Raw genomic sequence first — 72,089 nt, 5'->3', positions numbered from 1 at the left:
ATTGCATTGCCAAGGAGTGACCTCTTCCAATGAAATGGTGTTGCTAAGTTTGCTTCATTTAATTAGCTATAGACTCAACATTGTCTTTTCACCTAGGTACACGCGCTTAGCACCGTTTCTTCCTTGGGTCACCAAACTAGTCTCTCTCTTCTTGATTAACTTGCCAGATCAGACTTTATGCCTATGTGGCAAGCTTAAGCACCTGTAGGAGCAAGTAAGTACAATAGTGCGCTTTACATGGCATTTTGCATATGTGGAGGAAAGAGTGGCAAGGAAAAAGTGGAGAAGTGGGCTCTCATGCAAGAGCCAGCCTCTACTACATGGTGGAGCATTGGGAGAGGCACCTGTATGGAGGTGGTCAGGAATCGGGAGACTCACGCCGGTCGTAGCGCCGCAGTTAAAATGATAATGGCAAGTCAAATCACGGGGCTCCACCTGTCCAGCAGTAACTCGCTGTCAAATCACACAGCCTTACGTTTGCAGCAGCCTACTCCCTCGTCTTCTCGCATCTCTGTCGAACCGACTAGGCGGAACTGCCCCGCCTACCGCGTAGGAAAAGCCCGCGCAGTATACTCCCTCCGTCTAGGTGACCAAGGTGGAGAGGAAAACGAGAGAACTTAATGTTTAGCATTTGCTAAGGTTGGTTGTAATGGTACTAGCCTTAGCAATTTTGATGAGGTGTCATAGAATTAAATGAAGAAAGAGAGAGAGTTGAGTACTATGTGTCATACATGGCAATAAATAAAGTACTACATGATACTAATATATGATACATGGCGCAGGAGTACTAAGTATTATTAATACAGTTTTGCTAGAACTCATCTTGATGAGATATAATTTGGTCTCATTCATCTTTTATAGCCATTGGATGTGATGCTATATAAGATGCGTGTGTGCTGACATGGGTTGTATTTGTTCTTGTGCAACGAACTGACCACTGCATGTCATGTTTGATAGTCTCAAGTCATTAAAAGCATACAAGCCCCACATCTATTCTTGGTTGATTCCTCTATTTATGTCAAAAAATAAGAAACAACGTGAGAGTTAATGCACCACGCCTATGTGTTTACTATTTGGTTTTCGTAAGATGACTTAATACTCACCTAGACGGAGGGAGTATTCGATTTGACAGCGGGCGGCACAGTTCCCAATACGGCTTTAATGCAGACGAGGGAGGGAGTAGCGGTTCCCGATATGTTGAATGGCCAATGCATCCTCCTTCAAATAATGAATGAGGAAGTAATGGGAGGAGGTCCGGGAAAAGAGGCTGCACGATGTGAATGCAACGCAGTTTGCCCTCATTGCCCTCATATAAAGGCGCCCCTCCATTCCAATGCATCTACCACATCGTACGCACCTAAGAATTTGCCTAAGCACCTACACTAAGCGCAAAAGAGCTCACTCAAGACCCATGGCGGCGATGCGCGTGAGCGGCCAGCGTCTGCGCCAGATGGTCCACGACGCCGGCCTACGGCATGGCGCCGAGGATCGTCTCCAGACGGTGTTGGAGACCGGCTGGTGGATGGCCGCCGTTGACGCCAACTACGACTCTCAGTTGGACCAGATGATCGTTGCCACCAGCAACAAGTTCACCGTCCTCAAGAAGCTCGCGGACGACATCGCCGTACTCCTCCAGCCCGCGCGCCCGGGCTCCTCATTGCCTGCCACCCTAATCGGCCTCCATGGCCGGAACCTCTTTCAAGCACTGGTGGCCCTGCGACTGCCCGCCGACGCCACGAAGAATGTCCACCTGGAGGTCGCGCTCACCACGAGGCGCCTCGCCCTGCAAGAATTCGTTGACCTACACATCCACGTGTACGAGCAAATCGTGTACATAGGTATCTACAAGGCCAGTGAGGACGCTACGACGTTGGCCTTCCTCAACCGGCTGGAAGCCTTGGATGCCTTTGCTGAGAAGCACCTCGACCTCGCCACAAAATCCGCCGCTCCTTAGCCGCCGGTCGGTTGCCCGGCGCACTAAGTTGAGGAGGAGGAGGTCGTACGTTCGTGGATCCATCTTTCTTCTTGCCTTCTGTAACCACCATTGCGATCGCATCATCGTGGACTTAATTCTTATTGTGTTGTTGCATTCTCGTTCCAGTCAATACCGACATGTGCGATCCCTTTGCTTAATTATATGCATCACTGTAACTAGTACTCCATCCATCAATTTATAAGTTGTGCTTACCTTTTCCATCAACTTCGTGCAACACGCGGGCATCTTGCTAGAAACACTAGAATATGTCTATATAATCCGTATGTGATAGTCCATTTGAAATCTCAAAAAGACAAATATTTAGGTACGGAGGGAGTAATATATTAGGAGTATATCAAAACAATAGTGATTTCTTTCAAGTTTGTGAACAAATACTACTATTCTACTACTTTGGATCCGTCGCAACGCACGGGCACATTGCTAGTAAAAGGAAAAGGCATGCCGCGTTTGCGTCGCACCCCACACGCCCGGGAATCGAGAGTACAACACGGCCCGTCCGGCACGACACATAGCTTAGGGAAGGCGTGTTGCCTAGCATTTTCACTTTCATGTGGGACCGCCGTTGAGCAAACCGACACCCCGCCCGCCGCCGGGTTGGAAAACAGAAACGAGGGGAAGATCTAGCTGTAGCACGGAAGCCAAGAAATTTGATGTCAGACGGGGCTCGTTGATAGAGTAGGAGCATTCCGTACTAGTACTACTCCTACTAGTACCAAGTTTGTACTCCTAATACTATATTACTAGTACTACCACTATACAACTACTAGGTACGTGCACGGCACAACATCGTAGGAACGAAAAACGGGAAGATCTTGTTTTGGGTGATTTATCTTTTTTTCAATCAACGTAGTATGAATAATATGATGTGGGGGGCACCCATGAAGCTTATGTGGCTTGGTTGCATGGCTACGGAAGGTTAGAGAAAAATAAATAGATAATGTGTTTAGAGTGCACTCCACTAAATAGATATACTTTGGATCCATTGCAACGGACCGACACATCTATATCTATACCCCCTATATAGTGTGTGAAAAACTTTGAAAGTTGGTCGTTGGATGAAGCCAATCCGATGGTACAAAGATGGCAAATCCGAGCACTACTGGCCGTTGGATCTCATCCACCAGATTCTGCCACATGTATAATCTAGAAGACTCCATGGTTGAACTTAATTCATGACTAACTTTCCACAACTAAGGTTAGGCAAAGTTATTAGTTCTTCAAAATGAGAGCCACAAGTTGGCAAGCCTAAGGGAATCTTGCCACATTTTTTGTGTGTATCTCATGTGGGGCCTTAGTGTGGCTTGCCTAAGGTGTGGCTTGAACCAAACACTCACCTAAGTTAATCAAACTTGCCTAACCTTACATTCCACTAGATTTTGCCACATGTTAGAATCTAGAAAGCTCCACATGTAGAAGCATAATGCACAAACCACCAGAATCTCATGCGTGCAATGCATGTGTACCTTACTAGTACTAGTTGGTAGTAGTAAGAAACAAATTCCAGTTTTGGCACGAGCTCGTACTGCGGGAGCACCACAAGGCCTGCCGCAGGAGTTACATTTCCCTCTCAGGGCCCACGGGACCGAACTTCAGTGGCTTAGTGCCCGGCCTATGAGTCAATGACATGCGGACCTTAAATGTGGCTGGCCCACATGTCATTCTTATGGTGGTGGCGTGGTTCGCGACTCACTCGTTCGAGATGAACCGGCCGGTTGTGGCGTGGCCGTGGCGAGGGTGCCACAGCTGGGCGTCGGGGCGTTACGAGGCGTAGATGGCCACACCGGCGGGTACTACCTGTAGTACATAAGTACTCCAGCTGAGGATTGATGACCGGGACGAAATGTGTCACAGCCGCTAGATGAAAATTCGATGGTGCGGGAGTACGGATCGGAGCACAGCAGCGGAGCAGGCAAACCGCGTCCAATCGGGTGTGTCTGTGGTAGAAAGTTGATGGTTGCCGCAGTTCAGCTAGCCCGCATGTCATGCACACAAAGGCAGAGGAGCGGTGGGGCCGAGAGGGATGAGGGGCACGTCGGGGGGATGAGGATCCCCTGACGCGAACAATCCTACCATTCTGTCACTGACATGTGGGACCCATAAGCATGGGTCCCACCTGTCAGCGAAGGAAAGGCAGGGTAAGGCAGTGATAGCCACGTCAGAGGATCCATGTCCACGTCGGGGGACGTCGTGCCGTGGGTTGGAGCGGCGTCGTGGGAATCGCGTGTGGGTGTGGCAGTGGTAGAAACAAGAAACGTGGTGGTCACCGTGGTTCAACTTCCATGGACAAGCTGTAATGTCTGCTGACACATGTATATCAAAACTAGAGTGTTTATATTTCAAGCACGTGAACAAGTATTATTCTACTACTTTGGATCCATTGCAACGCACGGGCCAGCACATTGGTAGTAGTAGTGTCCATCTCTATCTCTAGAGGCCTTCCCTCGTTCATCCTTTTCTCTCACAAGATAAACTACTCATACAAATGCATCTTGATGTTCCGTGGAACGCACGAGGATGTTTCCTTGGGGGTCTCTCCAGCGCGGTGTGGCCGTAGTTGCAAGTTGACGCCCCTTGAGATGCCGACGTTGAGGGGCACTCGGATATCCTCCGATGAGCAGGTAAGATGAGTTTGATCCGTAGTAAATGCATTCTAAAGACTACTTCCATGCCCATTTCCTAATTCTCCCCCTGCCCACTGTCTCACAGGTTAGGCTCGGTGCGAGTGGAGATTGGCTTGCATATGTACGGGAGGGTACCAACATCAATTTGCACAACATTTACAACGGTGACACCGTTCCCGTAGAACCTTTGTCCAACATTCGGATCAGCCATGCAACAGGCCACCGCATGAATTGGTACGATGGAACCACGGTGAGATTGAATAAGATAGCACGAACCTTGCACATGGCGGTCAAAGGCGGACCATGCTGTCTGCGGCCGATTTGTTGCCGTACGAGTAGGAAGACGCTGTGCTCCTTCTAACCGCATCTTCGCGGTGACAAACCAGGGGACTTATTTTGTATGGGACACATCCTACGATATACTCCCTCTCTCCCAGTTTGTTTGTTTTGAATCTTTTCGTTTTATAAGTTTCAAATTCAAATTTTGAGCTCCCCATCACATGTTGAGATTACAATGTCCATTAAATCGTTGCGTGCATGTATAGTAAAGAAACAAATCTCGATTTTGGCACGAGTTCGTGCTGCGGGAGCACCACAAGCCCTGGCGCAGGAGTTACATTTCCCTCTCAGGGCCGTCGGGACTGAGCTTCAGCGCCTTACTACACCTACCTTTGAGTCAATAACATGTGGACCCGATAGGTGACTGGTCCACATGTAATGCTCCCGTAGGCAGAGGGGCAGTGGGGCCAAGAGGGGTGAGCCGCAGGTCGGGGGACGTGTGGTTTCATGGGTTCGAGCGGCATCGTGGGAATCGCGGGTGGCTGTGGTAGAAACTTGATGCTCGCCGCATTTTAGGTGGCCCACATGTCATGCACACAAAGGCAGAGGGGCGGTGCGGCCGAGAGGGGTGAGGCGCACGTCGGGGGGCGTGGTGCCGTGGGTTGGAGAGGCGTCGTGGGAATCGCGAGATGAAACGTGATGGTCGCCGTAGTTGAACTTCCATGGACAAGCTGTCATGTCTACGGACACATGCACTGCATACCGATCACTAGAAGGAGTAGCAGAGAAACCTATATATGCGGATAAATAGTTCCTTATAGTCAAGCGGACCCACGCTACTACTCTGTTCCAAAGACATGCACACCATCGAAATAGTCCATCTATATCAATATACACCAAGAGGGAATATTTTTTTTACAAGAAAGGAAATAGTTCATCATCCATAATGCCCTCCTGCTGGTGCAGCCTTTTCTTCTTCTTCTTCTTCTTCTTCTTCTTCTTCTTCTTCTTCTTCTTCTTCTTCTTCTTCTTCTTCTTCTTCTTCTTCTTCTTCTTCATCTTCTTATTCTTCTTCTTCTTCTTCTTCTTCTTCTTCTGCTTCTTCTTCTTCTTGTTGTTCTCATTCTCTGTGGGAGACGGCTTCGCAACAAGCTCTTTGGACCTTGCAGCTATCTCTAAACTCACACGGGCATCGAGGGCAGCATATTTTATCCGCTCGTACATCAAGGGATAATTCTCCCATCCAGATGACCTTAATGCCACCGTCTCGTCACCCTTCTGAAGATTTGTACCGAGCACAAAATTTGCTACATCGAATATGGATGGTGTCTGTTTATCACAATCTTCTACAGGAATTTTGATTCTGGTTTGTAGGTCAGCGATGCTTTTCAAATCAAGGTTGTACGGCTCCAGCTTCTGTTTGTCCCCTTCGATGGCTGCCCCACAGAAGCATACGTCCTCCCGAGACAAGAAATCGTGAAGCTCACCTGGTATGGAGGGCGAGTGTATGATGTGGTACACCAAAACATCATCTTCGAGGCACAGCTGAAGGACGGCGGCGCGCTGTATCTTCCCAGGGGCACGCTCCGTGTACTCTGCATCGAGACCGATGACCCTTGTCTCTACCTTTTCGAGGGAGTTGGATACATTGTTGATCCACTGCCGAACAACCCTTGGGTGGATGGTGACGGTGGCAACTATGCGCATTGAGCCTTCGACGAGGACATGTTGGACGCTAAAAACCTGCATCTCGATCTCTTTCGCCAATTGGAACCGCTGGAACGGAGGGCTATGGTTTGGAGAATTAGGATTAGATGGCTAGTCTAACTGAACTAGTAGATGATTATTTAAAGAGGTTAAAACAATGTGAACGCAGTGGGGTTTGGATGCAAATGAAGACGAAGGGGAGGTGAGGAAGCCGAGGAGAATCGGTTCCCGATGGAGAAGTAAATGGGAGAAGTGGCGTGTAGGCAGTTGATTAGACAGCTAGGTAGACTAAACAAAAAGGCTATGCGGGTAGACTGATGAGTCATACCTGTTCGTGTACGTGCCCATCCTTCCTGATAGGTGGGACCTATGCAAACAGTTAAAAAATGTGTCGTAGTTTTTTTGAGCGCGTGAGTGGGAGACACAACATTCTGTGGTTAAGGAATACTCCCTCCATTTAGGTGAGTATAAGTCACCTCATGAAAATCAGGTTTTCCCAAAACCTTTAGGCGTGGAGCATTAACTTCCTGCTCGATCCCCTCCCAGCCTCATTAGCCAGCGTTCTCTTCCTCTGCTGCCGCGTTCTACCTTTCCATTTTTCCTCTTCTCAAGTGTGGAACGATCTACATGCCGTCCTTGATGCACCAGAATGACCACTGCATGCATCGCGGCAGGGCGTTGATTGGGCATGCACGAGAATTTGGTTCTGCTCGCAATATGGATGATACCTGAACGATGAAGTGAACATGCATGCTAGCACGGGAGACCTATTTCCGCTATACAATACTGGAGTACTCATGTTCCTACTACTACTAGTAGTAGTACAACTGTTGTACACTTGATGGTCAAAATACTATTCATCCGATCCTCATAGTGAAGTGACAACACCCTGCGCCTGACACTAGTCGAGGCGGCGTGTTCGGGTTACCAAAGTCAGCCTCACCCTGTGCACTGTGCAGTCTGTCACCGCCGCTGTACAACACATTGGCGCCTCGCCTCGTCTCCCTCTCCGCTCCCATAGCACCACTCCATCTCCATCTCCTTCTCCTTCTCCGTCTCCGTCTCCATCTCATTGTGCCCCCGTGTACCGTCGCCTCACTCGCCTCCCCCAGTACCACTATTCCCTCGCTAGCCGCTCCAGCACTGACAACCTTTTCCCCCGTAAATCAAGCCCCCTTCCAAACTCCACCATGGCCGAACGCGAACTGCGCAGCATCCATATGAGCCGCGATTGGAGCAATCTCCCCAGTGACATCCTCGACCTCTGTTGTTCGTGTATGGATATGTTGAGCGCCCTGCGGCTGGCTGCATGCTCGAGGGACATGCTCACGGCCATCGTCGAAGCGAGGCCTAAGCTTTTCAAGACACCCTGCTTGCTGCTATCTGGTCTTGCGAGATTGGCTCACCATGATACGGAGGCGTGCATGATGCCCCTCGACTTCAATCCGATCTCCATTAGCCGAAACTTCTTTGCAGGTATGTAGTGGGTCGCCGTACATCATTTCCCTCGACATCGATCCGATCACCATCGCCCGAAACTTCTTGGCAGGTATGTACTGGGTCGGCATGAACTCCCACTGGATGGCTGCCTTCAGAGAAGACTGTAAAAAGTTGGTGCTCGTGAACTTCCAGACCTCCCATGAGATTATCCTTCCTCCGTTGGATTATATAGAGTATTACCATCGCGGTCCAAGTCATCTAGATTACTATGTCAGTTGGACGGACCTTGTTTTGCAGAAGATTGTAATCTGCCAAGTGCCCACACGACATGCGAATTACGCAGACTTCAAGCTAATTGCCTTGTTCGACCGCGGACTCGCCTATCTTTACGCTGGTGCCTTCTTTAGCTGGAGACAACTCGGCTCGCAGTGGATCATCGTCAAAGCTGATACACACTTCTATGATGCTATTGAACACAACGGCATCATCTACGCAATCGACAAAGCAGATGGCACCACGTATTGCTGGGACGGCGCGTGTAAGTTGTTTTCGTCTCATGTTAATGATGACGCCATGACACTGTTTGAACTTTTTGTGATGATTGGCATATCCCTGTTTGAGGAGAATTTGAGTAGAACTATGGCAATGTATTAGAGACGCCGTAAATCAGCTATATTTGGAATGAGTTAATTCATGCGATTGTGACCTTGTCATTACAGCCAATTTGTACCCTGAATAATCAAACGGTTAGGAATATATGGATATTATCCTTATTTTCCAGTAATCTATATACTACTACTACTAAATTTGAGTGTGTATCAATGGCCATGTTAGTTTCCTCATTTTCATGATGTAGAAACATGCACCACACTGTTGGTTTCATCTAACAATACATTAGGGATGTAAATGTGCATATGGAGAACTCTATATTTGGAAGTAGTGAAATCCTGCAATGCTTACCATGTGTACATACCTATATTCGCCCTTCATTAATCAATGGCTAGAATAATATCCTCACCAAAATTTTTCCCACAGAACACGAGTATATAACAATGCATGGTCTGTTAGTTACCTTGAAGAATTTGTTTGTGAGGACAGAACATGATTACTCCCTCCGTTCCCAAATATTTGTCTTTCTTGAGATTTTAACAAGTGACTACATACAGAGCAAAATGAGTGAATCTACACTCTAAAATATGTCTACATACATCCGTATGTTGTGTCTATTTGAAATGCCTAGAAAGACAAATATTTGGGAACGGAGGGAGTACATAACATGCCTGACATGGTAGTTTCCTGTGAAGAATCGATTGTGAGATAACATGAGTATAACCATGCATGGCACTTCTATATTTTCGAACCCAGTATACATTTCCCTGTATTTTCCTCCCAGTTCCAACAGGGACATATCAATGTTGTTTCTTGCATTATCCTACTCATACTCTGAACAATGCTGATCTTACATTAACAATGCATGTCCTTTTTAATATGATGCAGTGTCCCTACAGTTACTGCCCTTTGTAATCACCACCTTTGCCAAAAACAGGGAAGCACAACTGGTTCCTCGCTCGATCAGACGACGGCAAAAGACTGATGATCATTCGGACACATGAGCTGGAAAAGTTATATTGCAAAAACCCCACTGTATACAAGCACCGTGTAATACGTGAGTATCCATACAGTGGCTGTTACGTCTATGAGCAGGATACCAGCTTGTTGGGGCCTTTAGGATTTTTTAGTTGGAGGCGGGTAAACAGCCTTGGTTCACACTCTCTATTTCTCGGACTCAATTATCCGATTAACCAGGAGATCACCGTTGGCAAGGATCTTGATGGCAGAGAGGCTCTGTTTGCTATGGAAAACTGTGTCTACACGGCGAGCCCTAGGAGTTCGGGAGCAAACTCCCCTGATTGTCAACGATACAGCCTGCAGCCAAAAGAAGGTGAGAATGACAAGTACTGGTGTCTCCGGATCACTGGTCGCTGAAGCGGGGCTGCAAATTATGATGGTGTTGGATCATCTCTTCGAATGACTTTGTTGTCTTTGCTGCTGGTTCTGGATGGGTATTCCTTGTCATTTGGTCATCCTCGTCTATGTCACTCTTACTATGTAATAGTTGCTTCTGTTTAGAATGTCATTCTCGTCTGGATCATGAGAGTCTGAGCGCTGCAGATGGGTGCGTTTTGGTGGTGTAGCAAGACTTCTTATGAACTATCATGTCTTGCTGTTTATGTCAGTAGTAGTCACTAGTCAGTGTTTGAATGTTGTATATATCGTTGTTTTGAACTGTTTATTGTCTCGAACTACTGGTGGGCTAAATGAGGGCATCACCATTCTCCAGTGTTCAGAGTATATCTCCTTTTTTCAAGTTATATAATTTGAGCTCAGTGTCTTTTCGATGATGTACACTTGTATGGGCCAGTGAGGTGTCGTTGAATATGGGCCGAGTAGTAACGCAATGCCAAACAGGTCAATTATGACTCTCAGGCCGGGCTCTCAAAAGATCCTAAAAAAAAGAAGGTCGGGCTCTCCAAAAAAGAAAGAATAAGGACTCTTAGGCCGACATGTGGGCGCCACCGATGTTTTCGTGCACTTGTGCGCCGAGAGCATATTGGCGCGTGCTCGAAATTCATGCTACCTTTTTATCCCCAGTCTCCCGCCCCTCCCCCACCTCTGGAATCTCGATTCCTACTCCAGTTCCCCCAAATCCCCCTCCTGTACTCCCTGTACTCAAGCGCACTATCATGTCGCCGGTCAATGCGGATCTCCGAGCTGGAGATCCTGAGGTCCGTCCTGCCTTTGGTCGCTGTGTGCTGTTGCTCAACAGTGGCATGGCGGCGCTTGACAACCAGTTTGCCGGCAAAGTGCTGATGGTAACCATCAATGGCGACCGGCCTCCCGTCTCGCCGGACGACCTTGTCAAAGCTCTTGGCATTGTGCACGGCATCCAAATAAGTGACGAGCTTATCAACGACCTTGGAGGTGAGCTCGTAAGTATGTTTGTTCCTCTAGACAGCTGGGCTCTGACGGTTATGGCATGGATAAAGAAGCCGTCCACCATACCGAAGGTGATTGGTGTTGAATACCAGTGCAGGAACCGGGGTTTTACTATTCGTCGCCACCAAGGCCGCCGCGGACCACGTTAGGGATGTACCTGTATCGAGTGTTCGTGCATGTCGAAGAAGTGGTCAATCCATCAATCGAAGTCCTGCCGCCGCCGCTGGTGCCAGGGTCCGTCGACGACGTCCATTACAGGAGTCAGCGTCAGACTTTCCCCGTGTTGCTCGGAACGATGGATGGCACAGGGCCTACTCCATCACGCGGCGGAGGCCACTGCTTCTTTGGGAGAAGAGGCAGGGTTGGCTGCCTGGATGTGCTCTAATTTGAGGTAACAACTGAATCTTGTCAGATACTAGTTAAATCCGAGCTATGGGTGTGAAGCACTGATATGCCAGTACATTTGATTGTGACCTATTCTAATTTTGTACCTGAACTTTTTTTAGAAAGGGTTGTACGTCAACTTAATGTGCTAGCAGAACTTATTGTGTTGTCTGTCTGTTTTCTTTGCACAACATTCAAGATATTTCCCCGTCATTGATAAAGGCGATGAACCGTTATGTACGACTTCGTTGGTTTCAACATAGCCCTTCCCGTAGCGGTCCACTGCTTCCATCCTGATTGTGCCGCCTGCGTGAAATTTTTGTATGCAAGTTCAGTGTGCTATGATGTTCTATATGATTGTGTCAACTATATAAGTTTTTACTGAGCATCAGCAATGCATATGGCTGAAGGATGTATTTACGAGCATCGACCGATGGGTCTCTCTCTCTCACACACACACACACACGCGCGCACGCACAAGTGGGACCCGTTGAATTATTTATTTGCTCGTGACAGCTTTTAATTAGGTTCCACTGTAATCTAACTTTTTTCTTAAGTTATTAATTGAGCTTAGTGACTTCAAAAAGTTGTACAGAAGCCTTGTTTGGGCCTTTCCGGCGTCGCTGAATGTGGGCTGAGTAACCATGTTAGGATGTACTGTACTACACAGGCCTTTTTTTCAACATCAGCAATGCAACTGGGCCGACAGGTGTACACAATATCCGGGTCAACTTGTTATTCTCCGCCCCGCTAGGCTGCAAACTTTCTTAGGAGGTATGCATTAGGCTTAACAAGAAAATGGACTTTAAGAAATAATAAATGGGATGTAATTATAATAACTCGACAGTTACTATGCACCAAACACGTAATTAGTTTGAAAAATATATTATTTTTGGAATTTGAAAATTTTAATTTCATTACTTGTTGCGCGCGCAATATTTCGTTGGATTTTAACGTAATACAACTTTATTTTGAAATTATATTTAACCTGACTAGAAATTTCGGATAAAAATATTTCGGATCCCATCAAAATGTGGGAATTTTTTTTCAATTCTGTTTTGAGCGGTTGTTTGAAATTATTAATCATTGTCCTAGCTAGAAATTGGGCTGTACTTTTAACAAACTGTAAATGGGCTGTAGTAAATTCCATTAGAATTAAAAAATGGGATGTACATTCTTACAAATCGCAAATGGACTATATGTTCTCTGCCAAATCCGAGCTGTGGGCCTACTAAGTTGATGCTTACCAAGGGCTTTGTCAACTTAGTCAATATAAACGATTCTAGCTGCAGTGATCGTACGATGTCTATCCAACGGCCGTAGTGCTTCTTCAACCTCTGGTCTTCTGGCTCCAGCCGCCCAAAGCAGCGCCGGTCGTGTCGCGTGCTCCTACCTCCCGTGGCCGGCTGTGATGCCGCGGAGGCCTCACCGCCCCGTACTACTCCCACCGTTGGCCAGGCCATCCCTCTACTCACCCACACCCCCTGTTATTTTGCGGCGACGGCAGCCTCACACCGCAGCCGAAACAGTGAACCCTCGTACTCCTCTCCGCGCGGGCATCCACTGCTGCGTCTTCCCCGGCTCCGCGTCGTCCCCTTCCTAGGCCTCGCCGTCGTCCAGACCACCGCCCTGGTGCTCTCGGCGCGGCGTGGTCAACGTGGTCAATGACCGACTTCCATCGGAAGAGTACTGTACGTGGAGAGGCTGACAGCTGGGTCCAGGCGGCCGCAAGGAAGTGCCTCCTTATTATGCGCAAAATAATTATTCCTCCACCTGACAGCAGGGACCCACCGGATGGGCCACCTTATTTCACAAAAAAAACGTTTCCCCCCTGACTGCTGGGATCCACCGGACGGGCCAGCGTATTTCGCGAAAAAAAAACATTCTCCCCGCTGTCAGCTCGGACCCACCGGAAGTGCCTCCTTATTACGCACAAAAAAATGAATACTCCCCCTCCTAGCTGGGACCCACCATGGTGGGAGGCTGACTTGTGGGCCTACTAAGTTGACTGGGACGGGGGCCTTTGTCAACTTTAGTCAATATGAACGATTCTAGCTCCAGTGACCGTACGATGTCCATCCAACGGCTGTAGTGCTTCTTCAACCTCTGGTCTTCTTGCTCCAGCCGCCCAAAGCAGCGCCGGTCGTGCCGCATGCTCCTGCCTCCCGTGGCCGGCTGTGCTACCGCGGAGGCCTCATCGCCCCCTACTATTTCCACCGCTGGCCAGGCCCTGCGGCGACGGCAGCCTCACACCGCAGCCGAACCAGTGAACCCTCGTACTCCTCTCCGCGCGGGCTTCCACTGCCGCGTCTTCCCCGGCTCCCCGTCGTCCCCTTCCTAGGCCTCGCCGTCGTGCACCGCCCTGGTGCTCTTGGCGCGGCGTGGTCAACGTGGTCAAGGAACGACTTCCATCGGACGTGGACTGTACGTGGAGAGGCTAACAGCTGGGTCCACGACCGTAGCAAGGAAGTGCCTCCTTATTACGCGGAAAATAATGATTCATCCATCTGACAGCGGGGACCCACCGGACGGGCCACCGTATTTTGTGAAAAAAATGTTTCCCCCTGACTGCGGGGACCCACCAGCTACATCTTCGCACGCAAGGAAGTGCGTCCGGGCAAAAAAAAATGATTCGCCCCCCTGACTGCTGGGACCCACCAGCTACATCTTCGCAGGCAAGGAAGTGCCTGACAGTCGGGACCCACCTGGTCGAAGCATACGTAGCATTGTCATTCTGGTCGCGAACGTGTACGTACATACTGGTCGATGTAGAGGCGTGCACGTGTCGTAGTAGAGGCACGCACGTAGCATGTACACATACGTACATCGGCCAGTGTGCAAGAAAGAAAATACGACCACGTACATACATACGGGTAGGGTCTCTAACACCTACTCGCGCATACGTACGGCCAGGGCTCGTGTACATGGCTGGGTCGGAACAGAGAAACAGCGTCGTCGTCGTGTTCATGGGGAGCCAACCGGCTGGGTGGGAACGGAATGCGTCGTCGTGTTCATCGGGAGGGCTTGGACGGAACAGCCGATGGAAACGAGGCTTGGTGTATCGCAGAATGGAGGAAACGGCCTTGTGTTCGACCGGCCATGTTTGAAACAGGATCCTGTTCATCGGGAGGGGTCTGGCGTACCGCAAAACGGAGGAAACGGACCTCCTACGGTCGAAACGGGGGTCCTGTTGATCAGGAAGGGTGTGGCATACCGCAAAACGGAGGAAACAGACTTGTGTTGGAGCGCTACGGTCGAAACGGGGGTCCAGTTCATCGGGAGGGGTGTGGCGTACCGCAAAACGGGAATCCACGGGACACTGTTCATCTCCACCGTCGACCCCCTCCAGCCTCCACGGGCTACTGTTCATCCACCGTCGACCTCCTCCAGCCTCCACCCGCGACTGTTCATCCACGGGCTCCTGTTCATCCAGCCTCCACCACGCGCTACTCCACCGGCTACTGTTCAACCAGCCCTCTCCACGGGCTCCTGTTCAACCACCCCTCCACGGGCTACTGTTCATCCAGCCCTCCACCATCTACTGTTCATTCTGCCCTCCACGGGGTGGTCCTGTTCATCCTGCCCTCCACAGGGTCCTGTTCATCCAGCCCCAACCGGCTTTATCGATCGGGGTCCTGTTCATCCAGAGGCAACACCACGGGGTCCTGTTCATCCACCCCACCGGGAACTGTTCATCCAAACCCCCCAGCAACGCTCACTGTTCATCCAGAGGCAGCATCGATCGGCTTCAGTTAGCAGCAGTAGCGAAGGAATCGCTCGATCGGGTTCAGTTAACAGCCATCGATCGATCGCTCGGGTTCAGTAACGCGTAGCCTGCAGTGCAATCGCTCGGGTTCAGTTAGAGCCCAACGCCTCACTCGGGTTCAGTTAGAGCCAACGCCTCGCACACACGTGCGTATGTGTATGAGAGAAACGCGCATCGCTCGGCCCCCGACCTCCCACCGTAACCGGGAACTCCCCGAAATTTTCCTCGCCCTCGCTTCTACCACGGTTTTTTGGTCATGGACGACCCAAAGAATGTCATGCAGCTGCGTCTCCGGCCCGCCCAGGACGAAAAGCCCATTTTCTGTCATCATTTTTTGTCATAGAAGTAGGAGCCCACCACATCTATGATGATACCGGGTTTTGTCACAATTATCGTCATAGAAGTGTCATATGTATGACAGAAAAAAAATTCGTTCGGCCCAAAATGTCACGGATGTGTCTTTTTTTTGTAGTGATATAGGCATCACGTCCGAGACAAGTAGACCGACTCCTGCCTGCATCTACTACTATTACTCCACACATCGACCGCTATCAAGCATGCATCTAGAGTATTAAGTTCATAAGAACAGAGTAACGCTTTAAGCAAGATGACATGATGTAGAGGGATAAACTCATGCAATATGATATAAACCCCATCTTGTTATCCTCGATGGCAACAATACAATACGTGCCTTGCTGCCCCTACTGTCACTGGGAAAGGACACCGCAAGATTGAACCCAAAGCTAAACACTTCTCCTATTGCAAGAAATATCAATCTAGTAGGCCAAACCAAACTGATAATTCGAAGAGACTTGCAAAGATAACCAATCATACATAAAAGAATTCAGAGAAGATTCAAATATTCTTCATAGATAAACTTGATCATAAACCCACAATTCATCGGTCTCAACAAACACACCACAAAAGAAGATTACATCGAATAGATATCCACAAGAGAGGGGGAGAACTTTGTATTGAGATCCAAAAAGAGAGAAGAAGCCATCTAGCTAATAACTATGGACCCGAAGGTCTGAGGTAAACTACTCACACATCATCGGAGAGGCTATGGTGTTGATGTAGAAGCCCTCCATGATCGATGCCCCCTCCGGCGGAGCTCCCGAAAAGGCCCCAAGATGGGATCTCACGGGTACAGAAGGTTGCGGCGGTGGAATTAGGTTTTTGGCTCCGTATCAGGTAGTTTGGGGGTACGTAGGTATATATAGGAGGAAGAAGTACGTCGGTGGAGCAACGTGGGCCCCATGAGGGTGGAGGGCACGCCCAGGGGGGTAGGCGCGCCCCCTACCTCGTGCCTTCCTGGTTGATGTCATGACGTAGGGTCCAAGTCCTCTGGATCACGTTCGTTCGGAAAAATCACGTTCCCGAAGGTTTCATTCCGTTTGGACTCCGTTTGATATTCTTTTTCTGCGAAACTCTGAAATAGGCAAAAAATAGCAATTCTGGGCTGGGCCTCCGGTTAATAGGTTAGTCCCAAAAATAATATAAAAGTGTATAATAAAGCCTGATAATGTCCAAAACAGGATATAATATAGCATGGAACAATAAAAAATTATAGATACGTTGGAGACGTATCAGTAGGCAATCGCACTGACGAATTCCTAACTCCTCAGTCAGAACAAATTCCTGAGAGAACAGAAGATCTTCGTGTCTGTCACTGAAGAAATTGACTGAACTGTATGAGATTTCCAATGGCTTCACTCGAAAGGATTGGTAAGTGTAGGATTTTGAGATGAGAATCACTTGGAAACTTTTCCTTAGTTTACCTCGACCCCCTTTAACAGTACAGTGTTTCCTATGCCTCAAGAAAGAGAAAATGAAACTATGAAAACAAAAGTCTTCACACTTCATAATCCTCGCATGAATATCAAGTCTTCATGGTCACACCAATTTCTTCACTTTCAAAGTCTTCAAGAAAACCAACATCTTCAGCTGAAGACATTCATTTGTAGGGGTCGACTTTCATCATAAAGATCAAACTCCTCATAGACTTATAGACCTGTGTACACTCACAAAAACATTAGTCCCTTAACCTATAAGTCTTCAATACACCAAAATCACTAAGGGGCGCCTGATGCACTTACAAGAAGGAAGGAGGGGAAGGGAGAACGGAAAGGGGAGGATTCGGCCTCCCCCTTCCCTTCTCTTCCCCCCTCTCTTTCCTTCCCCCTCTGACAATTATGGAAGGGGGGAGGCCGACTTGTGGGAGGTGCCCAAGTAGGATTACTCCTACTTGGGGCGCCCCTTGGATCCCCCCTCCCCCTCCCACCTATATATATGTGGGGAGGGAGCACCTAGAACACACAAAAAACATTGTTAGCCGTGTGCGGTGCCCCCCTACACAGTTTACTCCTCTGGTCATATTCAAGTAGTGCTTAGGCGAAGCCCTGCGCGGATCACTTCACCATCACCGTCATCACGCCGTCGTGCTGACGGAACTCTCCCTCGACACTTTGCTGGATCAAGAGTTCGAGGGATGTCATCAAGCTGAACGTCTGCAGAACTCGGAGGTGCCGTACGTTCGGCGCTTGATCGGTCGGAACAAGAAGAAGTTCGACTACATCAACCGCGTTGTGAAATGTTCCGCTTTCGGTCTATGAGGGTACGTGGACACACTCTCCCCCTCTCGTTGCTATGCATCTCCTAGATACATCTTGCGTGAGCGTAGGAATTTTTTTGAAATTGCATGCTACGTTCCCCAACACTTGATGATGACGTTGAATTGAGTGTGAACAAAGGTGAAAAAGCATTGGAGAACGGTGGAGGTGTCGGATTCGCTGCGTAGGGGAAATTTCTGTGAAGAATGAGTAAAATCATCCAACACAACAAGATAATACTGAAACTGGAGAAGCTCACTATGGGTGATGTCCACAAATCGCAATGTATTAAATCAAAAGGAGCATATGTCTTGCTAAAAGAGGAAGGAAATGGAAGATGTGGTTGACGACCAAGTTGCATGCACTGCACGGTGAGTGGGGAGCCTTATTACAATCGCTAAGAAAGTATTTAGAGATGGTAGAGAGGGTTTGAGCGCCAGGGCGCCCAAGGTGACGATGCCACAACTCTGAGGTAGTGGTGGTGAGGAGAGCAGACGCCTGAGCCGCCACATTATTGCCGACGAAGGGATAGAGATCACCGTGGCTAACAGAGATCATGAGGACTCTTCGAGTGCGAAGATCCTTCACAAGAAAACCACAAGGGTAAAATTCAGTTGTGCATGAGTTATCCTTAGTGTCGTGGAATTGTCACGGCAGATGTCCTCGAGCTAGGACTTAGTTGTGGAGCCATCGCAACCAGGAAGCTTGAAGGGGTTATGCGGGACAAGGAACACGAGGGTTTATACTGGTTCGGCCCCTTACGGTGAAGGTAAAAGCCTACGTCCAGTTTGAGGAGATATTGATTAGGGTTACGATCTCCAGGGAGCTAAACAGCTATGCCCGGCTCTCGATGAGGATGTTGTCGCCCTTGAACCGCCGCCGGGTCGTCCCTTTATATAGGGAGGCTGACGCCCAGCAGCCCTTAGAATCCCGGCCGGCTCATAAGAACGTCCGGCTCGGACTCTAAACTATACTTGCCTTACACTACAAGTCTACTATAATAATGATTGTAACTACAGGCCCTAGGCCATATCCGGGTCTCAGCCCATCTCTGGCCCATCGTCTTGAAACATAGCTCCGGGCTTCTGGCAATGACCATCCGAAGAGTAACCCGGCCCCTCCTGGCGGGTGACTCTAAGGTCTATATCCTCAACATTAGGCCCCAGATTGACTTGAGCCGGCTCGTGTCAATCTTTAACTTTGCCGACAGAGAAAATCTCCGGCTTACCATTCATGTGAAGGCCATAACCCGGAGTGACGTCATCCTCTGGACTCCGGATAATCCGCCGTGACGTCATCCTTCATTAAGTCCCTTTTTTACTCCGCCAGATCCGCAACGGATCTTTGCTTTTACTGTCTTTCCGAAAATCGAGGCGTCGTGAGGGGGAGATAACCACGCCGTGGTCTCCTTGAATCTCGCGCCCACTTAAATGACTTCGCCTTATAAATAGGCCAGCCCAACGTGCTCTTCTCACACTCCCTTTCTTCCTCCTCGCGCCGTCGCTCCTCTGCCCGAGCTCGTGCTCCGCCGCCGTCGTCTCGCCTCCGACCTTCGTCAACCTTGGCCGCTGCATCACCCTGACCCGGACCAGACAAACGGCGGCGACTCCCGCACCTCTTCAGCTCCGGTAAGTTCTCACCACCCCGTAGAGTAGATCTACAGTAGGGTTCCTCCAGTTCTTCATAGTTCGTTGCGGCCTGCGGTAGTTTTGTTTTTTACCACCCTTCTCTCGATCTTAACTCTACGTAGAACCACTGCGGTAGATGTTTGAGATCCATTTCACCTGCAAGAAGCCCTCCTTTTACTGCATAAGAACCGTGTTCAACCTCAAGAACTTCTCCTGCCTCTGTTTTTTAGGTCTAGAAAATTTTCATTTCACCCGACCATTTTGATCCAAAAAAGTTACTGCAATATGTAAAACCTGTTTTACCACACTTAGTAAAAACTGCAGCCCTTGAATCTTGGCAGCTTATATCTCCGGTTTAAAGAAAACATGCGCCATAGAACTTTTCCGGTTTGTAGAATCCTCCGGCTTAACTCTGGTAAAACCGTAGATAACCAAATTACTTTGAATTCCCCTGCGGCTTAAATAACCCACCGTATCTGAATATATATCATTAGTCCCCTTCATAAGCCGCCATCTTAATTTGAATGATAATCTCCGGCTTACAATTAACCCGGACACTTTTCTCTTTATCATAGACCACCAACCTTCACCATGCCTCCCAAGGCTCCCATCACTTGCAACTGGATGAGATCCAACGTCACTGACGAGACCCTGGCCAACTTCGTTAAGTCCGGATATCTGCCCAAGAAGGAAGTGATGTCCTACCGTGCCCCTGATCCGTCAGAAGAAAGACCACAGCCGAGGGACGGGGAGATAGTGATCTTTGCGGACCATATGAGCCGGGGCTTCGCACCGCCCGGCTCAAAATTCTTCCGGGACGTGCTCAACTTCTTTGACCCTCGGCCTCAGGATATAGGACCCAACTCCGTATCCAACATCTGCAACTTCCAAGTCTTTTGTGAAGTGTATCTTGGAGAAGAGCCGAGTCTGCTGCTCTTCAGAGAGCTGTTTTATTTAAACCGCCAAAATGAGTGTGCCAACGGGCCAAGTCTGGAATTAGGCGGCATCTCCATCCAGCGGCGTAGGGACTGTCTGTTCCCTTACGCAGAGCCGCCGAGCCACCCTAAGGACTGGAATATGACTTGGTTCTACTGCCAAGATACGTCCCCGGCTGATGAGAACCCGCTGCCCGGCTTTCACCCAACGCGCCTAGAGCCGACTCATCCGCTATCCGACAAACTGACTGCTGCGGAACGCCAGCCTCTGCTTCCAACGATCAATAAGATCAAGGCCCTGCTAGGCAACGGTCTGAACGGAATTGACCTGGTCCGGGTCTGGATCTCATGGCGGGTGATCCCATTGAGCTACCGCCCCGGCTTAATGTGTGAGTACACCGGGCGAAAGGATGACCCGCAAAGGCACAGCCGCAATGATCTTCCAGAAGACGTTGCAGAGGAAGAGACCAAGGCTCTTCTAAACGAGAGCTTGGTAGACTGCGGAAGAACCGGGCTAGCCCCCTTCTGCAAGACCAATCCAGCCCCAGCGGTAAGCCGCTGACTTTAACCTTTATCTTCGTCTGCATATAACCTTCAACTGAACCGTTTTAAGAATCAATCATTGTATCTCTCAGGCTGATGATAAATTCTGGCGGGTCAAATATGACCATGAGGCGGCCAAGAATGCCCGGAAAGCAAAGAAAGCCGCCCCTCGCAAAAAGGGAAGCAGACCCACTGCTTCGGAGCTACTGCAATTAAGCGACAGCTCCGAGTCAGAGGTAATCCTTAAACCTTTAAAGTCTTGCCATATTTGTTGTTTGTTGCTGTCCACCTTATCAACATTTGCTCATTGACAGGATGACACCGGCGCCAGTAACCCGGTGGTTGAAGAGGTAATGTCACTTTCCTCCAACTCGGAGCCTTTGCCACAGCTGAAAGTCCGAAGAGTAACCCAGAAAGTAAGCTTTTCACATCCATTAGCTCATCAAGACCCTCAATTTCTTTTGAAGCAGCAGGTTCACGAAAATCGGCGTCACACCCGGGCCCGCAAAGACACCGACCTCTCCGCCGGGTTTCCCGACGCAACCAGGAAGCGTCGCACTGAGGTTTTTTCTCACCTGTACCCCTTTCATCCGTTGGCGGGTGTTATCCGTCAGCCACTCAACTCTTCTGACTCCAATTATCAGGAGACCTCCCCCTCTTCGGGTGACTCCATGCAGTCAAGTATGCCGGCCTTCAAGACTGCACCCGGGTAATAACAATCTCCTTACATTATCTGTCTGTACTTATTCTTTGTATGCCTAACACTTCTGCCTTTTCAGTGCCCAGGCAAAGCTCACCAAAAGAGCAAAGAAGACCAGGTCAGCCGGAGTGCCAGACTTGCCTGAGCCGGAGGCGACGGCTCAAGAGCCGCCAGCTGCCTCCGCCCCCGAGGCCACCATTCCCATGGACACGACGCTTGAAGCCCCTGCCCCGACTACCAAGACAACGACCGAAGCGTCGGTTAACCCGGAGGCCTCCGGCTCAGCCCCACCAGCTAACGACCCGGACGGAGTATGTTGAGCCGGGGATACCGACCGTGCTGGCCAAATGCTCCGCGAAGGGGGAGTTGCTGCAGCCCCACCGGGTGAATCTGGACCTCTCCAGCTACACCGACTTGAGCATTGGAGAGCTCGTCTCTGGCTACATCAGCCAAGTTCACAAGAGCCGGGACGCCGAGATCGCCATGGTCAACCAGATCCAACAAAAATCTGAGGTATCCTTCTGCTGTCTTCTTACTTTCTGCATAGTGACCCTTGTCATGCTAGCCCCCAAGTCGACGACTTATACTTGAATATGTTGTAGACTTATCCCGGCTTATTCAACTGAGCCGGCAGTACGTAGATAGATACGTTCAATATGCATTAGCCCCCAAGTGGCAAGTGTCTTTGCTTGGAAAGCGCTTGGGACTTATAAAATGACTGTTAATAACCCGGAAATATATGCAGGCTGTTGGCAAGAAATTAGAGTCGGACCTTGCGGATCTCAAGAGCCGGCTGAAGAAACAGGAGATGGAGACCCGGAAGGCAAACGCCAAGTTTGTCTCCAGCATCGCCGCTCAAGAGAAGCTGAAGACCGAATTTGATGCTGAGCGGAAGGCCTGGGCTGAGGAAAAGGCCGCACTGGTGACCCGGGCGGAACAGGCGGAGAAGGCGCTCTCTGAAAAAACCGCCGAGCTCTCCGGCCTAAAGCGCCAGGTTTCCCAAATGGTAGCCGCCATCTTCGGTAAGTCGCCTCACCGGCTTTCATCCATGTTAGAATGTTTACATCTCCTGATTCATCCTTGTCACCGGCTTATCTGATGTTGTCAAACAGGTCCCAGAAGCGCCAACCTTAACCAGAGCGTGGTCACCAAGTTAAAGGCCGTGTACACCCTGGTGGAACAGCTCTACACCGGGTCACAGCGTGCCTTAGCTGTGGTGGCCCTATCCAACGAGGTGCCAACTCATCTGGCCGAAGTCCTGCGCCGGCTTGCAGTTCTGCCGCAGCGGATCCAGGAGCTACGACGAGCATCCGCGAGAGCCGGAGCAATCGCCGCGCTGAGCCGGGCCAAAGCATTCCTGCCGGAGCTAGACCCGGCAGACATCGCCCTGGGTTACCCAAGCCTGAAGGAAGACGGCTCAGCCTTCGACCAGAGGGATTTCGCGGCCTGTGTGAAGGCTGTACGCCCGGTGGCCACCATCATCGGGAATGACACCGACTTAACCAAGTATCAGCCGGGGTACAATGCGGATAATCAGAGGATTCCAACCCCTCGCTATGAAGCTCTCAATCTGATTCCTCCGGCTCGTCAGCACACCTTCGCCCCGGAGATTGACCCGGCCGGGTTAATTGACGAAGAAGCCCAGTTCGAAGCTCTCAGCGGCATCGACTGGAAGTCGTCAACCTTCAAGGTCTTGGGATCAGCCGGAGCAGAAGACAGGAACGAGCCGGGGACTTCAACTCAGCAGGCATCATAAAGCGGCTGGCGGTTCACCGAACAACGCTCCATCCTTGAGACTTGATGAATTTTGTAATAGAATAGGTGCAACAATTTATCTCTGCCGTGCCATCGTGCACGTAATGAATGCTGAAATCCCTTGAAGTTATCCTTTTGGTGTTCCTCCGGGTCATAATTATCCCTTTGTCCTTCTCAACCTTAAAAGGTGCCTTTAAGTATCTGCATAGAAAGGCAAATCACAAGTCTCAAGGCGGCTTACCACCCTGAAAATCAGGTGTTTGAGATGGATAACCCGGAATATAAATCAAAAAGACTGGTCCTTAGTAATACTCGGAACACAGCCGTGATAACACACTTAACGGCCTGTAAGCATACTTCCGGATTAAATAACCCGGGTAGCACGGTTGGTATCTTAACTCTAATTTACTTGCCTTGATGACATCCATGATGTTCAACTAACAAGATAAACCAAAATTAAGCCGGCAAGTGAGACCCGGCCATGCACACTTTGTCATAATCAGAGTAAACTTGTGATAAATCAGAACTTAGGGGCTTCCAGTTCGAATACGACCAGAGACCCGGCCCAAAAGGGGTTAAGCTAAGATTCGGATACGATCATATAGCCCCCAGTGGGTGTGGCGATGCCAATCAAGAGGGTACCGACAGCTATGTTCTCTTTGGTTCGAATACGACCCATGTTTGAACAGGAAGCCCCCAAATGATTCTTAAAATTGTTTAACGACGCTGATTCGAATACGATCCACGTCGGTTCTCAGAGGGGTTAAACCGTGATTCAAATATGACCAAAGTTAACTTCCCAATGAGCTCGGCACTTTGCCAATCAAGTGGGTATCGACAGCTATGTTCTCTTTGGTTCGAATACGACCCATGTTTGAACAGGAAGCCCCCAAGTGACCTTATTGCTTACGGCTAGATTCGAATACGATCATAGGCCGGATCCTCGTTTAAATCATCATGTAAAAAAGCAACACATGCATATTTGGAGGAGAAAAAAGGACAGAGGTCCTGCTTTATTGCTTATCATAATATATACATGTCTGAGATAAATATGTATACCACGAGAGCTGGTAGCTCAAGTGTAGTAAGGCCGAAGCTGAGCTATATTCCACGGCCGACGGGTCTCCTCCTCAGATTTACGTGAATCTTTATGCTCCCGAATATCAATGAGGTAATATGACCCGTTGTGAAAGTTCTTGCTGACCACAAAGGGCCCTTCCCAAGGTGGGGATAACTTGTGTGCATCTGTTTGATCCTGGATGAGCCGGAGCACAAGGTCGCCTTCCTGGAAGACCCGGGATTTGACCCGACGGCTATGATAACGGCGCAGGTCTTGTTGGTAAATTGCTGAACGGGCTGCTGCCACATCACGCTGTTCGTCCAACAAGTCCAGAGCATCTTGGCGCGCCTGTTCATCATCCGTCTCAACATAAGCCGCCACACGAGGTGAATCGTGACGGATGTCGCTGGGGAGGACTGCTTCTGCTCCATAAACCATGAAGAAAGGCGTGAAGCCTGTAGACCTGTTAGGAGTGGTGTTGATGCTCCATAAGACGGAGGGCAACTCCTCCACCCAACAACCCGGCGTCCGTTGCAAAGGGACCAAAAGCCGGGGTTTGATGCCCTTCAGAATCTCCTGGTTAGCTCTCTCAGCTTGACCATTGGATTGGGGATGAGCCACTGAGGAAACATCAAGTCGGATATGCTCTCGTTGACAAAACTCTTCCATAGCGCCCTTGGATAGATTGGTGCCATTGTCAGTTATGATGCTGTGCGGAAAACCGAAGCGGAAAATCACCTTTTTCATAAATTGAACCGCTGTGGTTGCATCGCACTTGCTAACTGGCTCAGCCTCCACCCACTTCGTGAATTTGTCAACTGCCACCAAGAGGTGGGTCTTCTTATCCTTGGACCGTTTAAAAGGCCCAACCATATCAAGCCCCCAGACCGCAAAGGGCCAAGTGATTGGGATCATCCTCAACTCCTGAGCCGGCACATGAGCCCGTCGTGAGAACCTTTGGCAACCATCACATTTACTGACCAAGTCCTCTGCATCAGCGTGAGCCGTCAGCCAATAAAAACCATGACGGAAAGCCTTGGCTACAAGAGATTTTGAGTCGGCATGATGACCACAATCCCCTTCATGGATCTCCCGCAAGATCTCTTGGCCCTCCTCAGGGGAGATACAACGTTGAAATACCCCCGAAACACTGCGATGATGTAACTCGCCATCGATGACGATCATTGACTTGGCCCGCCGGGTGATTTGCCTGGCCAAAGTTTCATCCTCAGGCAGCTCTCCCCGGGTTATATAAGCCAGATATGGCATTGTCCAGTTTGGCGTGACATGAAGAGCCGCCACCAGTCGTGCCTCCGGGTCAGGGATAGCCAAGTCCTCCTCTGTAGGCAACTTAACCGAGGGGTTATACAGGACATCCAGGAAAGTGTTAGGCGGCACCGGCTTTCGCTGAGAGCCTAGCCGGCTTAAAGCATCAGCCGCCTCGTTCTTCCTGCGATCAATGTGCTGCACTTGGTATCCCTGGAAATGCCCAGCAATGGCATCAACCTCGCGGCGATAAGCCGCCATGAGAGGATCCTTAGAATCCCAGGTGCCTGATACTTGTTGAGCCACCAAGTCTGAGTCACCAAAACACCTTACCCGGCTTAAGCTCATCTCCTTAGCCACCCGAAGACCGTGGAGCAAAGCCTCGTATTCAGCCGCATTGTTAGTGCAAGGAAACATCAACCGTAGCACATAGTGGAACTTGTCACCTTTAGGGGAAGCCAATACAACACCAGCCCCCGAGCCCTCCAACTGTCTGGATCCATCGAAGTGGATAGTCCAATAAGTGTTATCCGGCTTTTGCTCAGGCACTTGAGACTCCGTCCAATCATTGATGAAATCCACCAAAGCCTGAGATTTAACAGCAGTGCGTGGCACATATTTGAGGCCATGAGGTCCAAGTTCTATAGCCCACTTAGCAATTCTCCCTGTAGCCTCTCTGTTCTGGATAATATCACCAAGAGGGGCAGAACTGACCACAGTGATGGGATGACCCTGAAAATAATGCTTGAGCTTCCGGCTCGCCATGAACACACCATATACGAGCTTCTGCCAATGCGGGTACCACTGCTTGGACTCAATGAGCACCTCGCTGACATAATAAACCGGCCGCTGAACTGGATGCTCCTTACCCGCCTCCTTGCGTTCCACCACAATAGCCACGCTGATGGCTCGTGCGTTTGCTGCCACATATAGTAGCAAGGGCTCCTTATCAACCGGAGCAGCAAGGACGGGGGGCTCTGCCAGTTGCTTTTTCAAATCCTCAAAGGCGGTATTAGCTGCATCATTCCAGACAAAGTTATCAGTTTTCTTCATCAACTGATATAGGGGCATAGCCTTCTCACCCAAACGGCTTATAAACCGGCTTAAAGCAGCGATGCGACCCGCCAAACGCTGAACGTCATTTATACATGCCGGCTTAGCTAGGGAGGTGATAGCCTTGATCTTCTCCGGGTTAGCCTCAATGCCTCTATCTGAAACCAAGAAGCCCAATAGTTTGCCTGCAGGAACACCAAAAACACACTTGGCCGGGTTAAGCATCATCTTGTAGACCCGGAGATTATCGAAGGTTTCCCTCAAGTCATCTATCAGGGTTGCCTCCTTGATGGATTTAACCACAATATCGTCTACGTAAGCGTGAACATTGCGCCCGATCTGCTTATGAAGACAATTCTGTACACAACGCTGGTAAGTCGCCTGTGCACACTTGAGTCCAAAGGGCATAGAAACATAGCAGAAGGCTCCAAAGGGAGTGATGAATGCCGTCTTCTCCTGGTCCTTAACTGCCATCTTAATCTGATGATACCCGGAATAAGCATCCAAGAAACTTAAACGTGCACAACCTGCCGTAGCATCAATGATTTGATCAATACGGGGGAGAGCAAAAGGATCGGCCGGACACGCCTTGTTCAAATCCGTGTAGTCCACACACATCCGCCAGGTGCCGTTCTTCTTGAGCACAAGCACCGGGTTAGCCAACCATTCTGGGTGAAAAACTTCAACAATAAACCCGGCCGCCAAGAGCCGGGCCACTTCTTCTCCAATGGCTTTCCGCCTCTCCTCATTAAACCGTCGAAGGAACTGTCTGACCGGCTTAAATTTTGGATCAACATTGAGAGTATGCTCAGCGAGTTCTCTAGGTACACCCGGCATGTCAGAAGGCTTCCACGCAAAGATGTCCCTATTCTCACGGATGAACTCGATGAGCGCGCTTTCCTATTTTGGATCCAGATTGGCACTGCTGAGATGAATCCCCTGGAACAAAGTCAACAAGCTTAGTTTCATCAGCCGACTTAAATTTCATCGCCGGCTCAGCCTCCGTAGTCGGCTTCTTTAGAGAGGTCATGTCTGTTGGGTCAACATTGTCTTTGTAAAACTTCAACTCCTCTGTTGCACAAACAGACTCTGTGTAAGATGCATCACCTTCCTCACACTCGAGAGCCACCTTCCGGCTGCCGTGCACCGTAATGGTCCCGTTGTGACCCGGCATCTTGAGCTGTAAGTACACATAACACGGCCGTGCCATGAACTTGGCGTAAGCCGGCCGTCCAAATATGGCATGGTACGGGCTTCTTATCTTGACCACCTCAAAGGTCAACTTCTCCACCCTGTAGTTGTTCACATCACTAAAAGCCACTTCCAATTCGATCTTGCCGACTGGATAAGCCGACTTACCAGGTACCACACCATGGAAGATAGTGTTTGACTGGCTGAGGTTCTTATCAACCAACCCCATACAGCGAAAAGTCTCATAATAGAGGATATTGATGCTGCTGCCTCCATCCATGAGTACCTTTGTGAACTTATAGCCTCCCACCTGAGGAGCCACCACTAAGGCCAAGTGGCCCGGGTTATCCACCCGGGGAGGGTGATCCTCCCTACTCCACACTATAGGCTGCTCAGACCACCGCAAGTAGCGTGGAACTGCCGGCTCAACAGCGTTAACAGCCCTCTTGTGAAGCTTCTGATCTCGTTTGCACAAACTAGTGGTGAACACATGATACTGTCCACCACTAAGCTGCTTTGGGTTGGTCTGATACCCCCCTGTTGCTGTTGATGACCCTGACCGGACTGTTGATTGAAGCCCCCTTGACCGTTCTGAGGACCGGAATTTGAGCCGCCTCCCGGGCCCTGAAAGCCGCCGGCGCCTGAGCCGCTGCCCCGGCCATTGTAGCTCTTAAAGGCCTTCATGATTGCGCAATCCTTCCACAGATGAGTCGCTGGCTTTTCTCTGGAGCCATGCCTCGGACAAGGTTCATTCAACAGCTGCTCCAGCGTTGGACCTGACCCGCCGCCTCGGGGAGGGGGCCTCCCCTTGCGTCGCTGGTTATTCCCTTGGGAGTTGGCGTTGGCTACAAACTCTAGGCTGCCATCGGCCTTACGCTTGCCTCCTCCTTGGTTCCCCGGGTTAAACTGAGGACCCTTGCCATTGCCGTTCTTCTTTCCCTTCCCTGTCCTTTCATCGTCTGAAGGGGGACCCTTGGTACCATCAGAATCGGCGTACTTGACAAGAGCCGCCATTAGCGTACCCATATCAGTGCAGTCACGTTTAAGCCACCCAAGTTTCATCTTTAGGGGCACAAAGCGACAGTTTTGTTCCAACATTAAGACTGCAGAGCCGGCATCCATCTTATCCGACGAATGTATGATCTCCTTGACCCGGCGAACCCAATGGGTCGTGGATTCACCCTCCTGCTGCTTACAGTTAGTTAGATCCACAATCGACATAGACTGCCTACAGGTATATTTGAAGTTTTGAATGAACCGGGCTTTCAGCTCAGCCCAAGATCCAATGGAGTTCGGTGGTAGCCCTTTCAACCACGTGCGGGCAGTTCCATCTAACATCATGGTGAAGTATTTGGCCATGGCCGCCTCACTGACCTCCAGCAATTCCATAGCCATCTCATAACTCTCAATCCAGGCTGCAGGCTGCAAGTCCGCTGTATAGTTAGGCACCTTCCTAGGGCCCTTGAAGTCCTTAGGTAGACGTTCATTACGGATGGCTGGCACCAAACAAGGAACTCCCCCGGTCCTGGTAGAAACACCCACATCAACGGACGTCGTCGGATAAGCCGGGGGGGTCTGGTAAGCAGTCAACTGAGGCACCTGCTCCGCCTCTTGCCGCGCTTGGTCTGCTGCATAAAAGGCTCCGTTATGAGCCGGGCCATGGCCAGGGGGCGGGTCATGGCGTCGGGCATTACTTGAGCCGGTTGCTGAGACCATGTGCCGGCTGTAACTCGGGCTCTTCCCTGGACGAGGGGTCGAGTGGATCCTGTCCCGGCTGTAGGAGTACGCCTCTTGCTGTGCTAGTGCCGTTTGCAGGAGTTCCCTGACCCGGCGGGTTTCGATGGCCGCCAGAGAATCGCCGTCAACGGGGAGAGCCGCCAGCCGTGCTGCCGCAGCTACTATGTTCTCCAGCGGGTTATCATAATGACCCGGGGGTATTGGCACATATTGAGGCGGGGCAGAGGGCACCTGGGGAGGCCCCATCACTCGGCTGAATAAGGGGTCCAGACCCGGGCGCAATGACCCCTGGCGGGTTACTAGACCCTGCACCCGGCGTGTTGAAGAGATTGTGTGGATCATAAACCGGCGGGAGTCGAGACTGGGCCTTCTGATGCCTCCTTCTCATGACCTCGTTGGCCGCGTTCTGATCCATCGTGAGTTGGAAGGACTGTGCCTGAATCAGCTGAGTCCGGGCGTCGAGAGCCGCCCGCTCCGCAGCCAGCCTGATTCCTTCTGCTGCCAGATCCTCTTTAGCTTTTATCAGATCCAATTTTAACTGTGCCACCTCCGCATCATGCTGAGCTTGATTCGCCGGGTCAACCGTGGCGGTTAACAGGGCCGTCATCTTGTCCGTGAGATCCATCAGCACCTGAGCCGGAGAAGGCACCGGGTTTCCTGATCCAGCAGCGGGGTTCTGAACAGGCTGCGCACCAGCCATAAAAACTCCAACCTGACTTGGCGGCTCAAAGAGGTCCGGAATACTGTCGCCGTCGGAACAACCCATGAATTTATGAACAAAAATAGGGCTAGTAACGACGGTGGAAGAAATGAAAACATCAGTAAGACGAAAATCGTAGGGGGGAAGAGTGGTCGATCCGGTGGCAGTGATAGGGACATGGTGCCCATTACCGACCAGAATACTAGAAGGTAAATGTCCTAAGGAAGAATTGGACTTGGTGAGGTTACCTTGGGTGCCTGTCACATGCGAGGAAGCACCACTATCGAGGTACCATTCGGGAGCCGGAGGGTTCGGGTAGCCGCCGTTGATTTAGGCGACGTTGAGCATGGCGATGTGATCCCACGACAGTTGTGGAGATGGATAGAACAGGGCGGGCGGCGTCGGTGGCGCGTAGACGGGGTACGCCTGAGCATGGGCGCTGGGGCGGGGTCCAAGCACGTCGGCGGCGTTAGGTGGAATCCAACCAGAGCGGGGACGAGAGGGATGATATGTCTCCGTCGTACTACTTTTCCTAACGCTTTTGCTCTTGTTTTGGACACTAATTTGCATGATTTGAATAAAACTAACCCGGACTAACGCTGTTTTTAGCAGAATTACCATAGTGTTGTTTTTGTGCAGAAATAAAATTTCTCGGAATGGAACCAAACTTTTTGGAGAATTGTTTTACAACAAAAGAAAAATACTGGAGCCAAGAACCACCAGAGGGGGGCCCTGGTTGGGCACAAGACACCAGGGCGTGCCCCCCTCTGGCTCGCCTTGGTGGGTTGTCCCCACCTCGTGGCCCCGTAGACCCTAATTGCAATGCTATAAAATCCTATTTTCGGAGAAAAAATCAGGGAGAAAGTTCCATCGCGTTTCACGATACGGAGCCGCCGCCACCTCCTGTTCTTCATCGGGAGGCTAGATCTGGAGTCTGTTCGGGGCTCCGGAGGGGGGGATCTTCGATCTTTGTCATCACCAACCCTCCTTCATCACCAATTCCATGATGCTCCCCACCGGGAGTGAGTAAGGGCGTGTTTGGTTCCTGTCCCGGGCTTCGTGCCTGAAAAAATATAACGCCTGGTGTTGGCCTGGGAAAGAGAGAAAAATTGTCTGGCGGGGCACATATGTGCATGTGATGTTTGGATGGTGCCCTGGCCTGGGACAAGTAGTTAAACATTTAAAAAAACAGCTTCATAGCTTGACAGGACAGTACGTACATCATGCATGTACTTAAATAGCTGAAAATCGCATGTGCCTGGAAGCCAGGCGTCCGACTCCATCAGCCTGGGCCAGGCTAAGCAAGCCGCCTATGTTCTAGCCAGGCTAATCAACATGCATGGGACCTCCAGGCCAGGAACGTCTCCGATATGTCAGGTTGGCAACCAAACAATGTCCAAGCAGCTCTCAGGCACGTCTCAGGCCAGGCCAATGTGATCCAGGGCAGCAACCAAACACGCCCTAATTCCTTCGTAGGCTCACTGGTCGGTGAGGAGTTGGATGAGATTCATCATGTAATCGAGTTAGTTTTGTTAGGGCTTGATCCTTAGTATCCACTATGTTCTGAGATTGATGTTGTTATGACTTTTCCATGCTTAATGCTTGTCACTTTGGGCCCGGGTGTCATGATTTCAGATCTGAACCGTTTATGTTTTCACCATTATATCTAGGTTCTAGATCCAATCTTGCAAGTCATATTCACCTATTACGTGTTATGATCCATAAACCCCAGTGTGACAGTAATTGGGATACTTTCCGGTGATGACCGTAGTTTGAGGAGTTCATGTATTCACTATGTGTTACTGCTTTGTTCCGGTTCTCTATTAAAAGGAAGCCTTAATATCCCTTAGTTTCCTTACGGACCCCGCTGCCACGGGAGGGTAGGACAAAAGATGTCATACAAGTTCTTTCCATAAGCACATATGACTATTTACAGAATACATGCCTACATTATATTTGTGAACCGGAGCTAGTTTTGTATCGCCATAGGTTATTACGGTTATATGATGAATATCATCCAACGAATCCACCGATCCAATGCCTACGAATTTTCCTCATATTGTTTTTGCTAAGTTACTACTGCTGATGTTGTTGTTACACTTGCTACAAAACCACTGCTATCACTGCTAGCGTTATTACTGTTGTTACCACTACTATCACATTACTACGTGACTGATCACTTTGATGCAGATATTTAATCGCCAGGTTTAGTTGAATTGACAACTCAACTGCTAAAACTTACAAATATTCTTTGGCTCCCCTTGTGTCGAATATATAAATTTGGGTTGAATACTCTACCCTCGAAAACTATTGCAATCCCCTATACTTGTGGGTTATCAAGACCTTTTTCTGGCGTCGTTGCCGGGGAGCATAGCTATAATTGTTGAGTCACTTGGGATTATTATCTATTTATCACTATGAAGAATCTGTAAGGATACCAAGACTAAAATCTTTCCCTCTAAGACGAGGGGAGGTAAGGAACTGCCATCTAGCTCTGCACTTGATTCACCTTCTATTTTGAGTAAACCTGCAACACCACCACATGCTATTAATCGTGATATGTCGCAAGTTATTGATGGATCTACTTCTGCTATGGATGATGCTTATGATGATGCTAGTACCTTGCTTGATGATAATGTGCCACTAGGTGAATTTCTTGATGAACAACTTGCTAGAGCTAAAGATATTGAGAATGCTGAAACTGATGAAGTACTTGAAACTGAAAATCTTGAAACACCTATTAGACCTAGCTCTCCTAGATATGAATTGCCTAAGGTACCTAAAGGTTATGTTATGGATGAGGAGATAGCTAGAGACTTTCTTGCTTGCAATGATAGAGATGATCTTAAGAAATTACTATGCAAACTGAAAGAAAAATCTTTGAATGCTAGAATGAAATGTGATCCTAAGTTTGTTACTTCACCTATCTTTGTTACCGATAAGGATTATGAATTTTCTATCGACCCAGAATTAATTATTTTGGTTGAATCTGACCCTTTCCTTGGCTATGAAAATGAAACTGTTGTGGCACATCTTACTAAGTTGAATGATAATAGTCACCCTTTTTGCTCATGATGAGAAAATTCACTACTATAATATTATCAAGTTATTTCTGTTCTCATTAAAGGGTGATGCTTAGATATGGTACAATACTCTTGCTCTTAGTTGTGTGTGTAGTCCCCAGGATATGATATATTACTTCTCTGAAAAATAGTGTCTTGCTCATAAGAAACAAGCTGCCTTACAGGAAATATTTAATTTTGTGAAAATTTAAGAAGAGAGTCTCCCACAAGATTGGGGGAGGCTTCTCCAATTTATTAATGCTTTGCCTGATCATCCTCTTAATAAAAATGAAATACTTGATATCTTCTATAATGGACTAACCGATGCTTCTAGGGACTTCCTAGATAGTTGTGCTGGTTGTGTTTTCAGGGAACAAACTGTTGAACAAGCTGAGGAATTATTAAATAACATACTGAAAAATAATGATGATCAGACTCTTCCTGAAACACCGCCTAAACCCACTCCGAAGAAGAGGTGTATCTTATATCTTAGTCCCGCAGATATGCAAGAGGCAAAGAAAAGTATGAAGGAAAAAGGTATTAAAGCAAAGGATGTTAAAAAATTACCTCCTATTGAAGAAATACATGGACTTGACACACCACCACCACAGGTGGTAAAGGTAAATTCTTTAATGAAATTTGATGAAAGTGACATCCCTTACAATAAGCATCCTAGTCAATGCCTTTATGAGTTTGATAACTACATTAGAAAACAAGATCACTTCAATGCAAATGTTATGAAACAATTGAAATACAACTATGATATGATTGCTCTCTTAAGTGACTTGTTATTTAGAATCACTAATGATGTTAGAGGTGTAGGGAAACATGCCTCTATGGTCCAAACCCAGCTAGAACAAGTTGCTAAATCTCAAAGAGAATTGCTTGCTGAAATGAATAATAATGTGAATGACCATGCTATTAGAGTAGTAACTAGAGGAGGAAGAATGACTCAGGAACCACTTTATCCTGAGGGACACCCTAAAAGAATTGAACAAGACTCTCAAAGAATTAATACTGATGCACCTAGTCCTTCTAAAAATAAAAAGAAAAATGATAGGACTTTGCATACCTCTAGTGAACCTGAAATAAAAAAACCTCCCGAGGATAATAATAATGTTTCTATCTCAGATGCTGAAACTCAATATGGTAATGAACATTCATCTAGCGACAATGAAAAAGATAATGATGATGTTCATAAAGACACTCAACTAGACATTGATAAAGAACCATATAATGATGTTGAGATAGAACCTGCTGTTGGTCTTGATAACCCACAACCTAAAAATAAAAGATATGATAAAAGAGACTTTGTGGCTAGAAAACATGGTAAAGAAAGAGAACCATGGGTTCAAAAACCCATGTCCTTTCCACCTAAACTAACTAAGAGAAAAGATGATGAAGAATTTGAACGCTTTGTTGAAATGCTTAGGCTAGTCTTTTGGCGCACCCTCTTGACTGATATTTTAAAGATTGCCCCTTATGCAAAATACATGAAAGACATCATCACTAATAGGAGAAAGATACCGGAATCTGAAATCTCCGCCATGCTTGCTAATTATTGTTTTAAGGATGGAGTACCTAAAAAACTTGGAGATCCAGGAATACCAACTATACCTTGCTCCATCAAAATAAATTATGCTAAAACTACTTTGTGTGATTTAGGAGCTGGTGTTAGTGTTATGCCTTTCTCTTTATATAAAAGACTTGATTTGAATAAACTCACACCTACTGAAATATCATTGCAAATGGCTAATAAATCAACTGCCATACCTATCGGTATTTGTGAGGATGTGCTCGTTGTTGTTGCAAATGTTACTATCTTAACAAACTTTGTTATATTTGAGATGCCCGAGGACGACAACATGTCAATTATCCTTGGTAGACCCTTTCTGAATACTGCAGGGGCTGTTATTGATTGCAATAAAAGCAAGGTTACTTTTCATATCAATGGTAACGAACATACGGTGCACTTTCCGAAGAAACAATTGCAAGTGAATGGTATTAATGTTATTGAAAAATCTTTGGCACTCACTATTGGAAGTTTTCAACTACCTCCACCTACTGCCAAAAAGAAATATGGGATACTTATTGTTGGGGACATGCATATCCCCGTTGAGGTAACTTAGTGTTTTATGGAAATTCTTCGGTTTCATGCTAATCGAATGTGGTTGTTAATAAGTCTTGAACAACCTTATTAATGGATCATCTTTGAGAGGTATGAAGTTGATGAATTTAGTAGGCACTAACTTTTGCCCTTAGCTTTTTGTTCTCTGTTTTGCTTAGTCAAATAAAATAAAATGCCATGTTTATCCTGTTTCCTGGATTTTCCGTGCAAAAAAATGACCCAAATTTTTTTCTCATAATGCCCTGAAAATTTAATACGATTTTCTCTGATTTTTTTTTGAATTTTTGATGCAATTAACATCAAAGGGGTGCATCTGGTGACCACAATACACCACGGTGCGCCAGCAACCCCAGGCACGCCCTGGTGGGTTGTGGTCCCCACGTGGACCCCGTCACTTATCTCTTCAGCTCATGCCATCTCCTACCTCCAGAAAAAAAATCACCATAGATCTCTCTCTCCCATGTTCTTGCTCTCGAACCCGCGGATTTCGATCTCTTTGCTCAAAGCTCCGTTTTCGAAACTGTTTTGGGGGATTTCTACTTGGTATGTGACTCCTCAATCGTCCAATTAGTCTTTGCTTTAGTGGTTTGTATTTTGAATAATTAGTCACTCTTGGTGCTGTTGTAGATGAGCTTTCATGTCAAATTCTTGGAGTTATAAGTAGTTTGGATGCTTAATATAGCCTCTATGCATCCATATGTGTAGCTGCTATCATTCTTGCGAACTTTTTTTTACAAAAAAATTTTGGACTAAAATTTTCAGAATTTTATCTATAGGAATAAGATGCATTTCTTTAGGAAGTTTGCCTCCAAGAAAATGCTAAATGAGTCATTAGGGAATCATCGGACAATGACCTCAACACTCCGAGAAGGGCGGAGGTGCGGCCGTGCCAATGGCCGCATAATGCCTTCATGGAGGTGGCCGGGTTCCATCAACAGGTCGCTCAATTTGTTGCAAATGCTGGGCTGACCGACTTCATCACAGCTGAGTGTGATCAATACCATCTCCTTACAAATTCCTTTGTGCAAAATTTTCTTTTGCTGAGTAGGAATAACCCCCCTGAGGTGCGGTTTATTTTATATGCCGAAACCCGTCAGATACCACTTACTGACTTTTGTGATATATGCTTGATTGCATCTGACGGGAAATAAGAGAGCCTAGACCTGCAGAGTTTGAGGACTTTTATCATACTCTGTTAGTGGGAGACGAGAGAGGCGTATCGAGTGTTACCGCCACTAGTTTGTAGTTTCCTTTTGTGAATTACTTTGCTCTATTCATCGCGAAGTGTTTAATTGCTAGAGAAAAGGTCGGTGCACTCAGTGCTCCCGACTTCGCCATTCTACGCCGTGCACTACATAATGACCACACCTTTAGCCTAGGGGCTATCATGACACGTCGTTTGTACCTTAATAGAAACAAGGGCAAAATTCATGGTGGTATTTATGCTACTCGCTTAGCGAGCCATTTTAACATTCAATTATGCCAACATGATTATCCTTTGTCCCAAGTTTATCTAGATCACGAGGCGATGGTGCCTCACCAGTTTACTGATGATACTGATTCTCTTCATAATATTCGTTACGACCTGGTTTTTAGTGTGGATTCCCGTGATTTTATTCCGCTGACTGCACCTGCTTTGTTTGATTCTACTGACAGGGGCGGATACAGGGTCATGCTAGTAGACATTATTGCTTACCGTAGGCAGCCGCTGAGGAGGAACCTCAGGAGTGGGACGCTCAGGTACCTGCACCACAACACTTCAAAGTGGGACCAGATGGCTACTACGAGTGGTGATTACCAAGCTAGGCCAAAAGCCTAAGCTTGGGGAGTACGTGTTTCCACCGACATTACATTCATGTTCACACATTTCATCCAGTTATCGGTGTTCACAATTTTGCATTATATTATCCATGCTAAATTTATTTTCTTGCTTTCTTCTTGTGTGTTTGAAAAGCTTTGAGAAAACCCAAAAATATTTCTTGCTTCTTTTCGGATTTTCTTTCCAGTTTAATTCATTGTAGTATTAAAAAGAAAACCCAAAAAGATTTCCCGATTCTTCTCCTTCTTGCTTATTGGGAGCTTTCCCGTGTAAATAGTTTTTCTCGTTTTTGTTTTCCCTTCTTTAGTTTGCTTTCTTCAAGAAAAACTAAAAACTTCAAAAAAATTCTTTTCCTTTTATTTGAGTCATACTGAGGAGAAGATCAAACAATGAAAATGTTGAGTGGCTCTCATATGCATTATTGTTGATCTAACAAAGAGACCAAATTGCTTTGTCTTCTCCTGTTGAATAAAATGTTTGCAGATTCCAGCTTAGTCCACGGCACTCTTGCACTATTATTATTTTCATACCATTCAGTCATGCAAGTGAAAGGCAATAATGACGATATTTGATGAAGTGACTGTGGCAGAGAGAAATGGGTATGGACTCAACTTGTTCTGTTTTTGTAAATATGTTTAACCTAGTATCCATGATTCAACATATTATGATCAAACATGTTTGCAATGACAGTTAGAGATTATTGTTTCTCATGCCATGCTTAAGTAGCTGGGACTGAATAACGATTTATCTTGGATGTCAACATGCATTAAAATGATTGTGATGTAGTATGATGATATGGTATCCTCCTCTGAATGTTCCAAGTGGCTTGACTTGGCACATGTTTATGCATGTAGTTGAATCAAAACCAACATAGCCTCTACGATATTTATGATCATGGGGTTCATATCCTACTCATGCTAGTATTCAATGTCAATTATGCATAACGCATGTTCATGACCGTTTTCGCTCTCTAGCTGGACGCTTCTCAACCTATTTGCTAGCATTCACCTGTACTAAGTGGGAATACTGCTTGTGCATCAAAACCCTTAAACCAAAGTTATTCCAGATGAGTCCACCATATCTACCTATGTGCGGTATTACCCTGCCGTTACAAGTAAATTTGCATGTGCCACCTCTAAAATCTCAAATAAACATCTGTTTTGTGTGCCTGGACCGCTCACGGAGCGACAGGGGGTGGTCAGTATCTTTCATGCTAAGCGGGTTATTCTCATGATGAGTGTTTATTCACTCGTCCTTGCATGAGAGGGATGGTAATAGGGATTCCCAGTCCCGAAATAAAAAATTGCAAATAATTAAACAAGACTCCCCCAGGATTGATGTTGGTATGGATGGTACCCGTGGATTCGGCTAGCCGTGGAGTGTGTTTGTTGGTGGAGGGGGAGTTAACCTTTACTTTTATCGCTTGGGAACTGCCACTAATGTATTTAGCATGGAAGATATTGATAACTCTTGGTCGTAACGATGACAGGAAGGGTGTACTCTCAAAATTACATTTATCTCTACTTTTAAAACTCTGAGCTCTGGCACCGCTACAAATCACTGCTCCCCTCTGCGAAGGGACTATCTATTTAATTTTATGTTGAGTCATCACCTTCTCAAATAAGCGCTAGATCTGAGAGCACTATTGTCATCCTCATGCATTGTGTAAAGTTAATGTTGGATGCATCATGACTGGATCTTTTCTACCATGAATTACAATGTTTAGTCGCTGCTTTAACTTTGGAGGTGCTCTACATTTATGTTTTGCGGTCTCAGAAAGGGCTACCGAGATATCACTATTGTCATATTATATCATGATTGTTTTGACAAAGTGTTGGCATTTGAGATACTTTATTATTGCTCGCTAGCTGCTTATGCCATTGATATGGGTTAATATAATTCTTAAGATATATTATTGACATGGTTAGTCATGATCTTTGCTGAAAACCTCTGTGCTACTTAAGCTTATTTATGTAAACAAGAACAAAAGAGTTCGTAAAAGTTTTTCTTTTTCACTTCCAGTTTATCAACCGAATTGCTTGAGGACAAGCAAAGGTTTAAGCTTGGGGGAGTTGATACGTCTCCGTCGTATCTACTTTTCCTAACGCTTTTCTCTTGTTTTAGACTCTAATTTGCATGATTTGAATGAAACTAACCCGGACTGACGTTGTTTTCAACACAAGTACCATGGTGTTGTTTTTGTGCCGAAATAAAAGTTCTCCGAATGGAACGAAACTTTTTGGAGAATTGTTTTACAATAAAAGAAAAATACTGGAGCCAAGAACCACCGGAGGGGGGCCCCTGGCTGGGCACAAGACACCAGGGCACGCCCCCCTCTGGCGCGCCCTGGTGGGCTGTCCCCACCTCGTGGCCCCGCAGACCCTAATTTTGATGCTATAAAATCCTATTTTCGGAGAAAAAAATCAGGGAGGAAGTTTCATCATGTTTCATGATACGGAGCCGCCGCCACCTCCTGTTCTTCATCGGGAGGCCAGATTTGGAGTCCGTTCGGGGCTACGGAAGGGGGATCTCCGATCTTCGTCATCACCAACCCTCCTTCATCACCAATTCCATGATGCTCCCCACAGGGAGTGAGTAATTCCTTCGTAGGCTCGTTGGTCTGTGAGGAGTTGGATGAGATTCATCATGTAATCGAGTTAGTTTTGTTAGGGATTAATCCCTAGTATCCACTATGTTCTGAGATTGATGTTGTTATGACTTTGCCATGCTCAATGCTTGTCACTTTGGGCCCGGGTGTCATGATTTCAGATCTGAACCGTTTATGTTTTCACCATTATATCTATGTTCTAGATCCGATCTTGCAAGTCATATTCACCTATTACGTGTTATGATCCGTAAACCCCAGTGTGACAGTAATTGGGATACTTTCCAGTGATGACCTAGTTTGAGGAGTTCATGTATTCACTATGTGTTAATGCTTTCTTTCGGTTCTCAATTAAAAGGAGGCCTTAATATCCCTTAGTTTCCTTATGGACCCCGCCGCCACGGGAGGGTAGGACAAAAGATGTCATACAAGTTCTTTCCGTAAGCACGTATGACTATTTACGGAATACATTCCTACATTTTATGTATGAACCAGAGCTAGTTTTCTATCGCCCTAGGTTATGACTGTTATATGATGAATACATCCAAGGAGAGCGCCACGGGCACGGTCACTGCCACCGCTGGCACAGTCGCCACACCCTGGTGCGGGAGATGGGAGGTGCCTTGGGTGCGGTCGTTGGAGTGGCCGGAGGAGCGAGCACTCGGGGCGCGACCGCCCGTGTTGGAGCTGCCGCCCGAAGAACCATCGCCCTTCATGGCGAACGCGGAGGCGCTCTCCTTGGCCACGCGGTGCGCCTGGGACTCCTCGGCCAAGACGACTCGGGAAAGAATGGTGTTGAAGCGGAGAGCCTGGTCGCCGAGAACCACGTGAATGGTGTCGAGACGCTTGGCCAGGCCATGAAGGAACTGCGTGGTAAGATCCACCTCGGTGACGGCATGGTCGATGTCGGCGAGGCCGTCGGTAAGGAGCTTCATGCGACGTGCGTACTCAGAGACCGAGAGGTCACCCTGCTTGAGGTGGCGGTATTGGCGGTTGAGCATCATGAAGCGGGCGATGCGACTGGCGAGGAAGAAGTCCTTAATCTTGTGCCAGATGGCAAAGGTAGTGGTGGCGCCGATGACGTGATCGCACATGGTGTCAGAAAGGGTGGCATAGATCCATAGGGCGACATGGGCATCCAGTTCAAGATACTAGGTGGTGGCATTGGGTGGAGGAGGGTGCTTGACGAGGAAGGTGAAACCATAGCGGAGAAGCACCATGAGGAAGAAGGTCTTCCACTTGTGGTAGTTGTGATCAACGGGGTTTAGGAGGAATTTGATGTTATTGATGATATGGTCATTGTAGATGGGATTGCGAGGGGCGGGGGCTAGTAGTGCCGGGGAGGGGACAACGCCGGAGGCGAACAAGGGGCAAATTGGGATCTGGAGGCAGCGGAGGAGCCATTGATGAGGGAGGGATTAGTGCCGAAGATGAATGGCGGAGAGGAGGCCGCAGAGGTGTTGGTGGAAAGGGAGCTCGGCGAGGTGGCAGAGCTGGTGATGTCGGAGGAGGAAGAAGGCTGAATGCCGACCATGGGTGTTCTTGGAGTCTGATACCAAGTTGGAAAGATTGTTTCCTCTTCTTGATTGATTCTGTTACACATTACATGTTATGTACCCCACGAGAGGGAGAGAGCGCACCTGTGAGAATAGGCACGCAAGCCAACGGGGCGATGAGATCCCGAATTATAGGATCGTGCTACGTACTACTATGTTATCTCTACTCCTAATGGAGCAGTTGGTAGTCTCCGTTCCAGGTTTATTTTCGTCCCACCTCACCCGGTTTTTTTGGTACCTATTTTGTACCTCCTCCCACCTCCTGCCGCCTAACGCTGACCAGTCAAAAACCGAAAAAAACACGTACCAAATCCTCCGCCAGCCCCATCGCTCTTCAGGTCGCGCCCGAGACATGCGACGAAATAAAACCTACGACGGTTAACCAGCGAAAAAAAAAGTAGGACGATTGAGCAGCGAAAAAAAACCCCGCCTCGTCACATGCCCTGGAGCGAGGACGACTCGCACGCCAGTCTCCCTGCACTGGATCGTCGCCGCCGCCGCCCTTCATCCGTTCGCCGCCGCCCCAGTCGCACAACGAACCCGCCGAGCCGTTCCCCATCTGGACACGCACGCCGATGCATTGATCCGACGCCGCCGAAAACGTCCGTGATCCGGCGCATATCGACGTTCAGTTTACCGGCGCAGATCCATCAGGTATGACGTCCAGTTTACCTATACCCATCACATCTCATACAACCATCACAACTCGCCGATGCATCTCATACAAACATCATATAGGTATCACGCGCACGCCGATGCATTGATCCGCCGCCGCCGAAAACGTCCGCGATCCGGCGCAGATCAACCTTCAGTTTACCGGCGCAGATCCATCGGGTATGACGTCCAGTTTACCTATACCCATCACATCTCATACAAACATCATATAGGTATCACGCGCACGCCGATGCATTGATCCACCGCCGCCAAACATGTACAGGACCCGGCGCTGATCGTTTTCGAGGAGACGCCGACGAAATATATGTATCTCATACAGCCATCACATCTCATACACCCAACGCATCTCATACTCCCATCACATCTAATACACACATCTCATTGCAAGTTGGTAGTGCTTTCACAATGGCCATCTCACATACGTCATGAGTGAGACTTCAGTATCCTGTTCCAGTGAAAAATTAGATGTAGCATTCTGTAGGCACACTTAGTCATTTTCTAATTGAATCTGGCATAAGATAGTAGACTTTTCCAGTTGAAGCAAAATCTATCTACAAGTTCGATTTTATCCTTGGGGTATGAGTCAGGTCATGTTAAATGGTAACATTGGCAGATGCATGTAGAATCAGCTGGAGATGGAGCTGGCCAGTTTGGTAGAGAGGGTAAGGGACCGTACCATGAAACCAGAGGGAGGCCGAGGTCTGGCGTCTTGGCGGGGGTGTTGTATTTTGCACTTGTCTCCTCAACCGGCGTCCTGGGAGGCGCGAACAGCAGAGCTAGAAAAGTCAATATCACGGAAATACACCGAACAGCAATATGATCATACAATTTGGGCCAGTTCGCTTCTATGATTAGACAACACAACCAGGATACCAGTATAGATCATTAATGACTTCTCTTTGCTCATTGATAAAATGTGGTAACACTACAAGTCAACTACAAGAAAGATGTCTTGTATCAATGGCATACAGTGAGAATCAATGGATAACAGTAAAGATCATTATTGCCTTTTCTTTGTTAAGTTTGTGGACATCAAAAATTGTAGCCAAACAAAACTGTGATAATAAAATTGTAGTAAATTCACGATAATGTAGAATCACCGAACAGCCTTATGTATTCAGTCAAAACTGTGATACTAAAACTATTGTAAATTGAATCTTTTTGTAATCTCAAGCTTGGTGCTATTTTTCAAAGCCTGCTTTCAAATTCTGCATACTTAGTCATTTCACTCAGTCAAATTCATACATGAACTTGGCTCCTACAATAAGACAACACATCCGACTACCAACTTGCAATGAGATAGCATTCTGTAGGCACACTTAGTCATTTCACTTAGTCATTTACTAATTGAACCTGGCATGAGATAGTAGACTATTCCAGTTGAAGCAAAATCTATCTACATGTTCGATTTTAAATTTTAATGCAGAAAGATGGGTACCTATATCCTTGGGGTGTGAGTCAGGTCATGTTAAATGGTAACATTTAATAATGTATATAAGCCACGACAGATGCATGTAGAATCAGCTGGAGCTGGATCTGGCCAGTTTGGTAGAGAGGGTAAGGGACCGTACCATGAAAACCAGAGGGAGGCCGAGGTCTGGCGTCTTGGCGGGGGTGTTGTATTTTGCACTTGTCTCCTCAGCCGGCGTCCTGGGAGGGTCAAACAGCAGAGCTAGAAAAGTCAATATCATGGAGATACACCGAACAGCAATATGATCATACAATTTGAAAATTTTAAAGCCTTCTTTCAAATTCTGCATACTAGAGGCAACACATAAAGTAACTAAACTGTCCTTATTACTTAGCAAAGTGGGCCAGTTCGCTTCTATGATTAGACAAGACAACCAAGATACCAGTATAGATCATTAATGACTTTTCTTTGTTCATTGATAAAATGTGGTAACACTACAAGTCAACTGCAAGAAAGATGTCTTGTATCAATGGCATACAGTGAGAATCAATGGATAACAGTAAAGATCATTATTGCCTTTTCTTTGTTAAGTTTGTGGACATCAAAAATTGTAGCCAAACAAAACTGTGATAATAAAATTGTAGTAAATTCACGATAATGTAGAATCACCGAACAGCCGTATGTATTCAGTCAAAACTGTGATACTAAAACTGTTGTAAATTGAATCTTTTTGTAATCTCAAGCTTGGTGCTATTTTTCAAAGCCTGCTTTCAAATTCTGCATACTTAGTCATTTCACTCAGTCAAATTCATACATGAACTTGGCTCCTACAATAAGACAACACATCCGACTACCAACTTGCAATGAGATAGCATTCTGTAGGCACACTTAGTCATTTCACTTAGTCATTTACTAATTGAACCTGGCATGAGATAGTAGACTATTCCAGTTGAAGCAAAATCTATCTACATGTTCGATTTTAAATTTTAATGCAGAAAGATGGGTACCTATATCCTTGGGGTGTGAGTCGGGTCATGTTAAATGGTAACATTTAATAATGTATATAAGCCACGACAGATGCATGTAGAATCAGCTGGAGCTGGATCTGGCCAGTTTGGTAGAGAGGGTAAGGGACCGTACCATGAAAACCAGAGGGAGGCCGAGGTCTGGCGTCTTGGCGGGGGTGTTGTATTTTGCACTTGTCTCCTCAGCCGGCGTCCTGGGAGGCGCGAACAGCAGAGCTAGAAAAGTCAATATCATGGAGATACACCGAACAGCAATATGATCATACAATTTGAAAATTTTAAAGCCTTCTTTCAAATTCTGCATACTAGAGGCAACACATAAAGTAACTAAACTGTCCTTATTACTTAGCAAAGTGGGCCAGTTCGCTTCTATGATTAGACAACACAACCAGGATACCAGTATAGATCATTAATGACTTTTCTTTGTTCATTGATAAAATGTGGTAACACTACAAGTCAACTGCAAGAAAGATGTCTTGTATCAATGGCATACAGTGAGGATCAATGGATAACAGTAAAGATCATTATTGCCTTTTCTTTGTTAAGTTTGTGGACGTCAAAAATTGTAGCCAAACAAAACTGTGATAATAAAATTGTAGTAAATTCACGATAATGTAGAATCACCGAACAGCCGTATGTATTCAGTCAAAACTGTGATACTAAAACTGTTGTAAATTGAATCTTTTTGTAATCTCAAGCTTGGTGCTATTTTTCAAAGCCTGCTTTCAAATTCTGCATACTTAGTCATTTCACTTAGTCAAATTCATACATGAACTTGGCTCCTACAATAAGACAACACATCCGACTACCAACTTGCAATGAGATAGCATTTTGTAGGCACACTTAGTGATTTCACTTAGTCATTTAGTAATTGAACCTGGCATGAGATAGTAGACTATTCCAGTTGAAGCAAAATCTATCTACATGTTCGATTTTATATTTTAATGCAGAAAGATGGGTACCTATATCCTTGGGGTGTGAGTCGGGTCATGTTAAATGGTAACATTTAATAATGTATATAAGCCACGACAGATGCATGTAGAATCAGCTGGAGCTGGATCTGGCCAGTTTGGTAGAGAGGGTAAGGGACCGTACCATGAAAACCAGAGGGAGGCCGAGGTCTGGCGTCTTGGCGGGGGTGTTGTATTTTGCACTTGTCTCCTCAGCCGGCGTCCTGGGAGGCGCGAACAGCAGAGCTAGAAAAGTCAATATCATGGAGATACACCGAACAGCAATATGATCATACAATTTGAAAAATTTAAAGCCTTCTTTCAAATTCTGCATACTAGAGGCAACACATAAAGTAACTAAACTGTCCTTATTACTTAGCAAAGTGGGCCAGTTCACTTCTATGATTAGACAACACAACCAGGGTACCAGTATAGATCATTAATGACTTTTCTTTGTTCATTGATAAAATGTGGTAACACTACAAGTCAACTGCAAGAAAGATGTCTTGTATCAATGGCATACAGTGAGGATCAATGGATAACAGTAAAGATCATTATTGCCTTTTCTTTGTTAAGTTTGTGGACATCAAAAATTGTAGCCAAACAAAACTGTGATAATAAAATTGTAGTAAATTCACGATAATGTAGAATCACCGAACAGCCGTATGTATTCCGTCAAAACTGTGATACGAAAACTGTTGTAAATTGAATCTTTTTGTAATCTCAAGCTTGGTGCTATTTTTCAAAGCCTGCTTTCAAATTCTGCATACTTAGTCATTTCACTTAGTCAAATTCATACATGAACTTGGCTCCTACAATAAGACAACACATCCGACTACCAACTTGCAATGAGATAGCATTCTGTAGGCACACTTAGTCATTTCACTTAGTCATTTACTAATTGAACCTGGCATGAGATAGTAGACTATTCTAGTTGAAGCAAAATCTATCTACATGTTCGATTTTATATTTTAATGCAGAAAGATGGGTACCTATATCCTTGGGGTGTGAGTCGGGTCATGTTAAATGGTAACATTTAATAATGTATATAAGCCACGACAGATGCATGTAGAATCAGCTGGAGCTGGATCTGGCCAGTTTGGTAGAGAGGGTAAGGGACCGTACCATGAAAACCAGAGGGAGGCCGAGGTCTGGCGTCTTGGCGGGGGTGTTGTATTTTGCACTTGTCTCCTCAGCCGGCGTCCTGGGAGGCGCGAACAGCAGAGCTAGAAAAGTCAATATCATGGAGATACACCGAACAGCAATATGATCATACAATTTGAAAATTTTAAAGCCTTCTTTCAAATTCTGCATACTAGAGGCAACACATAAAGTAACTAAACTGTCCTTATTACTTAGCAAAGTGGGCCAGTTTGCTTCTATGATTAGACAACACAACCAGGATACCAGTATAGATCATTAATGACTTTTCTTTGTTCATTGATAAAATGTGGTAACACTACAAGTCAACTGCAAGAAAGATGTCTTGTATCAATGCCATACAGTGAGGATCAATGGATAACAGTAAAGATCATTATTGCCTTTTCTTTGTTAAGTTTGTCGACATCAAAAATTGTAGCCAAACAAAACTGTGATAATAAAATTGTAGTAAATTCACGATAATGTAGAATCACCGAACAGCCGTATGTATTCAGTCAAAACTGTGATACTAAAACTGTTGTAAATTGAATCTTTTTGTAATCTCAAGCTTGGTGCTATTTTCCAAAGCCTGCTTTCAAATTCTGCATACTTAGTCATTTCACTTAGTCAAATTCATACATGAACTTGGCTCCTACAATAAGACAACACATCTGACTACCAACTTGCAATGAGATAGCATTTTGTAGGCACACTTAGTCATTTCACTTAGTCATTTAGTAATTGAACCTGGCATGAGATAGTAGACTATTCCAGTTGAAGCAAAATCTATCTACATGTTCGATTTTATATTTTAATGCAGAAAGATGGGTACCTATATCCTTGGGGTGTGAGTCGGGTCATGTTAAATGGTAACATTTAATAATGTATATAAGCCACGACAGATGCATGTAGAATCAGCTGGAGCTGGATCTGGCCAGTTTGGTAGAGAGGGTAAGGGGCCGTACCATGAAAACCAGAGGGAGGCCGAGGTCTGGCGTCTTGGCGGGGGTGTTGTATTTTGCACTTGTCTCCTCAGCCGGCGTCCTGGGAGGCGCGAACAGCACAGCTAGAAAAGTCAATATCATGGAGATACACCGAACAACAATATGATCATACAATTTGAAAATTTTAAAGCCTTCTTTCAAATTCTGCATACTAGAGGCAACACATAAAGTACTGTCCTTATTACTTAGCAAAGTGGGCCAGTTTGCTTCTATGATTAGACAACACAACCAGGATACCAGTATAGATCATTAATGACTTTTCTTTGTTCATTGATAAAATGTGGTAACACTACAAGTCAACTGCAAGAAAGATGTCTTGTATCAATGCCATACAGTGAGGATCAATGGATAACAGTAAAGATCATTATTGCCTTTTCTTTGTTAAGTTTGTGGACATCAAAAATTGTAGCCAAACAAAAATGTGATAATAAAATTGTAGTAAATTCACGATAATGTAGAATCACCGAACAGCCGTATGTATTCAGTCAAAACTATGATACTAAAACTGTTGTAAATTGAATCTTTTTGTAATCTCAAGCTTGGTGCTATTTTTTAAAGCCTGCTTTCAAATTCTGCATACTTAGTCATTTCACTTAGTCAAATTCATACATGAACTTGGCTCCTACAATAAGACAACACATCCGACTACCAACTTGCAATGAGATAGCATTCTGTAGGCACACTTAGTCATTTCACTTAGTCATTTACTAATTGAACCTGGCATGAGATAGTAGACTATTCTAGTTGAAGCAAAATCTATCTACATGTTCGATTTTATATTTTAATGCAGAAAGATGGGTACCTATATCCTTGGGGTGTGAGTCGGGTCATGTTAAATGGTAACATTTAATAATGTATATAAGCCACGACAGATGCATGTAGAATCAGCTGGAGCTGGATCTGGCCAGTTTGGTAGAGAGGGTAAGGGACCGTACCATGAAAACCAGAGGGAGGCCGAGGTCTGGCGTCTTGGCGGGGGTGTTGTATTTTGCACTTGTCTCCTCAGCCGGCGTCCTGGGAGGCGCGAACAGCAGAGCTAGAAAAGTCAATATCATGGAGATACACCGAACAGCAATATGATCATACAATTTGAAAATTTTAAAGCCTTCTTTCAAATTCTGCATACTAGAGGCAACACATAAAGTAACTAAACTGTCCTTATTACTTAGCAAAGTGGGCCAGTTTGCTTCTATGATTAGACAACACAACCAGGATACCAGTATAGATCATTAATGACTTTTCTTTGTTCATTGATAAAATGTGGTAACACTACAAGTCAACTGCAAGAACGATGTCTTGTATCAATGCCATACAGTGAGGATCAATGGATAACAGTAAAGATCATTATTGCCTTTTCTTTGTTAAGTTTGTCGACATCAAAAATTGTAGCCAAACAAAACTGTGATAATAAAATTGTAGTAAATTCACGATAATGTAGAATCACCGAACAGCCGTATGTATTCAGTCAAAACTGTGATACTAAAACTGTTGTAAATTGAATCTTTTTGTAATCTCAAGCTTGGTGCTATTTTCCAAAGCCTGCTTTCAAATTCTGCATACTTAGTCATTTCACTTAGTCAAATTCATACATGAACTTGGCTCCTACAATAAGACAACACATCTGACTACCAACTTGCAATGAGATAGCATTTTGTAGGCACACTTAGTCATTTCACTTAGTCATTTAGTAATTGAACCTGGCATGAGATAGTAGACTATTCCAGTTGAAGCAAAATCTATCTACATGTTCGATTTTATATTTTAATGCAGAAAGATGGGTACCTATATCCTTGGGGTGTGAGTCGGGTCATGTTAAATGGTAACATTTAATAATGTATATAAGCCACGACAGATGCATGTAGAATCAGCTGGAGCTGGATCTGGCCAGTTTGGTAGAGAGGGTAAGGGGCCGTACCATGAAAACCAGAGGGAGGCCGAGGTCTGGCGTCTTGGCGGGGGTGTTGTATTTTGCACTTGTCTCCTCAGCCGGCGTCCTGGGAGGCGCGAACAGCACAGCTAGAAAAGTCAATATCATGGAGATACACCGAACAACAATATGATCATACAATTTGAAAATTTTAAAGCCTTCTTTCAAATTCTGCATACTAGAGGCAACACATAAAGTAACTAAACTGTCCTTATTACTTAGCAAAGTGGGCCAGTTTGCTTCTATGATTAGACAACACAACCAGGATACCAGTATAGATCATTAATGACTTTTCTTTGTTCATTGATAAAATGTGGTAACACTACAAGTCAACTGCAAGAAAGATGTCTTGTATCAATGCCATACAGTGAGGATCAATGGATAACAGTAAAGATCATTATTGCCTTTTCTTTGTTAAGTTTGTGGACATCAAAAATTGTAGCCAAACAAAAATGTGATAATAAAATTGTAGTAAATTCACGATAATGTAGAATCACCGAACAGCCGTATGTATTCAGTCAAAACTATGATACTAAAACTGTTGTAAATTGAATCTTTTTGTAATCTCAAGCTTGGTGCTATTTTTTAAAGCCTGCTTTCAAATTCTGCATACTTAGTCATTTCACTTAGTCAAATTCATACATGAACTTGGCTCCTACAATAAGACAACACATCTGACTACCAACTTGCAATGAGATAGCATTTTGTAGGCACACTTAGTGATTTCACTTAGTCATTTAGTAATTGAACCTGGCATGAGATAGTAGACTATTCCAGTTGAAGCAAAATCTATCTACATGTTCAATTTTATATTTTAATGCAGAAAGATGGGTACCTATATCCTTGGGGTGTGAGTCAGGTCATGTTAAATGGTAACATTTAATAATGTATATAAGCCACGACAGATGCATGTAGAGTCAGCTGGAGCTAGATATGGCCAGTTTGGTAGAGAGGGTAAGGGGCCGTACCATGAAAACCAGAGGGAGGCCGAGGTCTGGCGTCTTGGCGGGGGTGTTGTATTTTGCACTTGTCTCCTCAGCCGGCGTCCTGGGAGGCGCGAACAGCACAGCTAGAAAAGTCAATATCATGGAGATACACCGAACAACAATATGATCATACAATTTGAAAATTTTAAAGCCTTCTTTCAAATTCTGCGTACTAGAGGCAACACATAAAGTAACTAAACTGTCCTTATTACTTAGCAAATGGGCCAGTTCGCTTCTATGATTAGACAACACAACCAGGATACCAGTATAGATCATTAATGACTTTTCTTTGTTCATTGATAAAATGTGGTAACACTACAAGTCAAATGCAAGAAAGATGTCTTGTATCAATGCCATACAGTGAGGATCAATGGATAACAGTAAAGATCATTATTGCCTTTTCTGTGTTAAGTTTGTGGACATCAAAAATTGTAGCCAAACAAAACTGTGATAATAAACTTGTAGTAAAGTCACGATCATGTAGAATCACCGAACATCCGTATGTATTCAGACAAAACTGTGATAATAAAATTGTTGTAAATTGAATCTTTTTGTAATCTCAAGCTTGGTGCTATTTTTCAAAGCCCGCTTTCAAATTCTGCATACTAAGGACAACACATAAATGAACTTGGCTCCTACGGTAAGACAACGCATCCAGGATACCAGTAAAGATTATTAGTGCCTTTTCTTTGTTCATTGATAAAATGTGGTAACAGTACAAGTCAACTGCCAGAAATATGTCTTGTAACAATGGCACCAAATTATCATATTGATCATGTACATCAAAAAATAAATGGATATCAATCAGCTTAGGCAAGAACACTTATCTTCTTTGTGTCGTGAATAATCATTGCAAGACTGTCAGATTGAAGATCCACAGCAAACCCTTTCTGGTGCTGCTGAGTATTTGCATTTAGTGAGCATCACTGGTTTGCTTCGAGTGTCCCTTAGATGTCCAGCATGAGTAGATAAAGACATGCTAAGACAGACTCACTCATTAAAATTAGTACAGAAAACAAATTGTAGTTCATCATCAGTTTTAGTTGTCTTGGCTAAACATCAGTTAATTCAAATATTCTTCCCATCAAGCAATGATCGTTCATTAAATGGATCTTTTTGGTACCTTAGGTGAGTATGGGGAATTCAAAAAGTACGGCAGGTGAGCATCAAACAGATGAGGACGTAACTACAGGTATGATGCAGTCCAACATAAATTCGATCACATGCGATGCGTGCTTTTCTGACAGCGAAATGTGTTGCAGTCCTTAAGAAAGGGGTAATTGATGATGAGTACAACCCAAACACCGTACCCGTATCTGAACATTTTGACGATATTTACGCGACGGAACCAGGTATAATTCAGTGTGCAGATTACTTATATGTGTTGCCTAACACAAAATTCTTACATGCACAAACTGTCGGCATTTTGTGTTGCAGTCCTTACGAGCGTTGAAAATGTTGAAGAATACAATGCAGGCATCATACCCGTAGCTGATAATGTTGACGATACTTCCACAACAGAACTAGGTATGAGACTGTGTGAGTACTTCTTGGAATGTTGCCTACATCCTATGCCTCCTTTGATTCATTTGTCTTGTATTCATCAACATTACAACTCTACAGATGGTTCTAAATTGCTACGTATTGATGATGCTCATGATTCTTCGTTGTCCGCAATGAGTATTATAACACTGAATTTTGGCACACCTGTAGCGCAACATGGAAATGGTACTTACTCAGACTATTTCATGTGACATGAGTAATAATATTTATGGGTGTAATCCTTCATGTACAACCTAACGCAATTTGAGTTGATTTCTAATTTGTAGGGCAAGAACCTTTTCAACGCTCGTTGCTTGAGTCTTTTGAAAACAATAAGGATAATACGACTAACCTATAGGATGAAAATGAAGGTAGTCTCCAAGCATGCCTACCCATTTTCCGAAACGCCGTTTTTGGTATAGCATCGGTGAGGTTTACTCAGATTGACGAGATGACCTGTACGGGATTATTGTTTTATCCTTTTATTCACACTGTAGAGGACATAACTTGCGAGCAGAAGGCAACGGGATCTGTATTTTTTGAACGGAATAAATCCGCTGATCAAGCTAGGGAACAGTTCAATGCACAGAAGCGCGCAGCTTATCGGAAGAAAAAAGATGAGGATATGGTCAGGTTACAAAAGGAGAATCAGCCTTCCCTTCCAAAGACTGGTAAGTAGTTTGGCGTGATTTTTCTGACTACTCTTAGGATTACATAGATTATTATTTGAAAGGGCACGGTGTGCGAAGAATTCGTTATAGTAACGTAACTATATATTGCTCCTTAAACTCTCATATATGTGGTACGTATGATAGACCATAGGGATCTTATCAACGCGTGGAGGCGGGCATCTTATCGCACAAACAAGTCAGATTGTTTAAAAAAACATCAAGAAGATGGGCATAATGTTCATCGCCGTTCTCTATGTGATATCACCAATGTGAAACAACCTTCATATGTGATTCCAGGTATATTGTTGGTACTTTCGCAATGTTGTGCGTTATATGTGCGTATTACATAAGTGTACTAGATCAGCTTCTATTTATCTTATTTTTACTCTCCGCATTTATACCGGAATACAATAGGAGATGAAGTGATGGGACAATGCAACAAAAACAGGTCAGATCATATGCTTGGGCAGCTAAACAAACACACACGAGATGATCTATGTCCCCTTCGTATTTCAAATAAGTCTATTTTATCTTACATCCGTACATTCATATGTTTGTACGGCTCCAGCTAAACATTCCCATACAAGACGATATTCGTCCCGTAATTGATTCAATAACATCTGGTTCTGTCATTTAAGTTTATACTAACCAATCATTCCCATCGGATAACCCAGGTAGCTCGGACTATACATCAATCTCGCATAATGATGCGGGATATCCTTGTAGTGGTACGGACACTTCTGGTATGATATATGCGAATGATATACAAGGTAATATGATTGGACCTAATCCAATTTCATTTCATATCAAATTATGTTGTTTCCTTTGGTTTTTGAGAGAATGGCATGAATGTCACTAGTAAATGACTTGAACGCCAACAAAGAAAATGCGCAAAAAACAGAAGAAGAACGCAAAAGAGACCGTAGAAACGCCCTAAGGAGAACTACTTATCGGCGGAAAAAAGATCTGCGACTCCAGGATGAAAATGCACAGACCCTTAATTTATCAGGTAAGCTTTAAAAGTTTTATTAATTATAGTCAGTACCGCGGTTAATGTCAAAACCTTTGAGATTGCAATATGTATTGATTACTTTGCTTAAGTAGACAACCCAACAAGCTTATTTTGGTATACATCATTCTCGCATGATGAGTCAACATTTCCTGCAATAGCTACTGTCACATCTGGACTCATTAATGACAATGATCTACAAGGTAAACAAATTGTGGGTACTAAAGTGTCAGTTGCTGAGTTGGTTATGTTTTGTTATCTAAAAATTGTGAGTGTCCTGATTGACTTCAGATTTAATCTTGAATGACACCCAAGAAACAAATCCAAAAACGGAGGAAGAACTCAAGAGAGACCGTAGAAACGCCATGCGGAGAGCTACATATCGAATGAAAAAAGATCGGCAACTCCAGGATGAAAATGCTAATGCCATTAATTTATCAGGTGAGCTCTAAAAGTTATATTAATTATAATCAGTACCACTACTCTTGTCTTAACCAGTGACTTGGCGATGTGTATTGACAACCTCTGTTAACAAGACAACCCATCTATCTCCAACTATACATCATTCTCGCATGATGAGTCAACATTTCCTGCTACAACTACGGTCACATCTGGTCTCATTAATGACAATGACCTAGAAGGTAATCATATTGTTGGGACTCCATGATCAATTAAGGGCCTGTGGATACATTATATTTTAAATTTTGTGAATGTCCTGAATGACACCAGACGTCATCTTGAATGACACCCAAGAAACAAATCCAAAAACGGATGAAGAAATGAAGAGAGATCGTAGAAATGCCATGCGGAGAGCTTCTTATCGGAGGAACAAGGATAAGCTTCTCGAAGAGGGAAAAAAATGTCCACTTTCATCATCAGGTAAAATATTACCTTGAGTTTCACCATGTCTGTTACATTTTTGTTGTTGCTCATAGCAAAATACTTTTTAGCGACCATCATGCTCGAAGCGTACAGTTTAACGGTTCATCTTAATGCACATTGTTTGTATTTACGTTAAATTAGAATATGTATGATGACACTGCCTCCATACGTCTTAATATCAAATAGTGTTAATAGCAAGCCCCCCCCTAATAGCTCGAGCTATACAGAAATATTGCAGGAGGAAGCAACATTTACCCCTTCAACATTAGACATGTCTGGTGTCAATCATGATAATGATCTTGCTAGGAGGAAACGTGATAATGAGCGGAAATGTAATTTAACAAACGAGCAAAGGGAGCAGATAAACGAACGTAGCCGAGCTTCTTATCAGAAGAAAAAGGAGGAGGTAACGGTTGATGTGAGACAAAAATAGAATGAAAAAGTACGAGATAAGCGGATGGAACGCCGGAAAAGCATGTCAGTAATTGAAAGGGGGGAGTCAAGTGCTCAAAGGAAGGCCAATTATGCCAGAAGGAAAAACACCCCGTGCAACGAATCCATCGCTATCCCCCGTCCAGACCTGGGAAACTCAACCTCTCAATGTCCGGAATTCACCTGCCGCACATCACCCGTCTCTCGGGCCAGAGGAGATGATTCATCTGATGGCGACCCTCCGACGAACATGCCGAATTACACTGTCCGTACCGATGGTATGAATGTACTATTGTCACTTTTCTTATGGTAATTATAAGCAACCCTCTTGTAACATGATGAAGTCTACTGGCACATTCGCCACGACGACAATGCAGATGACATCGATGTATTCCTAAGCGACATCATGGGCGATGAGCCGACAGGTCCCAATTTGATGGACGAGGAGTACTACATGTTTCGCAACCAAGGTATGGTCAACTCTGAACTAGCACGTCGTGTGGCTTTATTGTAGTTAGAATTATGTGCAGTTTTTATTTTGAACGTGATGTTTCAACAAATGCCCGTAGGATCCGATAATGACAGCATGGATGATGAGAGCGAAGCAACCATGACTGGTGGTAATCCTAGCGAGATTGATCCATTTGACTTTGTCTACTCAAACATTCCAGACAACACTCACATCCTGAAACTCGCCGCAAACTGTGAACACTGCAAGGCCAGAAAATTTGAGTCTGAGACTGACGGGTTCTGCTGTCGCAATGGCCAGATCGAACTTAAGCAACCGGAACCAGTCCCAGAGTTGATGAGGCTATGGTCCAGCATGGATGCAGATTCTAGACATTTTCGGGAGAACATACGGTTCTTCAACGGGCATTTTGCCTTCACAACCCTTGGCGTCAGCCTTGATGAAAACTACACAAACATGAAGTCTGGGGTGTACACATTCCGGGCACACGGCACCATCTACCACAATGTGCATTCGTTCGGGCCTAGCTCCCATCCTGAACATCTGCAGTTGTACTTCTATGATGACGACCCAAACCTTAATCATCGTAAGGCGGCGACCAATCAATTAGACCAGGATGTCGTGAAGATGTTAGTAGACATACTCAAAGAAAACCCATACTCCCAGCAATTTAGGAGTTTGGGTGCATACAAGGACAACCTCGATGATTATAGGATAGACCTAAACACCGATAAGAGGCTTGACCAAAGAAGATATAATAGACCGCTGTCAACTGAGGTTGCTGCAATTTGGGTTGAGGGCAGTGACCTAGCCAAAAGGTTTGACAGGAGGATAACGCTTTGTGGTAACAACAACGGAAGGCACAGTATACGTGTGACCTCCGGAGCATATGATCCGTTGTCTTATCCCCTATTCTATCCAAGGGGGGAGCTAGGTTGGCACCCAAAGCTACCTAAACGTAATGTTCCATGGGAGGTTGTACAACATCCTCAACTGGGCCATGATGATGAGGAGGATGCAGGTATGTCGTTTGTGTCCGATTTGGTTACAAATAATATATTATTTCTCAAAAGTATCCTCATTTTCGTGGTACTCAATCATGTGCAGAGGGGAATAGCAGGTTATGCGTCTCCGTTAGAGACTACTACTGTTACATGCTGCAAACACGGCCTGCGATCTTCAATCCCATACTCTGTGGAGCACGCCTGCTGCAGCAATGGGCGGTCAACATGTACATCAAGATTGAGAGTTGTCGGTTGAGGTGGTACAGGAAGAACCAGACGCAGATTCGTGCCGACTTGTATAAAGGAGTTGTTGATGCGATCACATCGGGGGAGACGAGAGCAAGCGCTGTTGGCACCCGAATAGTTCTCCCTGGAACATACCTTGGTGGCGACCGCGACATGAAGAAGAGGCATATGGATGCCATGGCAATTGTCCATACATACGGGAAGCCTGACATCTTCTTGACCATGACTTGCAACCCTAAATGGGAAGAGATAACAAATGAGTTGCTTCCTGGTCAGACGGCGCAAGACCGACCAGATATTGTGGCTCGCGTGTTCTACGGCAAACTAGAGGCTATGAAATACATGTTGTTCAAGAAGCATATCCTGGGTGTTGTGGTCGCTTACGTTTACGTAGTCGAGTTCCAGAAGAGGGGCCTCCCCCATGAACATTTTCTGTTGATCATGGATTCAACATATAAGCTTGTCGTCCCGGAGCAGTATGACCAACTAATTTCCGCAGAGCTCCCAAACAAGCAGAAGTATCCGGAATTGCATGCATTGGTGGTAAAACATATGATGCACGGACCCTGCGGTGCTCTCAACCCGAAGAATGTTTGCATGCAAGATAACGAATGCAAGTGCAGATACCCGCGCCCGTTCAATGAGAACACAGCACAAGGCAAGGACTCATACCCAGTTTATCGGCGTAGAGACGATGGAAGCTGTGCTAAGGTCCGAGGGAAAATGTTGGACAACAGATGGGTTGTGCCTTATAACCCTTACCTTCTGCGGATGTTCAATTGCCACATCAACGTTGAGGTCTGCTCTAGCATAAAGGTCGTCAAATATCTTTACAAGTACATTTACAAGGGCCATGATAAGGCTTCTTTCAGCATCGACCAGCCCGATGCCGATGGTAACATCGATGAGATCAAGAGATACGTTGACGCAAGGTGGGTCACCCCTCCGGAGGCTATGTGGAGGATATTTGGCTTCCCACTTTGCGCCAATTACCTGCCTGTCTTGCAGTTGCCTCTTCATCTCCCAAATATGCACAGGGTTGCATTCAATGCGCAGGCTGACTTGAAAAATGTTGTCGCCTCCGAAAATGCTTCAAAATCCATGTTAACGGAGTATTTCAAGGCTAACCAGGAACACCCTCGGGCTAGGCATATATTGTACAAGGATTTTCCCGGAAGCTTCACGTGGCAGAAGAAAAAGAAGTTTTGGAAGCCTAGGGTCGAGCGTTTTCAAATAGGTCGCATCGTGTCTGCCAATCCTGCCGAGGGGGAGGGATACTACCTGCGTGTGTTGCTAAACCATGTTACGGGCAAAACATCCTTCGACGACTTGCTCACCGTGGACGGCGTGCTATGTGGGAGCTTTAGAGATGCTGCTGAAAGGTTGGGACTCATCGAGGCAGACAACACGCTCGACGACTGTCTTACTGAGGCTAGCAGTGGGCGATGCCATGTTCTCTTAGGAGGCTCTTCGCAACCATCTTGGTGCACTACGAGCCAGGCGACGTGCGGTTTATGGGATAGGCACCTCGAGCCTATGTCAGATGACTATCGTCGAACACGCACGTCCCCGACCGAGGTGGAGCAGATGGTGTTGCTTGACATTAGGGGTATGTTGCAGTCCATGGGTAAAGACATTGTTGATTTCGCTCTTCCAAGCATCGATGATGCGTTTGACCCAACCGAGGGCGAGGCAAGAGAGGTCATCGAGGAATCAACCGTTGAGTTTGACGTGGATGACACTAAATTGGCATCTTCCCTGAACTTGGAGCAGAGGGCCGCATACGACGAGATACTAGCGGCTGTTGAACGCGGTGATGGGGGTGTATTCTTTGTTGATGGCCCTGGAGGTACAGGAAAGACCTTCCTATACAGGGCGATGCTTGCCAAGGTGAGGAGCGATGGCAAGATTGGTATCGCTACCGCGACGTCGGGCGTCGCCGCTTCTATCATGCCTGGCGGCAGGACTGCCCACTCGAGGTTCAAGATCCCATTGAGTTGCGATGATGGAGCCTCGTGCAGCTTCACCAAGCAGAGTGGGACCGCCAAGCTGCTAAGGATGGCCTCATTGATAATATGGGACGAGGCCAGCATGACGAAGCGACAAGCGGTCGAGGCATTGGACAATAGCATGCGCGACATTATGGGAATATGCGACCAACCCTTTGGAGGAAAGACTGTTGTTTTTGGTGGGGACTTTAGGCAGGTGCTTCCGGTCGTCAGAAGGGGGTCGCGGGGCCAGATAATTGATGCAACCCTCCGAAGTTCTCATCTATGGAAGGGTATGCGGCAGCTTCGGCTCATCACCAACATGAGGGCTCATAATGACACGTGGTTTGCAGATTACTTGCTAAGGGTCGGCAATGGCACTAAGGATGTCGATGATCAAGGCAACATACTACTCCCTGAAGACATCTGTCTGCCGTCTACAGGCGAGGTTGACGACCTGGAGAAGCTTATTGACCACGTGTTTCCGAGTCTAGATGACAACATGTCTGATTCGAATTACATGACATCTCGCGCAATCCTTTCCACGACAAACGACAATGTCGACAAGATAAACATCCGCATGATAGAGCGTTTTCATGGAGATGAAGTAATCTACCATAGCTTTGACAGTGCGGAGGACGACCCATATGGCTACCACGCTCAGGAGTTTCTGAATGGATTGACTCCTAACAGTCTTCCTCCGCATGCACTCAAGCTAAAGCTGAACTGCCCTGTCATACTTCTAAGGAACATTGATCCAGCTAATGGACTGTGTAACGGCACTAGGCTTGTTGTTAGAGGTTTTGAGAGGAACACCATTGATGCAGAAATCGTGATTGGAAAACACGCTGGCAGGAGGGTCTTCCTTCCTCGAATACCTCTCTGCCCATCTGAAAACGACATGTTTCCGTTCAAGTTTAAAAGGAAGCAATTTCCTATAAGGCTTAGCTTTGCTATGACCATTAACAAGGCTCAAGGGCAGACCATCCCGATTGTTGGTGTCTACCTACCCAATCCCGTGTTCTCTCATGGTCAGCTCTATGTTGCTCTGTCTCGAGCCACCGTGAAAAGAAATATAAAGATACTCATTCAGAAGGAGAAGCCGAAGGAGAAGGCCAACAAGCAAAAGGACAATCCAAAGAAGCGAAAAAGACCGACCGTGTCCTTACTGACGTCGATGAAGAACATCGTCTACAAGGAAGTCCTTACAAGCTGAATTCTGGTCTTAATAGACCGGCAGGTTTTGTAATGACAGAGCATTTACTCTTGCGATGGTCAAGATTTGTTGTAATTCGTTTTTTTACATATATCTTTTTATTTGGTATTTTGATAGTTGGAGGTATACTCCATTTAGTTGAGCTACTAACTGCATTTCAATAATCATCAGTCACATTGGCACCATCATCGTTGTTATAGGTTTTCTACTATCGCAATGTTTTTGGGAATGTACATGTCACACAGCGTAGTATTTCATGTGTAATATGTGATTCAGATATAATGATTGGCCTGGTAAATATCTGGAACATGAAATGAAACTCTTGTATTACGGCAAGTGATCATATCCGTTGTTATTATTTTGGTATTTTGATAGTATGCTTGAATGTAAAATTATTGGCATCCTTATTATCCCTGTATTATTCTGATAGGTCGGAACTATCAGATTATTATTGGTCTGAATTATAAGACCAACACACGCAGAAGGGGAGCTATGATTAAAGCTACTATAGTGCTCCATAGTACATGTGAGTGCCCGTGCGTCAAATAATCTCGCTGCCAACTAAATCTCATCTGGTGCCCACACATGATCATGCATACAACTGGAAGATACAAATACAGACTTTCGTAGCTATCTTCAAGTATTTTCAGATTCATGGTGGTTTGTTATGCAGGTGATGCCCTGCCTGAGCACCTTAGGCTTTACCAGCAAGACCAGGCTACGGGCAGGTCATATAATTTTAGACATTCAACATTCTCAATGTATGCTATGCAAATGGTGATGTTGTGTGATGCACGGATGCTGGGGCGTGTTAGCAGGTCGGCGGGGCAAAGGCATTCTAACTGATGGTTGATAGGAAACCCGCCCGTAGTATAGTTTAGGACTCAGTTTTTCCACCTTCTAATTCTGGTAATTCAATTCATAGGTTACTAACTTTACTTTAACTAACAGCCGGCATAGTGCCATCTATGAATATATGAACAAAACAAACTGGTAGTCTTTTTAGTTGCCCTAATTCTCCTTGTGAAATGCTTTCTGAATGTCGACGGTTGTGTAGCTTTTCAAGACATATTTTGCATATGTACTCCTAATAAATAGTAAAATGCTAGCCTGCGTACTTGCGAAAAAGTTTAAATGCCTGTGCGACTCTGGAGAATGTGACAATGCACATGTCTGATCGCTGAAGTGTGCAATCTTTGGGAAAAAGTTAGACTACTTGTACTTTCACGCATCTAAACTAATTATTTAACAGTTCAGAGCAAGTTTCATATTTTTTTCTTGCATTGGTTCATTTACCTTCACGAATTTTCTGCGGATCTAAGAGAGCTCAGACCTAAAAATTTGTACAAGGCTGCATTAATCTAGGACCTGGCGAGGATGGGTTCAGCGAGCAAGCATCCTTTCATGGATTTCTGGTCCATGAGAACTTGTTTTCGGCTGATATCGAGCATACTGTGTTGTGGTGCCGTAGCGGGACAACAAGGATTCGACTTAGAAGGAAAGCAGCGTCAGGAGGCTGTCAGTGGCGAGATGGTGCATTTTCTGCCATTTTCTGAGACCATTGTTTCCATCATGCTAATTCTTAATCGCTTCAATAAAGTCTCTTCAATATTACTATACTTTCTGTTTCAAGGAGGAAGCCTATCATTCTGGTTTCATTTTCTGCATATTTTCTATGTTCATGTTATCTATTCTCTTCCCCACAATCCGGGATATTATTGTACTTCTTATTTGCTGTTACCACCGCTTGTGATCTATAAATGGGTTAAGCATATTTGATCTTATTAGGAGTTTAAGAAATAAAATGGAAAAGGAAATTACTATATATATTGACATTCTTAGAGCGAGTGAAAAAATACTGCAGATAAATATTGATAGTTATGGAATTTCCTAAGGTGGTTCATATGACCATACCTGGAATATTAAGAGTTTAACAAAAGAGGACACTAAACCACCAAGCGTAGATGAATGAGGTGACAACGAGTAGCCCTAAGAAACAAAGAAAAACATACCTAGAGAGAATCAGTACTCAGGTATATTGCAGTGCCAACTAAATTGGCATTACTAATACATCTGCTTTTCGAGGTTTTGACATTGTATAAATACTCGGTGTGTGTGCCGGAAAGCTATAGTGATATTGTGTAAAAGGCAAGAGAAATAACATCCATATTGCACAAAATGATCCATTAGTCATAACTTTATACAGTACTTTTGAATGCGAAGTAGCAACACACGGGCCTGCCAAAGTCGATGCCATTAGCAAGAAACTGTTAAAAGGATGAATATTAAGTTTTTGTCCTACTATTTATCTTCTCCATGTTTAAAACATAACAAAACCGGAAAAGGAAATAACTTAATTTTAATATCTTCAAGCTTATTAGTATATATATCCATAATAAAAGAAGCCAAAATCCCCATATAATATCCTGAAACAAATAATATATTATCGGCAGACTTAGTATTTATTACGGCAGGTGATCATATCCGGTGTTTATATAATGGCATGTTCGGTGTTTTTCCTTGTAAAGTACTACTGGGTTGATCACGCCGAATCACAACTTTCCTTCCAATACATTATAGTATCCAATCTCCCGGTGTGGCCTACCATACGTTCATTGGGTTTCCCAGTTTGGCCATTAATTTTCCCTTAATCGGATTTGCTTATAAGGAAAGTTAAATCCTGCTTGTTCCTGTCGGGAAAGGGAGACGTATATAATAGTCTGGCGTTTATTTATTTGCCCAGTGCAGTAAGGAATAAAAATAATTGCTTGTCCGTTTATTAGCAAGGTTTTGTAATGGAAACATGCAAAGATGGAAGGATAAGGGGCACCATCCAATCCATACAACATGCTAATGCCTCACCGACCTGGTGCCGGACAATTCCCCTCCGACACTCACATATATGGTCCGGCTGTGAGTCCACCATTGTCCAATGCCCCCTCGCTCGCTCATCCTGGTGCTAAGACGACTTTCTGCCCGCGGTAATGGCTGCAATGCCGATTTTTGATGGAGTGGACGACGCAGTGGAGTACATCTACAACTACGTCATGGTTTCCTCAGACGAGGAGGAATTAGATTTTGTTCTGGCAGACCTAAACTCCATCTATACTTTATTTGCACTTGTTAGCTGCAGATCACTACCATTATAGTTTGCATTATCGGCTTCTTATTTTAAACCCGAGTAAAAATATGTTCTTTCACCTAACCATGGCGATTAGTTGGTCACGTTCATAAGTTGTTGCATGCATGTACTGGTTAGGATCATGCTATCCTTTCTAGGTCCATAAGGTTCTTAAGATCAAACGCAGTGGTTGCAAAAAATGGCCATGCGCTAATATTATCCTTTTACATTACGCCATGATAGTACCATCCACAGCACGTTATTTTAAACTACAAATTTTCTTTGAACGGTAGTATATTGCAACGGGTCCTGGTGCATGATACATGTACCATCTACAGATTTTTTCATAACTGTAATACTACAGAAATACATTACAACCTAACATGTCATAATAGATTTGGTTATCTTAAGAAATAGTACTTCTCTCCTCAAATGACAGTACAACTCCAATTAGAAGATACATACATTTCAGACCTTACTAAAGTTTTGAAAAAATGTACTATTGTTTGCCCACACATTGAAGTACTACATTTTTTGATACCCTTATTTTTCTAACAGCTTTGCTATCATGCCGGTTTGTTTGCAGCACAATATGGATAAGGAGCCCTCGTCCATTCTTGATCGAGTTAAGTCTACGGACTATCCAAGACACCATGCGAGCTAATACATGGGTCAATCCGAGGTGCTTCGATCTTGCAGTGCGTAAGCTTACTAGCGACGCGATACAGAGGAACGCAGGAACAGACTTTGTTGGCTCCACGCATATGTTTGATTTGCAATTCCATCACCTAGCATGGGGGCTGAGTCAGACTGGCTTAGGCCAAGCTGAACGCACCAACTTGTTGATTAACACTGTTATTGTACGGCCTTTGCCGAAATACAACGTGCTCATGACCCCGTCCATTGTAAGGATTTTCATTCTAAAAAATTGGTGTGTATACTACCTGTTCACCATTAACTTTGTATACCTATTGCAGTACCTATTGCCGTTGTATTTGGTGGATTCCTCCTACGGCCTCCTTGCAGTTAATATTGAAAATAGGAGGACTCTCCTGATTGATCATTCCAATGAGTCATTCCTAGGCTCAGAGGACTTTCATGACAAGGAACTTAAGAAGGAAGCCCTGATAGTTTTGCAAGAATTTGGCAGTGTATTGCAACAGGGGAGGCCTGGTTTGAATCCCCAACTCGTGGATTGGCCACAAGATCATACCTATATTACAGCCCCGCGGTAATAGTTTAAATTGGTCATGCATATTATAGCCACACTGATATAGGTTCTAACATATGGATTTTTTTGGTCACAGCCTGGACTCTGGATTCAAAGTCCTACAGGAGATGGCTCACCAAGATGATACTCTCGGGCATAACATGTCCAGGACTTCGGTACATGCATATATAACAAGTTTCTGTCTTCCATAGCTTTGTTAATTATAAATTTATGTTCTTCCTATCACATAGGTCTGTTGTGCAATTCATTTTTCAGCGATTTATTAAATTTTTATTTATGTTTTTCAGGATTCAATACAGCTCAGAAAGCACTTGCTGGTCCAGATGCTGATGATCAAAGGCAATGAAGCAGCTGGAAACATCCCAGCTGAAATTACAGCGTCCTTGAGGTTTTTGGACGAATGACTATGGACTGATGCATACTCAAATGTCGCAAATATAATAAGCTAATAGAACTTTGTTAGGGATCAAATTGAGATTTATCCTTTTGGCAATATGAATAATGTATTGGATTATATATATGTAGGGAATAAACGGTTTGATGGCACCCTCTAGTTTTGTATTCGCTTCAACGTTGTCTGCTTGTTTTGGTTATATCTATATATTTTGGCTTCTATGTATATTTTGTACTTTAATACCCGTGCGGTCAGGAGCAGGTTTGTTGCATGTTACTTTTTGTTGTTTTGTTGTTTTGGATATATTAAACATTTGTTTTGCAACGCACCCTATAATTCCTCGTTTCGTATAACTGTATCCAAGATATGTCAACTAGAACTCGAAATATCACGTCAATGAGAACAAGTCATGAACTACATATTTGGCAATACGAACTATATATAACTAACACGTCAATGCCTACTTATCAACATCAGCGCTAAAAGAAAAGCAGTTGTCGTAAATCATAGGCTGATGGAAAGTATGTACCTCATATTCAAAGCTTATTGAAAGCCAACAATCATTTCCTGCATGCTTTGCCTGCAAATTAAAGTGGAGCTTGACCCTATTGTCATGATGTAATGGACTCAAGTTATCAAAATTTTGTGGATCTTACTCTTACATGAGAAGGCGTCAAGGCTCCCCCTGATTGTACATTCACCAAGGTTTGGTTGATCAAAGAACACATTTACACTGAAAACAGACATATGCAATACGATACATTAGTAGCAAGGAAATCCCATGTTACCAGGAGCACGACGAGTTCAAGACAGAAGAAAATATGTCATACCAGTCGAACGGGGTGTATTCTAATAGCTTCATGTCGAATGTCTTGTCAACTCATACAAATAACTACCAGATCAGATGTGTGTCTAGAAGCTTAGCTTCATAATAAAAGCTGCCAATCAACACATCAAAAGATAACTACAATGAGTTAATATACAGTCAACCAAACAAGTGACATAAAAGGCCAAAGCATTATTTTTCAGTGAGAAAATAAGTGAACAAAAAAATTATTATAATTTCACCGTTACCAATTTAATATTTTAATAGACAAATCGCATATTGTAACTATTGTATTTTTATATGCGAAAATTTTATACCTCATAAAAACTATTCAGTAACTTAAAGAAATAGTAAAGAAAAAAATTGTTTTAAGCAAGTTTGGATCTTTTACATCTTCTCTGATTTATTAGCAGACGTACTCCGTTGCAATCCATCGGTGTATACATTAATATGAGTTAGTAAATTAAATATTTCATTTGTCTGGGATAGAGAAATAAGATTGTATTAAATCTAGAGATATGATTTTCCTAATAAAGAGATAATGCTTGTACATACAGACGACCACGGGGAGTAGGAAAAGGAAGTTTCTTTTATTTCCTTTTCTGTTGTATTCACAAAATAAGTGGGCTGAAATAATGGAATTGGGAATATATTATCTGATACTGGGATAAAGAACAGATACAATAATTTAATTCTTTAGTAAGTTCTGATTTTTACATCTTTTCTAATTTATTAACAGGTGTGCATTTGATGGAAAAAGGAAATATATCTGCACCATCAACAATGGTATATATGGTAGAAAACAATGGTATATATGGTACAACTATATTCAGCCATGATCTGCTACCCAGTTATTCTCCGCATGGCCTACCTATAGATGTTAACCTCCTCTGCCATCCCTCCTCCCCCTCCTTGCTCTTCCTTCGGCCATCACAACAGCAGACCTGGAGGAAAATCACAACAGCATCAAGAAGGCGAGTTCCTCTAGGTACGAACAATTCTGGATCTTTATCTTCTCTAAAAGTGTAATAGTTGTTATATTAGGATCATGTTAGGTTGAGGTATACAATCAAAAGTATGTTTTATCTTGCATTTTCTGTATGTTCACCTACAAAATTATGCATGCAATTATGAACACATGATTTTCTAAAGCACATTTTATAGCAATAAAAGCAAATATAATTATCTTCTAAAGAAATGTCTGTGAACGGATGATTTCTTTATATGAAATCGGAGAGGCAAGCTCTCTTTTATCAAAAAAAGCATCTGAAGATATATATCATCAGAGTCATAATATTATGTCATTTCATGTAATAAAAATTGCATGAGGACAGAATGCTTCGATGGATTAGTCTAAAATTATTCACAATGGATATGTAATACTCCAATACCAACTATATCCCAACCAAATGAATCTACATTCTCAAGATAGAGCAAGTAATACGATGCACGTGCTTATTTTGAGCTGGCACTATTTGCAGATGCTACTAGCACTCCTAGGAAAGTGAACACCGTGCACTGGGCTCACTGTTTCTGCATGGCAATGGTTGTCAGTGGTGTAGGCCCCTTCTTACCCTCAGTTGGAGGAAATTTTTCTTGAAATGCTTTGCTTCTGCATCAGTCTGCACATTAAGAATCCAATGAATTAGCGATTAGCAAAGACGGGATAAATAACAATTAATCACTTGCTCTCTGCATAGGTTGTGCTGTGGGAATTCTTCTTTATTACTAGAATATAACAAAAATATTCTAAACCACCTTCATAGCTGCCAAGTGAAACAACTATTTAAACTTTATATTGGCTCAAAAAGCATATCTTGCAGACCATCACGAATCTATAATTGATGAGAATGGTAGTAAGGGGCACAACACAGCTTATCAAACAATGTTTTTGTTAGTACAAGAGTTTATATCAGTACCTTCCAGTTTCTTCACTTAGAGTTCCTTGGCAGCCAATATTGTAATGCTGATCTCAGTCCAACTTCCACAAGAGGAGGTTTGCCTTGTTGAGGCTGGAAATGGCCCAAGAATCTACATTTCAAACAAACACAACATCAAAATCTTGTGTGTAACTATATTGGACCAATGTCTCTCTACTCCTAAGGTTTTGTCAGAGTGATATTTTTGCAGACATAAATTAACTTACACATTTATAGCATCCTGCTTCTCAGGATCTGTGTAAGCATAATTGTATTAACGCTGAAGGGTTCAAAGGAACTCCTGGGGTTGGGTTCCTGCCTTCCACTGCCCTCTTTGCTCACTGAAGATCTGTCGCTTGTTTCAATGGAGAAGTTAGACTGATCATTCAAAATACAAAGTTGCATTTATGTTGACTATTGAACAATGCCTACCAACAAGACTCATTCTGAAAGAAAGATGTTCAAGATAAAACAGCAAACACTTAAAATAAGAATTAACTATATGGTTTTTCTCAAAAACTATAATCAGTAAGAAATGCCTGTTACTTTAGTCACAAAAATTTCAGATGGAGGGTGACAGATGCCCTCGGCCTCTTATCGTCTTGTACTACTAAACAAGTTTCCAAAGGGCAAAGCGCGTGTACGAATTGATTTAGGAAGTTCACTAGCTAAATGCTCGTGCGTTGCTAGGGGCAACAATATAGATACATAAATTAAAAGAAAAATTCCATTTAGCACTGAGATGACAAATAAATACTGAATAGCAGTATGGGACGTTATCATTGGTGTACCATGTGCATTGTACTCTCGTTGAGGTACCCATTAGCAAAATGATCTGTACAGGGAGCCAAGTTCCTCGAATCGAGATCACATCGAAAACAAGACGCATAGATCTTCAGAATGTAAAAGGGAGCCAAGTTCCTCAAATCCAAATCACATCAAATCCAGTGATCAGGTGAGAGCCGATTTAAAGCCAGCATCCACCCATCCATTAAGCACCTACTTCTTTGATCGTCTGGATGTCTAATCTACGCTAACGATCTGCTAATCAAATAATCTGTCCAATTTCTAAACCAAGATGAAAACCTAGCACGCAAACCTTGATAGAGCAAGAGTACTTATAAGACAGAAAGAGAAGGGCAAAGGGAGGACTCACGCTGCTGCTTCGCTTTCCCCGGCGGCACAGGTCACGCATGCACGGACTCGTTGAAGCTAGAAGGAAAGGGGTCGCCGGCCAACTCCTCCACAGCATCTCTCCGACCGCCGCATCACCTGAGCCCAACTTCTGTCCCACCAAGTGCCTCTGTTCACTTGCCTTCTACATCATCAGGCGCCTCCCAACCAAGCCCCATCAGGCGCCTCTCATGGATGCGTCAAACGCGGCGTCAGGAAGCAGTCGTCGTCCTCGCCGTGCATGTGTGGTTTGGTGACGGCGCCGCGGCACAGAAAGACAAGAGGAACGAGATCAGGGATGCAAAGATTCGAAGAAGACCAGGAGGGGGCGGATCGGAGCAGCGTGCATTTAATGGAGTTGTCAGGTATGGGGAGTGGTGTACCAGAGCTGTGGCGTTGCAGATCGGGACACCTCGCTTCGGATCCACCTGAGACATCGCTGGAGAGGAGCGTCGCTGCGGATCCGACCGGAACGGGACCGGATCGACCACCCGCAGGTGCTCCAGGAAGCGCGCCCCGTCCGTCCCACTCGGTCGCGCAGCACACAGCACGCAGCACCAAGGTCCCTCAATGCAGGAGATCGATGCGGTGGTCGGTGGGCGAAAGAGTGCGGCTGCCTGGTCATCGACGCGGGCGGCGATGCGGCAGGGGAAGGGGAAAGGGCGAGATGGTTTGAGTGAGTGAGTTGAGAGGAGAGGAGAGAGTGATGTGGATAAGGGGAAAGGGGCGAGGGGGTAGGTAGAATGCGGCGGGGGGAGGGGAAAGGGCTTGCCGCGTCCTGTTTGGGCCGGCCCATACTTGTTTCGCTGCTGCCTCCCTGTTTCTTCTGCTTTCTATTTCTTTTATTTTCCTTTTTCTCTTTCTTATCTTTTTTTGTTTCTGTTTATATTTCTTTTCCTATACTGTTTTATTCTTTATTTATATCGTTTCCTTTTTATTATAATATACAAAGTTCATTGCATGTTACACAAGTGTTCATCGGTATATTAAGGAAATGTTCATGGTTTTTTACAAAAGTTCATCATCCATTACAAAACTGTTAAACATTTATTAGAAATTGTTCAATGAATATATAATCACAGTGTTTTGAAATTTGTTAAGTGTATATTACACAAATGTTCAATGTGTATTACAAAATTGTTCAACTTATATTACATAATGTTCAATGGGTATTCAAAATTTGTTCAGAGGATATATTCGTATGTTTAAAAAAAATCATGTATGTTAAAAAAAGTTCATTCTATAATGAAAAAAGTTCATTGTATGTCAAGAAAATGTTCAACGTATATTACAAAATGTTTAGTGTGTATTTTTTGAATTTTTTCAAAATAAGTTCGATACTTAATAGGTCGCTCCGCAAGCCTATCACTAGGTTTCTTTAAGACATGTGGTTAGTTTCGGGCCATTTTTCTACGCGGCTGGAGCTCGTTACCTCCAAATGGGCCGGCCCAGTCGCCCCTGCCTCCAGCATTATAATCAAAAGAATTTTTTATCACAGAGAAAATAGTTGTGTTAGTTTCACATTATATGATGCAGCAAAAAATACTATTTATATTTTAGCATAGCTATAAAGTGATGGGTTCCAACATACGCACTGATGTAACGATGACAGACCGCACTGAAACACCACGAGAAGAGGTGCATATAGCTAACCTTCCTCTCTATGTATATTATAGATGATAATATGAAAGGTCTATTTTTATATTTTTGGTTTTTCAGAATATAGGAGACATGGATATGGACTTTGGAGATGCACGGAAAGAATCCATTGAGGGTTCAGATGCAATGTCGCTGAAAGGGGACGAAAATTCACAACATAATAATGTCGAAGAGGTTATATCTCATAACAAACCAAAAAAGGATGCTAATTTACATGTTATCCCACAAGGTATTTTTTTAATATTATTATCAATCTTTTTTTGTGATATTGCCTTTTGTATTCAACTAACTTTGCTCATTTGGATTTCTAAGTTGGCTCATTTTTTATGAATTCGACAGACTATGTTTGTACCCCAAGAGATATTACAGTCATCGAATCAATCAAGTCTGCCCCCAAGAATACCCAGTTCGTGGACATTGGAGATGCGTTGTTATCAACCGACGATTTGGAATGTCTTATGAAAGATGATATGTTCTTACATGACGGTGTAAGACCAATTGCATAAACCTTGTAATTAATAATATGAACAATATATAATATCATGAAATATAAATATAATCTAAATGTTGATTACAGGTGATAAATGCTTACATATATTGCATGCTTGCTCACGACCATCTACAAGACAGGGCAGGTGAAAAGGTACACATTATTAGCACGTTTGTATCTGGCCAGATAAAAGAAGATGGGGAAAAAGACATAGACCCATCAAAATATCACCGCATTGTGCATCATGTTAATACTTATCTACAGCAAGATATGGTTAGTTTTTGTCTCATTATTTATGCATATAATTATGGATTGTTTTTATTTAATTCATATGTATAATAATTTATTAATATTTATATCTAATTGCGACCGTGACTTGTATGATATTTACACCAGGTATTCATTCCGATTAACATGTCGGGCTACCATTGGTATCTAGCAGTCGCCAATGCCAAAAAACGTGAGATTCAAGTATTGGACTCACTTGGTTCTCGGGTCAAACGCAATGACCTTGCTACTACGGTAACTATCATACTATTTTACTCATTCTTAACATATGTTTTGTTTGCCTTCATCCCTAATATTTCTCATGTATAAAATAGTTACTAGGACTTGAGAAGCGTCTGAAACTTGTAGAGCATAGTCCGGAGTTTATCAGAGGTCATAAGTGGCCCGATCTCAATGTTACAAAATGGACGGTTGTAGAGCAGTTTCATGAGGCAATACAAACGGATGGGTAAGCACTTGTTAGAATGGTTTGTTTATTTGATTCATCTGTGTGATATTCTAAAGCATTATTTTATAATATTATAGCGTATCATGTGGGTTGTTTATGCTAAATTATATGGAATAATGGACATCACATGGACTGTCAGACGAGTTCACCCAGGTATTTCATTTTTATACATTATCTCGTTATTTTATCTCAAAATATTTTATAAATTGTTTTTATATATTTTTTGTAGGAGGATATAAAACATTTTCGACAAAAATTAGCTGTCATGTTGCTCGATTCAGAGCTGAATAAGCTAAAAGGAGGTCCCATATACCATCAACCTGACGATGAAGAAACTTTAGCTGATTCTGATCTCGAGATCCTGGAGAATCCATTTGACGTACTCAAAGACAAACGTCATGCCCCAATCACTATCATACTCAC

The 72,089-nt window shown here is 44.8% G+C and overlaps 2 long non-coding RNA genes across 3 annotated transcripts; both read right to left on the bottom strand.

Moving 5' to 3' along the window:
- Positions 1-42,390: 42,390 nt before the first annotated feature.
- LOC123497352 (uncharacterized) lies at positions 42,391-45,138 on the bottom strand. The gene is made up of 4 exons (XR_006671042.2): positions 44,767-45,138; positions 43,787-43,865; positions 42,892-42,969; positions 42,391-42,660 (listed from the first exon to the last, which is right to left on the bottom strand). It is a non-coding gene; the product is annotated as an uncharacterized lncRNA (long non-coding RNA).
- A 4,038-nt stretch (positions 45,139-49,176) lies between these two features.
- Positions 49,177-69,460, bottom strand: LOC123497042 (uncharacterized). Of its 2 annotated transcripts, none has more exons than XR_012202182.1 (7): positions 68,812-69,460; positions 66,561-66,633; positions 65,694-65,801; positions 65,526-65,596; positions 65,393-65,430; positions 50,641-51,554; positions 49,177-49,739 (listed from the first exon to the last, which is right to left on the bottom strand). It is a non-coding gene; the product is annotated as an uncharacterized lncRNA (long non-coding RNA). The 2 variants fall into 2 exon arrangements; XR_012202181.1 differs by having other exon boundaries at positions 49,179-49,739; positions 50,641-51,637.
- Between the last annotated feature and the right edge of the window lie 2,629 nt (positions 69,461-72,089).

This window comes from Aegilops tauschii, chromosome 2 (assembly GCF_002575655.3).
Source record: "Aegilops tauschii subsp. strangulata cultivar AL8/78 chromosome 2, Aet v6.0, whole genome shotgun sequence".
NCBI lineage: Eukaryota > Viridiplantae > Streptophyta > Magnoliopsida > Poales > Poaceae > Aegilops > Aegilops tauschii.
Note: the sequence above shows the minus strand (reverse complement) of the source record. Positions and strands in the feature narration are given on the sequence as shown.